This window comes from Nelumbo lutea, chromosome 2 (genome assembly GCF_056320005.1).
Source record: "Nelumbo lutea isolate HS-2025 chromosome 2, American lotus-T2T, whole genome shotgun sequence".
Taxonomy (NCBI): Eukaryota; Viridiplantae; Streptophyta; class Magnoliopsida; order Proteales; family Nelumbonaceae; genus Nelumbo; species Nelumbo lutea.
In genome coordinates this window covers 49,168,320-49,240,408 of record NC_142685.1, presented here as the reverse complement: position 1 = coordinate 49,240,408, position 72,089 = coordinate 49,168,320, and the positions used below count along the sequence as shown (strand labels likewise).

The 72,089-nt window shown below is 39.5% G+C and overlaps 2 protein-coding genes, 1 long non-coding RNA gene and 1 pseudogene across 4 annotated transcripts; all 4 read right to left on the bottom strand.

The window, feature by feature from the left end:
- Positions 1-13,658: 13,658 nt before the first annotated feature.
- Positions 13,659-20,309, bottom strand: LOC148870525 (aspartate aminotransferase, mitochondrial-like; annotated as a pseudogene). The gene is made up of 10 exons (XR_016106757.1): positions 19,870-20,309; positions 19,616-19,701; positions 18,517-18,723; positions 18,275-18,380; positions 17,612-17,716; positions 17,307-17,479; positions 16,542-16,701; positions 15,993-16,087; positions 15,719-15,813; positions 13,659-14,374 (listed from the first exon to the last, which is right to left on the bottom strand). The product of XR_016106757.1 is annotated as an aspartate aminotransferase, mitochondrial-like (transcript).
- A 1,629-nt stretch (positions 20,310-21,938) lies between these two features.
- On the bottom strand, positions 21,939-23,456 carry LOC148870524 (peroxidase 4-like). Its single transcript, XM_088972162.1, has 4 exons — positions 23,247-23,456; positions 22,950-23,141; positions 22,665-22,830; positions 21,939-22,572 (listed from the first exon to the last, which is right to left on the bottom strand). Exons 1-4 carry the CDS (start codon positions 23,454-23,456, stop codon positions 22,181-22,183), a joined length of 960 nt encoding a protein of 319 aa, XP_088828288.1. The 3' UTR covers positions 21,939-22,180.
- Positions 23,457-30,969: 7,513 nt separating this feature from the next.
- On the bottom strand, positions 30,970-36,251 carry LOC148870523 (protein NRT1/ PTR FAMILY 5.1-like). The gene is made up of 4 exons (XM_088967416.1): positions 35,859-36,251; positions 35,195-35,412; positions 34,017-34,573; positions 30,970-32,142 (listed from the first exon to the last, which is right to left on the bottom strand). The coding sequence occupies exons 1-4, from the start codon at positions 35,974-35,976 to the stop codon at positions 31,236-31,238; spliced, it is 1,800 nt and encodes a 599-aa protein (XP_088823542.1). The 5' UTR covers positions 35,977-36,251; the 3' UTR covers positions 30,970-31,235.
- A 25,181-nt stretch (positions 36,252-61,432) lies between these two features.
- Positions 61,433-63,578, bottom strand: LOC148870522 (uncharacterized). The gene is made up of 2 exons (XR_016107913.1): positions 63,259-63,578; positions 61,433-61,819 (listed from the first exon to the last, which is right to left on the bottom strand). It is a non-coding gene; the product is annotated as an uncharacterized LOC148870522 (long non-coding RNA).
- Positions 63,579-72,089: the final 8,511 nt, after the last annotated feature.

Below are 72,089 nucleotides of genomic sequence, written 5' to 3'. Positions count from 1 at the left end.
TAGTAAAAATTAACAAGAAAAAAAAGAGAAAATATAGATAATTTGATACAAAACATCTAGTTGTTGAAAGAATCGGTAAACCCAAAAAGTTATCTTCATGAAGAATTCTTGAAAGCTCGTGGGGGGAGAATATTATTACCCTCGTAGGCCAAGAAAGTGACTTGATTATTAGTACCATAGTTGGCTAAGATAGCAAGTCCGAACAACGGTTTCCTTTCACGGAAAATATGATTAAACCTCTAAGCAGGGCAGAATAATTTGCCCATGGTCATGTTGTCACTTTCGATTTCTATCTCTCTTAATATGTAGACATGCATGATCCTCACTCTGAGAATAAGATCATCATATAAAGCAAGAAGCTCCGCCTGAAAGAGATGTGCAATTGCCCTAGTAACACTGCAAATTAAGCAATGAGAAGAGTACCAAAAGTATTTCTAAGAAGATCTCCACCACCTCCTCCACCCAGATTTTATCCCTACAATTACCATCAACATGGAGGATAGTTCCATTTAATTAACTTCCTTGATCTCAACGTTGTTGCATTCTTATCACTGACGGAAGGATCACTAGATATATTATTAATGTCCCAAAGCCACTTTTTGATATTTTCTAATTTCAACAAGCACGAACGAAGTAGAGACCTTCATTCCACCGTAAACAGTACACTTATATTTCAAATTTAAAACAGAAGGTGAAGTTTTCTGGTTATCGACAAACTTAATAACGTAATAGTTTTCTATAACTAGAGAAAAGAAGATAATTGCCATCGAAAAACCTTATCACTTCTTTTGTGGAAGAAGTCAAGTTATCCGTATGAGAGAGATAAGAGGACGATCAAGTTCAAAGAAGGGTTGGAATGGAGTGAGGAAGAAAGAGGGGGAATACATAATAAAAATGTATAGAATTAATGGGAGTTTGGAAGATTGTATTCCGCCCATACCATCCTGAGATTCTGTTCCGCTTAGTGGGTTTGGTCAAGTGACGATTAGAGCATGAATGACAATGACCATGTGCACTCGTTTTGTCAACAGAGATGGTCGGAAATTAAAGCAATAGCCAGACGAGGTGGGTATTATCTGATTCTCTACTTCATAATCAGGTTCTTATCAATTAACTGGTAATAATGGCTTTCATCAACCGACCCCCCTCACGGAGAACACTATCTTGGGACGTTTGTGCCATCGATCTTCTACTGTGCAATCCTTCACCTCACTTCATTGTGCAGGGAGTTGCTGAGACGATGGGCTTTGCATGCAGAGGCGAATTAAGCAAAAGATATATGTTAAAGCCCTCTGCATCAAATCGGATTTCCTGCCCACTGCACTCTACCCTCTGCGTATTGCAATCTTGTAACAGCTGGCCCAGTTTTATTGGGAACAAGACAAATGACATGACGCAAATTACGGGACACAACAGATCAGGAAACTCTTAGAAGTTAGAATTCCCTAAGAATGAGGTAACGTGTCAAACGGAACAATCTCCCGAACAGCCAAAGTTTCCTCAAAAATCATGAAATGGGCTTAGGATATTTCTTTGGGAAGTCATCACTTCACTGTTAGCCCAGAAAGCTTTAAAAGATTGTCAGGTATCGTTAACTCTAACCAAACACATCTTATAACCCAAACCGAAACACCTAATGTGCTATTCGTATTACCAATTTCTGGCCATGAAAGTCAGTAAGTCACGTATTAATTCTTCACTTTTTATGGAAAATAGAAACTAAATACTATAAATTGGAATAAATTTATATATCTTGGCGAATGGGAACCAAAATCTCATTGACCAACTTTCTCTCAAACGAGAATGGGACTATAGTTATAAAACTTTGATGTAAACTTATGTCCTCTCCTTCACTATTGTCTAATCTCAATGTTTTTTTAATCTATGTCTTTACATATCTTGGATCTCCATCCTTGCCAAAATATATTGGACTTCTTCATTTTGATGATTATTGGTGGTAAGTTGTTTAATATCTAGGCACCTTTGAATAATGTGACTCCGGATCACCTGCCAATAAAATACGTTCCAACCCTCTACCAACAAGATCTCACATTGCACATCTCATATATGATGGGTCCCACTTTGTGGTTTGATACTGAGATGTACGGTGTTAGATCAAGTTTGAAGAGGGTTGGAATGTGTTTTGTTGGCAGACGATCTTGACTCGAATCATGTTACTAAGGTGTCATTTGATAAATCTGAACATTCATATCTGAAAAGTTAAAAAGATATTAAATGTGTCTAAATTTTGAAAAGACGCATAGATGCTTTTCTACTTTTTAGAGGATCTGAAATTTACTGATTTTACTATTTTACCCCTAAAACATACTATTTGTAAATGTTGAATTCAATTTGCATTATCTCATAAAAAATAATTTTTAACATCAAAATAATATTGAAATGATACAAATAAAAATTATAAATTAATAATTGCTAATTAATAAATGAAATGATTAAAATTAAAAAAATAATTAATGACTATAAAAATATTAAAATAATTAATAATTTACACAAATAAATTCAAATCACTTTTAAAATTAATGAAATAGTTAAAAATTAATAGTAAATAAAAAATTAATAATTAATAAATAAAACAAGTAAATTTAATAAAAAATAATTAATGTTTAATAAAAATATTAAAATAATTAATAATTGATAAAAATATTATTATTATTATTCACCGAACCACTGCTGCTGCATGTTGTAGCAGTGGTAGCGATGGTGGGAAGACAGGGGAGGGAGGGCGAGAGAGAGAAGACAGGGGAGGGAGGGCGAGAGAGAGAAGATAGGGGAGAGAGAGAGTCGTCGTTGCAAGTTGTAGCCATGGCGAGAAGACAAGGCAAAGCGAGAGAGAGGGAGAGAGAGAGAGAGAGTGAGGGAGAAAGAGAGAAAGAGAGAGAGAAGACAAGGGGAGAGAGAGAGCCGCCGCTACAAGTTGCAGTGGCGGTGGCAGGAAGATAGTACGGAGAGAGAGAGAGAGTGAGAGAGAGAGAGAGAGAGAGAGAGAGAGGTTGAATGTTTAGGTTTTCTAGGTTTGGGGTTATCAGGGGTAACTCACGTCATTTCCAAAATATTGTAAGGATATTTTGAACTATGCATTGGCTCTGAAACGTGTCTGAGCACGTTAAGAACCGGTCCAAGGTTTATTATTTTTAGATTTGAAAATAAGATTCAAACCAGTTTTAAGAGGTAAAACTAAACAATGGGTGAGGTCTGAAAAGTAGTATTTTCAGACTCATACATCTGAAAAGTGCAATCAAACGCAACCTAAATCTTTTCAACTCATTAATATCTAACCTTATTCCTCTCAGTGAAGATTTTGTCATCCATTTCAATATTTAAATCAACTAGAGTTGTCTTCTCCCTGCCAACCTGATTGGATCTTCCAATACTGATATCAATTACTTTGAGTCGATCCTCCTCTCTATTCTCTAATTTTATAGTCATTTTCATTAACACTTGATATGCCCCCCAAGTACAACATCCCCTTTTGAGGGCTTTTATTCCCAAAACTCGTTAGGGCAAGGCTCAAAACCACGCTCCTTAAATTTTTCCTTTGAGTTGATAGTCCATTCTGCAATTGTTGTGATAGGGTTGTCACCGACCTATTGTCCTTCACTTATGGGCCGGATCAAGATGAGTTAATTCAACTGGTAGAACTTTCAAATTGTTCAGAATCTATTGGACGAAGATAAGAAGACTCGCGAGAGTCCTGGTTTGAAAGTCATCTGTACCTGTGCCAATCTGTATAGGAAGTCTCTGATCTATATAGAAAGTTTCTTTCCTTTCTGTATTAGGAAACTTTGTTTTAGAAAGTCTTGGGGAGCAAGGAACCCCTCCACCATATGTATATAAATACCATAAGGTTCAATGGAAAGGGGGTGGGGGTTTTGGAGCTTCCTTCGTTTTTCACTTGGTATCAGAGCCATAACAAATGAGAGCAAGAGATCTGTGTTCTATGATCTAGAGATCAGTAGCAGTAATGAAGTTACTGAGAACAACACCGCATACGCTTGGCGCTAACAGAGTCCAGACTTTGCACTCCAGTTTCCATATCGACATCGTCTTCTCTCCCCAACTCTTTCAGCAGGCTCTGGCTGGTCAGGATCTTCACCAGGTACCCAAAATCGTACGCGCTGTGAAATGTCACCCAACTTATCAAATCATTGCAGACAAGTCCCGACAACATCATCAACTCGGTGAATCAGCTCGAATTGATTCCCTTCTCCTTCTTCTCAAAATCCATCCCCTGTTGCCTCAATAGTTTGATCGAATCTGGCGCGTCGTGTCACGGGAGACATCGAAGTCACGGAAGTTGAATTCACAAATGTACAAGTTACCGGTGCCCAGATCCAGAAGGCTACCATTGGCGTTGGAGAAGGTGAGGCCAACCTAGATAAGATTCAAGTAAGATTGCAACATGGACGAAGCCATGGCTGCGCAATTCTGTACAACTCTCCCTTGTGCTCGCTCTCTTTCTTGAATCCATCAAAGAATTGGTTCGCTGCTCAACACATGAAATCCCTCTCGAAACGGCTCAGAAAATACGAACTTCGATATGATGACCTCTATTACCCGATCTACGATCTGGACATCAAAGAAGCTTTGGCTTGCCTTCCTCGCGAGATTCAAGTATTCCACGTTGGATTCTGAGGGTTTGTTGACGATTCAGAGGATAATCCAAGACTATCGTGACTCTTACTATTTCTTCTCGATATTATTGCTGACAAGTCTTGCTGATCGGTTACCATGGCTGCCAACAACAAAAGGAACGGTGAGAGCTCAAGTAAGTCAGAATGGTGGGGAGACAGACCGTATGGTACATCGATCGGGCATAGAGCAGGTCGAGGAAAAGGGGGTGGACTCTCTGGCGGACGTGACCAAGATTTAGCAAAAACTCATGCTGCTCAGTCATCGGCAAGGGGTGAGGTGGCTGCTAATGCAGGCGTAACTGACGGAGATAGGACCGGACTAAACGGGCTTAATAACGAGCAATGGCAGACTCTTGTAAGCATGCTTGATGCTTACAAAACTAGGACTAATGAAAATTTCTCTGGTAAGACTTACTCCACTGAATGGATTGTTGACTCTGGGGCATCACATCACATGACAGGGAATTTAAATGTGCTCGTCAACACCTATGATTTTGCACCTTATCCTGTTAGGTTACCCAACGATGCACACACCGAGGCCATGAAAGAAGGCATCGTTGAACTTGGAAATAATTTTAAATTGTTGCACATATTATATGTCCCAAAACTCAATTGTAATTTGTTGTCAATAGGTTGGTTACTTCATAACACAGATTATATTGTGACGTTTACTAATAAGTTGTGTGTGATACATGACCGCATCTCGAGGACTCTGATTGGTGCGGGTGAACAGCTTGATGGGGTCTTTGTCTTCAAGGGTGTGGTGCCGGTTCGAGCTTACAAGACATATGGAATTGGGTCATGCGGTTTGTGGCATTGGAGATTAGGACACCCTTCTTATCAAATGGTTAGTTCACTTCTTAATCTCAACAACAATAAGAACAAGACCTATGATGTTTGTTTGAAGGCAAAACAAACTAGAGATGTTTTTATTCAAATTAACAATAAGGCGACTGATTGTTTTGCATTAATTCATTGTAACCTATGGGGTGCTTATAGAGTACTTGCATCTTATGGTGTGGTATATTTTCTGACAATTCTTGATAATTATTCTCGAGCGGTTTGGATTAATTTGCTGGCTGAAAAAAAAAATGAAGTTGGTAGAGCATTCAAAAATTTCTATGTCATAATTGAACGACAATTTAAAAAGAAGGTTAAAGTGATAAGAAGTGATAATGGAACAGAATTTAAATCCGTGAAGCCATATTTTGACGAGCAAGGAATTTTATTTCAAACTTCCTGCATTGGGACACCTCAACAAAATGGTCGTGTGGAGAGAAAGCATCACCATATTTTGAATGTAGCTAGAGCACTCAGGTTTCAAGCACATCTTCCGACCAATTTCTGGGGTGAGTGTGTTTTGACCGTAGGATACTTGATTAACCGGACACCTTCGACCCTTCTTGGTGTTAAAACACCTTACGAGATGCTATTTGGACAAAGTCCTTATAAACATCTATGTTTCTTGCATACTAGGGACCATGACAAGTTTGCCACTAGGAGTAGGAAATGTGTCTTTGTTGGATACCCTTTTGGGAAAAAGGGGTGGAAATTGTATGACCTTGAGTCTGGTGATTACTTTGTCTCACAAGACGTGGTGTTTAGTGAGGCCGAGTTTCCCTTTGCCACTCTAGAACATCAACCCTCTGTAACTAGTCCTCTTGTAACCAAAGAAAATATTAGGTTGCCTTGGGCCACTCTTCTTGACATGGTATCTGAGACACCTCATATAGAAGTCAGGGGGAGCGACACGATCGATGAAGGACATTCGAACACGGGTAATGATGAGGAGGCAGGTCCCCTTGATGAGACAAGGAGCCATACAAATTACAGAGATAATGAAACTTTAGCTGCTCCTTAGCCCACCATGTAGGCATTAGACCGCGGACATCGAGAAAAGTGGACCACCAGCTATTTACAGGACTTTGTAACACACTTAGCTTGTCACTTAGACCCCTCCGTTGTTTCTTCTGCATCATCTCAGTCCTCAGGTACTCCTATCCCATAACTCATTATATGACATATGATAAATTTTCTATGAAACACAGACATTTCTTGGCAGTTGTTACTACAGGCCGAGAACCTACTCGTTTCTCTGAGGCAATGACTGATGCTCGGTGGCGCGAGGCTATGCACCAAGAGATACAGGCTTTGGAAGACAATGGGACATGGACCTTGGAAGACCTCTTACTTGGAAAAAAGACAATCGGGTGTAAATGGGTCTACAAAATCAAGTACAACTCTAATGGATCCATTGAAAGATTTAAAGAACGACTGATAGTCCTGGGCAACACTCAAGTTGAAGGTCTTGATTACATTGAGACCTTTGCCCCTGTGGCTAAAATGGTCCCAGTTCAAACCTTCTTAGCAGTTGTTGTGGCCCAACATTGGGAATTGCATTAGATGGATGCCCACAATGCTTTTTTGCACGGTGATCTCCATGAGGAGGTTTATATGAAACTTCCTCCAGGTTTTTCGGCCTCCGAAACTGGAAAGGTATGCAAACTCCGGAAATCACTGTATGGTCTGCGATAAGCCCCCAGGAATTGGTTCTCTAAGTTAGGTGCTGCCTTGAAAACTTTTGGGTTTGAATAGTACTATTTCGATTATTCCTTATTTACATATCGCGAGGATGGGGTTGTCTTGCACGTCCTGGTTTATGTTGATGACTTAATCGTTGGTGGGATTAATCTGGAGTTCATACACAAATTTAAACAGTATATGAACCGGTGTTTTCGTATGAAGGACTTGGGTGTTCTTAAATATTTTTTTGGCATCGAAATAACTCGCGAATCATTGGGGATATTTCTTTGTCAAAGAAAATATGCACTTGATATTATTACAGAAGCTGACTTATTGGGATCCAAACCTGTTCACCTTCCTATTACTGAGAATCATAAACTTGTCAGATATATATACACGTTTGCTACAAGAATTCTGACATGTCATTCCAGAACCTTTATTAAATTTTAATAGAGTACAACTAACTTCATTCTAGAAACTTCTCTCTAACCAATTCAGGTATTCTCCTAACAATTTTGTTTCATTCCCGGCAAACAAAGCTATAGGAAGGTTTTACAGTGGACCTATTTAAAACTTATTGCAAAATCATGCATATGTAAAAGGGTTTTATCTGTAACTCCCTTCTCTCGGTTTTTTTGTTTTTTTTTTTTTTAATAAAAACTGAAAAGAGCCCGAGGGCCTATCATTAGAAATCTCAGCAGAATTGTGTTTTTACAATTTTCTTCAAGAATTCCAGGACAGATGACTAGGTAAAGCACAAGACAATCCAAACTTGGCTAAAGAATGAGCCGCCATATTAGCTGATCTGTTTGAAAACACTACTGAGAAATCAGAATGGTGATTGAGGATATTCTTGCAATTATGGATGAGTGTTAGAACACTCCACTAAGGATTACTAGAATCCTCCAACAAGAATTTAATGAGAACAACACAATCACCTTCAAAAATAGCCTTAGAAACTCCGATAGATAATGCAAATTGAAGACTCTCAAATAGAGCACGAGCCTGAGACTTCAAGGTAGAGCACACACTAAAGGACATAGCCCGAGCATAAATTGTGGGAACACTATGGTCTCTAATGATGCATCCGGTAGCAGACCGATTTGGAGACGTGGCCCTGTCAAAATTATTTTTTATTAAACCAATCGGCAACTTACACCATCTGCAGGGGGTGGCTTGGCGCCAATTCAACAGGAATCTCTTGATAATTGGGCATGACACCGTCCAAAGACTGAACAACAAAAGTCCGGGCCTTTGCAAGAACCAATTCAGAAGACCAAACTTCATTTCGGAAAGTAACAGTATTTCGAGCCAACCAAAGGTGCCAAAGGATGGAGAAGGCCAAAAGGTATGTATGGAGGGTATGAGGTAGTGGGGGAGTCCTCTAATGAAATCCATATTGAAATCAATTCTGATGATATTTCTTGATAAAGTTCGGATCGGAAGCCAAGTTCAAATTCAAACCAAACCATCTTCGCAATACGGCACTTAAAATCAATTCTGATATTTGGCTTTTGAATACCTCCAAAAACTCTCCTGCCTTTTGTGTTAAGTGACCATTGTTGGTAATCATAACAGAAGTGCTCTATTATTCTATTAACTAATTTTAATTTGGTGTAATAAAAATATCCCTAGACTCTAGCTCATTTCTTTCCCCTATCCCATATATATGTTATGGGCATTTAGGTTTAAAGGCCAAGTAGAGATGGTATTATGGTAATCTCGTAGAAGCTGTCTGTCTTTTAACAGAAAATGTTTGACAGGGGACTGACTGTCCAAGGAAAGAAGAAATTGAAAAGGATGCATGGATTAAATCTATATCTATATATATTTCTTTGTTTTATTTTTGAGAAATTAATTCAGATTGCTTGATTTAGATAGAAATAGATAATAAATTTGAGGAAAAACTTAAGCAAGATTAATCAGTTGGTTTTCCATGAGAGCATAAGAATTATGTGAAAATACTTTATTAATCATTAGAAAGGAACTTTGTGGCATCAGCAATTCAGCATATGTAACCAGGCGAAGTTGTTTGCAATAGCTGCTTTGTGGTTTTAGGGTTTTAGTTTATTTTCATGAGAAAACAGGTTCCTACAACAAACAACCAGTCTTTTAAGTTGAATCCCGATCGATCGACAAAACCTTGCTGTTAGTGGTGGTTTAAATGAAAGAATGCTGCTTTTTTACTTTTCAAATGCATTATTATATAACGAGGGAAGCAATATTCAACAGCTTAACTCATCCGAAAGCTCCATCACATGCATACTAAAAGCCAAGGTTTCATTTTGACAAACAGTGGGAAGTGAGAACAGAGGGAAGAAATTAGGTTTGCCAATTAAACCGAAAAGAAGTTCAGACAGTCAACTCCGAAAATATAAGTCATATCCCAATGTGAAACGACATTATTAAATATGTATAAATTGGGATTGAAAAACTTTTAACAAAAGACATGCTTAAACATACTATTGAAAAATCCTCTAAATGCAACTGCAAGCAACACCTCCTCGGCCACGCTTGCCATTGCTTTCTTTTCTCTTCCCTAGCTAATTAATACTCCATCTCAATTTCTCAAAGTCTCAATTTCAACATCTTGACCGTCACTCACATCGTCTCAATTTCAACATCTTCGAGTGTAACATCATTCTTATATAAGCATATATACGGTTTTATTATTATATACTTTTATTTTATATTAGAATTTATAAACATAATTAATTGACTTTTGTAATATTATATAAGGTAAATTTTTTAAACTATCCTTATGGTTTAGCTAATTGATTAAGTGTATCTTTATTATTCGAAAATTAACTAATGCTACCCCTATTGTTTCTAACAATTGACTACTCCTTCTTAGTCATTAACGTGCGTCAACAAAGATATGAAAAGGACTATTTGCCCCCCACTATAGATTACTCGGATCTCTCCCTCTCCCTTTCATTCTCTTCGTCGGAACTGCCAGAATGGCAGATGATGACTAGATTTGGGTTCCTTGCATATCTGAGAGATACTCAGATCTTAGATCTAGGCTCCTTACTCGGCTCTTTCTCTCTCTCCCTCTCATTCTCTTCGCCGAAACTATCGAAACGGCAGATGATGACTAGATCTAGGTTCCTTGCAGATCTGAGAGATACTCAGATCTCAGATCTGGGTTCCTTACTCGCATCTCTCCCTCTCCCTCTCATTTTCTTCGCCGAAACTACCGGAATGGTGGATGATGACCGGATCTCATATCTGAGTATCTCTCAGATCTCAGATCTAGGTTCCTTACTCAGATCTCTCCCTCTCATTTTCTTTGCCAAAACTGTCGAAATGACAGATGATGACCGGATCTCAAATCTCAGATCTAGGTCCCTTGCAGATCTAAGAATATGAGAGATACTTAGATCTAGGTTCCTTACTTGGATCTCTTCCTCCCTCTCATTCTCTTTGTTAGAACTGTCGGAACTGCAATAGTGGCTGCAGTGACAACCACTAGCGGAATGTAGTGATGGATCTCCCCTGTTCTCCTTTTTTTTCCAATGTGTTTTAGTCAGACCAAGCGGCAGAGAGAAGTGGTGAATCTCCCCTGTTCTCCTTTTTTTCCTATGTATTTTAGTTGGACAAATCTCCCTTATTCTCTTTTTTTCCCTGTGTGTTTTACCCAGACCAAGCGGTGGAGAGCAGCGACGGATTTCCCCTATTCTCCTTTTTCTTCCTGTGTTGATGTGCAAATGGAAGCTGCAATAGTGGCAACAATTGCAACCACCTGGGGAGAGCAATGACGGATATTCCCTATTTAGGGTAAAGGAGAGAAAGAGGGAAATAAAAGAGAGAGAAAAGAGAGAAGAGAAGAGAGGGGAGGTCGATGGGGAAAGGAGAGAGAAAGAGGGCAAGATCGGAAGTGGAGGGTAAAATTGGGTTTTTAAAAAAGTTATATGTCATGTGCCTATAGGTTTTGATGGAATGTTAACAAAACCTAACAGCAAGGATAAAATTAGTCAATTGTTAAAAATAGTGTTAATCAATTAGTTTAATCAATTAACTAAACTAATTAAATTCAATTTATATAACAGACGGATGACATTTTAGAGACTAAAAAATTTCAGGGAAATGGGTCCTACCAAATAGCTTTAGAACCAAATAAGTTGTTTTTCAGCTTTAGAGCTGAGCCAGTGCTTGATATAAATTAAGTTGGTTAAACCAGATAAAAGTAATGTGTCGCCACCTGAATTGGCCTAAATATATCAAAATGCCAGGTGCTCTCAACCTCCTAGGAGGACTTTCTAGGTAAAAGGAGTTGGTGTAATTGACTTGGTCAGTTACCCCTACCCCGGTCCCCGTCTCTCATGAAGATAGGGAATTCCTCTACTCATCCGCAGCCGCACATTGGGAATATCTCCCCATAATGTTAAATTCATGTGAAAATATTCCCTACGTACAGCTGGATGCGAATGCTATCAAGATGCATGCACAACCTTTGCATTCAGAAGATCCCTTCTCGTCTGACTCCTTGCTACTCCTGACCTAACACTGTTTCGAAGAGCCAGAATGAGGGGTTACATTACACTGTTGTCAAACAAACAAACGCATTCATGCTTTGCTCACTTTTATTCAGAGTTTCAAAGGTCGTCCCTTCGTTTTAAACGGCCAATAAAGGAGTTTTTCATCAATATATATATGATTTTAATTTTTAGGGAAATTATTAAAAATTCACCATGAATTTTCAACATTCCGCTTAAACTCACCACAACTTTTTAAAATGTTTAAAATTCACCATGTCACTAATTTGACATTAAACAAACCAACGGGTGTTTGTATATTACCATTTTAACTTTTATAGAAAAATATAAAATATATACAAAATAAATTAACGGGTGTTAATATATTACCATTTCAATATTTAGACATGAAAAAAAGGAAAAAAATCAAAAAATATTTTCAAATTAAAAATACATAACAATATAGAAATTATAAAAAAAAATATAAAAAAACATAAAAATTTCAAACAAAAAAAAATTATTTTCAAATTATAGAAACTATAGAAATTGAAAAACGAAATCAAAAAACAAAAATTATAGAAAAAACATTAAAAAGTATAGAAAAACACAGAAATTACAAATAAATAACAAAAAACACATGAAATTTTATAGATTGTAGAAAATAGAAAATGTAAAAAAAAATGGAAATTATAAAAAACATTAGAAATTATAACAAATACTAAAAATGCAAAAAAAAAAAAAAACAAGAAAATTGAAAACTGAAAAAGACCATTTTTCCTCTAACTCACCATTCAATGGTAATTTGGTCATAAAAATTGCTATTTATGCTGACATGGACACCTTTGTTAAAAAGCATTGCACTAATGGAAGATGAGTTTTGGAAAATAAAAACTTACTGACATGGTGAGTTTTAGACATTTCGAAAAAATTGTGATGAGTTAAAAGGAAATGTTAAAAACTCATGGTAAATTTTAGACAATTTCCCTAATTTTTAAAATGAAAACAACTACATCCCTAGCTACCAGTTATTTTTGTTTTATTGGCTGTTCAAATCAGGGCCTACATGTCATATATGTACTATGATGGATTTTTTTTTTTCTTTCATTTTCCTTTTCTATTAAAATACAAAAACTTCCCATGAATTTTCTGACAATCTTACCTGTGTTTTGGTGTGAACAGAATCCTCCATTATAATTTCATAGTTTTGTAAAATGGTACAAATATCTCCCTCTTATTAGTTTTTTCTGGCCGAAAACCCTAATGTAATACATTAATTTTCTTAAAATACCATATGTACCCTTGAAGTCGTAACCGAAGCAAACCACTCTCCCACCCCTGTTTTTTCCACTTGTCTCATTTGAACTAACCAATCATCACTCGTTTTTTTCTCCTTTTGCTCTATTTTATTTACTTCACATTTTCTTATTTTCCCGTCTCTTTTTTTCTTCTTCATTCTCTTTCTTTTTTCTTTTTTTTTTCTTTTCATTTTCTGTTTTTTTTTTCAGGTGATAGGCAAATAGGAACCGCATTGTCTTATTAAATTTAACATGAACAAAGTCAAAGACATTGCCTTCCACACGGATTGATCCCCAAGAGCAAAAACGGGAGCTATTACAATCTTGACAAATTAGAGAAACCAACTATGGCATCTAAATTAAGATTATCAACCATCTGTGAAAATCTTGCTGAAACCTATGGGAATGTTGCCAGTGAATTTGTGATGTTTTTGTTTCAAAGAGAAACTTGCTCTGTTCTTGTTGAACTTGATGTAGAAGGATACATCCCAGAAAGAGGAGTTTGATACTTGGTAGTATTTAAAGGTATTTTAGTAAATTCCTCTTCTAAGTTGACGGAACTTTAATGGAAGGGAGGTATTTATAGGTTTTTTCGAAACTATAGGGGAGGATTCTGTTAAAATCAAAACATACGGGAGGTTTATAAGATTGTCAGAAAACTGGAGAGGTTTTCACCGGATCTTCTGTACAACCAATTGAGAGACAAGACAGAACGCCATAAATACACTTCAACGAATATTCATAGTAGACGGTAAACCCTGAACCCCAACGCCCAACACCATAGACATAGTTCCTTGGCATCAGACAAATTTCTAGTCTTTAGGTATGTGAAATTACAAGTATTAGAACTGTCTTCTAGCACAAAAAAAAAAGAAAAAAGCCAACTGGAACAATTCTGGCTGATAGCAAGAAAAAAAAAAAGGAAAAAATAAACACAATCAGTTTTCCATTTATCTTTAGTAACTTGTACTTCAACTCCTTACAGTAACTATCATAGATCAATGTTAATTGAAATAATGTATTAAGGCTCAGTAGTTTGGGAAGAGTGTCTGTGTTTTCTTGCATGTAAAACGAAGAATAATATTGAAAACAAGTCATTTGCTTAATTTTCCTGATTTTCAGTTTACCTTGGAAAACAAACCTGATTGATTGAATAATACGTGTGTCATGAGATCAGAAACAAGAGAGCCAACACTGTTTGAGAAAATGATTAGTGAAAAAATTGGTAGGAATGCTATTTTCCAACAACTACTATTACCTTTTGGAAAATAGCATTTTCTGTGGTATTCATTTGTTTATCTTCATTTTACATGTAACCAAATCAAGCCAACATGATTGGGTACTTCAGGATTCTTTACCAGATTTGGTGACTTCGTGGATTGCATTTGCCAAGTAAGCAACATTTTCTGTAGTAACACCTGCCATGCTGCAACAAATCAGTGTAGAAAAAATAAGAACTCAACTTCTTGGCCCAAAATCTGGCTACATGATTCATTAGGATAAAGTAAAATGACACCCTAGCAATCTCATACTGAGCAAAAGGTATTAATATATTTCAAATGAAATTTGAACTTTTGAAGGCATTGGATGCTTGAATCTGTGTTGTCAAAGGACAGGATATAGAACCATTTCGGTGACTTGGCCACAGGTCAAATGGTTCAACCGTCTGATGTTTGTCATTTCTAAGAACTATACATGTCAAATGATTCAACCAAGAGACTGAAATTAACTTTGATGCATCAAAAAAACAAAATAAAATAAATAACAACTAGGGCAGGATCTGTTATGATGTGTTGGAGGAGACTACAAAGGAAGAATAAATTTTGTTAAAGCTGACAGTTGGAATTTCATCAATCAATTATGCTGAAGCATGGGCAGCCAGGAGTTTACAAATGCAGATGGTATAGAGATCACCTTTACTCATATTAACAAAGCAAATCAACTTACCGACTTCCTGGCCAATGTGGGCCAATCAAGTAGCATTTCTGACTTCTGAGATTGCATATATTTCAGATTTTTGTTTCCATGTAATTGCTTTAGCGACTCTTGGGGCAGATCTATCCCTAGGGCTGTGTAATTATATCTTCAGTCACCTAAAAAATTAACTTTGCAGCCATGCTGAACGCAGTGTAAAGGTCACAACTTGGGATCCGAGCAAAGGTCTATTGGAAAGCAATTGTCCATGTGGTCCTTTGGGCAGTTTAGGAAGAGAGTACGACAATTTTTGACAAAAAGAAGGATTCATTTAAGGCAATTCAAGAACAAATCCTCTCTCACCTTAAGATTTTGTGTGTCTGCATCTAAAGAGTTTGAGAGGGTCTCCTAGAATGACCTAAGGAGATGTCTGCCCAAGGGAAATGAATGATCACAAGAATGAAAGAATACTGCCTCAGAAAATTGATTATAAGACAAACAAAAGATTCATAGTTATCAAAATATTCCAATAGAGACATCTGCAACAAATCAAAAAACAAGGAATTGCATCCTTATACATTATACATTAGGCCTGATTTATAGTATCAAATGTATAAGATTATCCAATGATCATCTTAGATATGGATAATGCAGAAGATAACTCATTGATCTAATTGGTGCCTTACCCGGCAATATGATGTCATTTAGACCAGACAGAACACATAGTATTGTGCCATACGAATGCAAGTTCAATGTATATGATATCTACTTCAGACTTCAAAGTCTCAAAAAGAGAGCATGTTTCTGCAAAGATCAGTGAAAAATCCTTATGTTTTTAATTGGTTGAAAAGATTACCTGATACGGCCATCACGTGTCATGTAAATATGGAACTTGTTTGTAAGCTGATCGACCTGTTCGGGGGTTAGACCACTATAGCAGAACATCCCAACCTGCAGTATTGTAAAATTATAGGTTAAGGAAGGCTGAAACTTATTAAAAAAAAACTTGGCATCAATGAAAGGAACTGAATATTGTTCTTCTTCCACCTTTTTTTTTAATATTTCTAAACCATTAAGACTAGTAATTCTGAAGTTAATTTTGTCCAAAAGTCAAGAAGTGAGCCACTGACCTGGTTAGTTATGTGGTCCCAATTAAGAGGTGATCCCAATTCTAGGAGATTTTTACGTAAAACAGCTTGTATTTTATGATTCGATCTGCCATAACCTTGACAAAATAGAGTCATTTCAGAAACATGCCATATCCTTTAGTTACAAACAGGGACGAGTAGGAAGATATTGACAAACAGGAGGATAAGGAATAAAGCATAGACCTAATTAGATTTCTATCAAATTTATCAAAACAAAAATAGATTTCTATCAACTATGTTTAGTGCTTTTGCAGGTGTTGTTACTGACAAAGGGACAAAGGGTACATATAATTCCAAAATGAAGTTGCATATGTTTGAAGATATCAAAATTTAACCAAGGCTCAATACAAATATGTACAGTACAAATACATACAAAATAATACAAAATACATGGTTTTGCACTGTACACATTTGTATTTGTACTCTTTCCAAACTGAGCGTTTGTACTGTACATATTTGTATTTGTACTCTTTCCAAACTGAGCCTAAGGGTCAATTGAAGTTGCATTTAACAGTGAAAGCATAATTTTACCTTCAACTCTTTCACCCAAAGATTCCTCAAATCTGGATCATCCAAGATGGTGGATACCAGAAGTGCACCATAAACAGGTGGGTTGCTGTACATGGCCCTGGCAATCTGTTGCAGCTGGCTTTTGACTGATATGGCTTGTTTTGCATCCTTACAGAGGATGCTAATAGATTACAGAAACAGAAAAGAACCTTTAAATACTTGAACAAGATAATGTAATAAAGAAACAAAATAAATGCATGGTTCACCTCATGGGGTTCCTCTTCATTTCAAACATGTAATTCTGTTTTGGCATTTCAGTGGATTTATTTTCAGACCAACTATCAATACTTTCTATCATCCAAAAGAGCTAGATATAACATCGGATACTTGGAACTTTTACGCAAGATATTGATGCAATCCAAGAAAAGATACAGAATGATCAAACAAGATAGTACTGTAAATATGAGAAGGTTCTTCTCTGATATTTACACATATGCTGAAGGTTCCTCTCCAAAGTCTCCTTGGATAGGCATCTTTAAGCATCAAGATCGACCTGCTTACTTGGTTAAAGGGCGGTTTACATGCTTTTAGCTTCTACATATTATATTCTTCAGGATTGTTATTCAATTGGATTTGGAACATTATTCCTTTATCAACTGGATATCACCCCACGTGCTCCAGTTCTATCAAGTTAACCTATGATGGGTTCTCAATATGCAACCTGGGATCCTGAGGCAGAGAGCTGCTGCTCCAATATAATCAAAATCTCAAAGAAACAACACAAACCTTAGACATCCCACTCGTTGTCCATATAGACCCATGTTCTTAGCAAATGACTGAGCACAACCAATTAAATGTCCATCATTGAGAAAGATCCTGATTGCCTGAGCATCTCTATCAAGATCTCCACTGGCAAAACCTTGATAAGCCATGTCAAAGAAGGGGAAGTGATTCTTCACCTGAAAATAATCAATATACAAATTATCGTAAAAATAATCAATACACAAATTATCGTAAAAATAATCAATACACAAATTGTAAGAGTTGATGAAGATGCATTAAGAGGTGTTCGAATACTTATAACGGTTCACCTTGAACTGGTGAGAGATTTCTCTCCATTGCTCCTCGGTAGGGTCAACGCCAGTTGGGTTATGTGCACAAGGATGAAGTGAAAAAAATGAATAATTTGGGGCATTCTACAAAAGCAAGCAATGAGAAAGAAAGAAGAGTTAATGGACAAAAGGTGCTAACAGAAAATGGAAAAATCTGGTTATTATAACGAAAGGCATCCTTGTTTGCTTCAAATGAATAATTTGGGGCATTCTACAAAAGGTGCAGCATCTAGTCACATGATTTTTACGTGTAACTTCCATGCTTCTTCAACAATTTGCTTCGATTTGATTGTCTTCCTTTCTATCTGTGACAGTGCAGGGGTCAGGATCCTAATGATTCCAACATGAGCTTGATACATTTTGGCCATACCCAAAATAAAAATATAAATAAATAAACCTTAAATCTGAGTGGCAAGGGAAAAGAAATATTTTCTCCGTTCATAGGCTTGAGTAGTGATTGAGTGCCTGAAGATTCTACTTTCACATCTAACCCAGATAATTGATGTATTCATAAATAAATTAAACAATCTCTTGCAATGATACTTTTTATTATTAAAGTAATCTTTGCTACTTAGTAATACCAAAATGATACTTATTAAACTATGTAAGCTGTGAGAATTCAATCTAACCAGATAAATATACCTTCACATCATCCATGAGTGCTTCAAAGTGCAAAATCTTAGATTCAAGATTGTAATAGCGGAAGGTTCTCTGTGGAACTTAGGCATCTCTCCAAATGTTACGGTGGCTATGAAATGCATCCAATCGGATCTCAACAGCGAAAAGCAAATCCATAAATAAAGCTTCACATAGTTTAATTGAACTCATAAAAGCCTGACCCAAAAGCATGTAAAGGAATTGAAAGGGTGTTAAACAAGCTTTACTTGGACCAAGTTGGAGCAGGTAGATAAATCTGCGCTTCAGGCCTAAAACGCCTCTGGAACTCAGCAAACAGGCGGCAAGCACCAGTGCCAGATAGAGCTTGAACACCAGCAAACCTTCCTTCTTTTACTACATCTGAACTCTCTCCATATGCTAGTTTTACACTCCCGTCAACTAGTTTCATACTGCCTTGTCTAGAAAGGGATTCCCTGTACACATCTCTCAAAAATAAACTTCAATATAATGAGATTCTAAAGATCAAAAAGGAACTTGCGATAATGGCAAATAATATTGGTTAAATGTTAAGAAAAGTAACTGTACGGCGTTGAGAAACTAACATTGATCTAATAAAAATATCCAGGTGAAATTGATTGTCTTAGAGACAAAATCAATAGAGCGCAACATAATCACACATGCACAGGAACCATAAAACAGGCTTGTTCATACAATTGAAATCATAAAATGTAGAAGAGTATAGATCAGTTAAACAAATTTCCAATATTAAGTTTAGTAATTTAGATTTTAGGTATGAGCAAGAAACTCAACGTATACAAAATGCTCCCTCAAAAAATCAACTGATACAAGCTCCACCAAAGTTTAATCAGCAGAGTGATTTCGAAGCACAAGAAAACACCTCAGTATTATCCTAAAAAATACATTAACTATAGTTTCCAGAGTTTTCACAAAATAGTGGGCTAAATGTGAATTTTCTGATAAGAAATCTCTTAATCTCCGCTGTGTACTTCATGTTTAAGAGTTCCTGTTCTTTTATTTTCAATCTCTTATAACTTAGTTAAATTATTCAATGAAATTTGAAAGACATGATGTCCAAGGATTGAAATTCCAGCAAACTAACACAAGTTACACGGACATAAAAACGATAAAAACCGGTCCGATGAGGAGTGCTGCTTGTACGGAACCATATCGAGATAAACAGAAATCGATCAACCAATAAACTAAAACCTGTATCTTAAACTCCATGAAAGAAAGAAAAAACAGGGCATTCTCTAACTATATCAAAGAATAAACAAAGAAGGATGGATTTAGAAAAAGCTGCAAATTGCTTTAAGAAATAAATAAATGGGTAAAAAAAAGACTAACAAGAACTCGCAACCAGCGATCTTGGCCTGTGCATCTCGAACGCATTGAAGCACAACGGGCTTCCCTTCATCGTCACGGTAAGCTCCCTGGTTATAAATGTCTCATAAGCTAAAGTAAATAAATGATGAATAAATACAGAGGGAGTGGGGGATAATAAAGATGAACTACAACTTTCAACCAAAGAAAAGAAGCAAAGAAATCAGGTTTCTTCTATTAATGAAAACCTGCAAGCATTCAAACTAAACTGAACTCACCACTCCGAAATTGATCTTTCTAGGGCTAGAGTCGGCAAAGTAGGCCTCCGTAATACTCAAGATGGGATCTTTGGGAGCGATTCCCACGTTGCCCCACCAATCAATGACCGAAGTCGACATTGATCTTCTCCTCAAACATCTCCACACCACTCCGCTCTTCATTGTATAAGGCTATGTTGACAGCTTATGCTCCTAGTGCACAGTTGTGCTGCTGCTGCTCTCTGAGTCTGAGCTGATGTTAATGGAGTGTCTGGTACGAAATTGCCTATATTGGCTTCCAAAAACCGTAAGTCCAAACCAAGCGCGGCGGGAGAACAAAGGTTGCAACTTGCGATGGTTGGGCCAACGGCCGTGTCTGAGAACGACTGCCTGTGCCTGTGTGGACACCTTGTTGTTTGTGGGTGGCCGTGTCCGATTACATGCTTTTCGTTGTTTGTCTTGACTCTTGACACCGTTTTCTACTTTTTTTTTTATGTGTTCAGTGTATTATTCCTCCTATAGGGAGGGGTGTTCAATTGGACTGGATTTGGTCTAGTCTGATGTGAGTCTATTATAAATGGATTAGGTCCAATTCAATTGAATGAATATTTTGGATCAATTTGGATTGGTCTAATTCAATGTCTGAATTGTTTAATTTGTTCAAATTCATTTTGATTTAGATTGGTTTCAATCTAAATCTGATTCATTGGCACATATATTATTATCTTATATCAATGAATTAGATATTGATTTATTCTAACCCAATTTAATATAAATTTGTTATGGACAAACCAGGTTCAATCCAATCTAATAAATATTTTGGATTAAATTAATCCAATCCAATATATCTTATTAATCCATCTAATACATCCAAATTGATTTTGGACTGGACAGGGTCCAATCCAAAACCGATCCATTAACACCGTTAATACTGAGGCCCATTAAGCGGAGCTAATGGATTGGTCCAAGTTATCAACCGCCCATCAGGTAGTATAACCAAGCAGCCCGATATCAGTACTTTTGGGTGTTATTGCAAACTGGTATGAAACATAAGACAATGAAAAATTGTTTCTAATGCCTGTTTATTTTAAGGTTTTCGAAGCTGTTTTGAGTCTCAAGAGAAACTATTTTCCTGCAAAGCCATACAATTACTTCACTAATTACATAGCTGAGCTAATCCATGTAAATCGATATTGGGCCTAGTTATTTAATTTCAACCGGACCCATCCGATCATCAATATCCGCCCAAGCAGCAAGAGTGGGCTTGTAGTCCAAGTTCCTCAAATTGAGTTAAGTAGCCCATTATACGCCTGACTGACGTGTTTATTCTTGATTGGGTTATGCAGCCCATTGTACATGTTTCATTTGTAACTATTTTGGCCCATATGAATGGCCATCTCGTTAAAACACAAATTTAACACTACGTTTGGAATCGGTGTAAACCAAAAATGAAATAAGCATTTACAACGTTTCAATTTTGTCCGCATTTTAGAAAGAATGTATAATAATGATTGATGTAAAACTTGTTTAGTTCGGTTAAATTTTAAACGCGTTTAGATGAAGTAATGTTTTATATCATGAATCAGTTTAAACCTCATATATATATATAAAATTTTACATTAATGTAAATAATATATTATTAAAATGGATATAAAACTTTATAGTAATTACGTCACGTTTTGCAAAAATACAACGGATCCTTAAATAACAGCTCAGTGTAAAACATCACCCGTGTCTGATTCGAAAGCGACGAAAGAAAACTAGGGCCATTTCATGAGAAATAGCAGTTTGGAATAAAACTATCTACGTTTGAGGAATTGGCGTAAGCTGTTACTTATACGGTGTTGGCATGGAAAAAACATCATTAGGTTTAGATTTGACAGTTAAACGTCATCGGTGTCTGATTCCAAAGCGACGAAAGAAAGCTTGGGCGATTTCATGAGAAATAGCGATTTTGAATAATAAAAATAACAACTACTCACTAATCAGTAATCACTATCTACGTTGGAGGAGTTGGCGTAAGCTGTTACTTATACGATGTTGACATGGAAAAGTCGTCATTAGGTTTAGATTTGACAGTTAACAACTTAACATTGGTGATATAATTATTAAAATTAAATATCAAACATGCCAATAATATTCAGAAGCAGAAGTACAACAAGTAGTTGGTGAAGTAGTTCAGAAGAAGTACTCTGACTCTCACCAGGCACAGGCAGCAAAAGAAACTAGTTTCTGGCAACCTCTCGTAGACAAACAGAACGCAAGACCATCGTGCACCCATAAAAACAAAATCCAGAGAAAACTTTAACGCAATCTGTTTCCCATCGTATCCTTAATTCACCCTCCTACAGTTGTTCCGGATCTCTCCATTGGAGCCAGTAAGAGGAGTGATGTCTCCCATCTTGATCATGGCTGCAGAGAAGTCGGAGTTAAAGGTGCTAGGCTTGCTGCTGTATGATCTGACCAAGGAATCTGTGGAGCCACCATTGAACAGCTGTTGATCGGAATGCAGAAGCCCCTTGTTGTTGATGAGATTCTTGAAATAGCTGTTGTCGAAAGCTGTAGGAGTTTGAAGGTCAAGGGGTGCCAAATTGTTATCTCCTGAGCCTGAAGTTCTTGGGCATTTCCTTTGCCTTGCCTTGGCAAAGGTACTGTCAATGTTGCTCTCGTTGTATATGCGAGTTCTGAAACTAGTGCACCTTGCTTGTCCAATTGTATGCGAACCTGTATATATGTTTTGTTTTCTAATTTTTATGAATTCACATACATATAAATAATAGACAGAGAGAGATGTAGAAAAAGTTGTACATATATACCAGATAATGCAACCATGTCCTTGGTGGATAGACCTTTAGACTGGAAGCTAGAGATGAGATTGCTAAGGCTAGAAGTTGGAGGGGGTATGCTGGTATTTGCAGCAGCCTGGCTGGCTGTCCTTGCATCTCTTCGTCCAAGTTTTACTTTCCAGCTAGGCCCTCCAAGCTGCAGCAATTAATTAATACATGAACAAGATTATTTTTTATCCAACCACAACCACCATGTATGAAGCACCCAATAGACATACATGAACAATTAATATTAATTAGTATACAATTACATACAATAACGACAGAGTCTCTAGCAGCAATTGCCAAGATATCGGCACATGACACTACGCCAGGGCACACATTCTCCACCTTGGATTTAATATCATCAACCACATTGAATCCCCTCACTGAATTCCGATTGGGAGCTGCATTCTTCTCTCCTGTGAAATTGGATATGTCGTCAAGAAGTATGGAGCCATCACATCCCTGCAGGAATATACAATAATTAATGTTAAAACAAGATTAACACCCATTAAAAATAGGGCTGCTAGCTACTTAGCTAGTGCTAGATGGTTGGTTAAGAGAACTTACGTTAACAAAACAGTCATGGAAGAAGAGACGAAGGAGCGAGGCACCCATTCGGCGTTCCTTTGATATCGCAGATCCTACTGCGGATTTCACTGTGGTAAAGACATTGGGGCACGATTTTGAGTAGAAGTTTGTGGAAAGCTGAGCAGAGGAGCTCCCCACAAACAAGAGTAGGAGAAGGGAAAAAGAGTTGAAGGAAGAAGCTGCAGCCATAGCCTTAATTTGATGAGTACTGGGTCTGGAACAATGTTCAAGTATATATAGAAAGCTTAATTAAAATAGGGGCTGGTGGACATGAAGATGAAGATTAATTGGCATCGGCAGGTGACCTACTCCCCAAGAGTCCAAGACCATATATTGCATGACATGCATGGAGGTTGACTTTCACGTTCATTTTGTTAAAATAAATCGAATAAAGAAACAAAAAATTAAAGATTCTGAAATGGTCCGCTAGCTGCAGATTGGTGAAGTGATTGAGTAGTAGTACTCTTTCTGTGTTGAAAATTTGAAAATGTCCCCATATGATATCAACGTGGGGCCCTGATCCTTAATTAGCTAGCTAGAAGCATATATAGAACAAACATCTCTTCAAATAATTTATAATTTGTGATCGAGATGAGATAGATTGAAAAGATAAAAATAGGGTAGTATTTGAAGAGTAATCGAAAAAGCCAACACAACTACATTTTTCATAAGCATAATTATCTTTATTAGTGTCACGGCAGTAATTATTTAGGGTGTGGTGTTAAAATGTTAATTAATAAATAAATAAATAAATAAATAATACCATGTTTACTTTTTTCTATTAATTTATAATAAATTATTTGAAGAATGAAAGAGATGATTGAGGCAAGGGCGCATGGCATTGGCTATCAAAATTACAGACCACCCCAGTAGATAGCAACGACCATAAATAAATTAAATTTTTCATTTTTGAATCCATGCAGCAGTAGTATATTTATATTATTTTTTTACCTAGCTTTATGATGGGACTACACAAACATAAGCTGGGAGGAGGGGGTGGGGATTGGGGAGCCAATGCTGCACAGAATGTAGTAATTAATTAAGGCTCAGTTTGGAAGGAGTACAAATATAAATATGTAGAGTGCAAAACCTTGTATTCTATAGTATTTTGTAGAGTGCAAAACCTTGTATTCCTACTCCTTCCAAACTGATCCTGAGCTTTTGAATATATAACAAGAAAGTTGATTAGGGCAGATACCAATTTTGATAAAGTTCAGATTGAGAACAGTGCCTGTAAATTATAACCTTATATTTGTATTGTATCTATATATTTGGTAAGAATATATTTGTGTGCTGCTAAAATTGACATCTATTAATTTGACCAAAGAAGATGAGCCAACGTGATTAATGGTAGTCAATGCAAGTAAGCGTCTGTGACTGCTGCAAAGTAGGAAGGGACGATCTACTTAATTAGTGCATCATGTGTAGCAGGCCAGAGCCAGACTGTGCCTTTCAACTTTCAAGTGACGTCCACATACAATATTCACATTCACATTCATCAACCAATTAACCAAGGAGGCAAGGAGAGCGGAGAGCCGGACCACATGCAATTCCAAAAGTCAGAATTAAAAATACCACATAAATGAGTTGAAATGAGGCATCGAACTCCAACCATTCGAATAATGTGAAGAATGTCTGCACATAAACTTCAAACAACTCAAAAAGTGAAAAGATAGTGATAGATGATGATGAGTGAATTACCTTGTATTTTTCTTTTTGTCTAACTACCTCTTTGTTTTTTATTTCTTTTCAATTACTATTTCTTTTGATCTCCTTTATAACTAGTCATAGCTAAATCAAGGTAATGCTTAGAAGCCTCCACATGATGGTTTATACTTATGGAGATGCCATCTCCTACGGATCCATTCAGTACTCTTGGGTACCTGTCTTATTTAATTAATATGTATAGCTTTACTGTACATGTCATATACTATTGCTGGCTTCACGTCCAAACTATATACCATGCTAACATCTAATCAATTCACTCTTCTTACATTCTCTCTCTTCATTAATCTTTTTGCTTTCCCTTAGACTGTGTGTGTTCGATCGGTCTGCATACCCTTACCTAGTACTACAATAAGACAACTTAAAAGTTAAAACCCCCTGCACCAACATATTTAATTTGCTTGTGATAAATGGATTGGAAAACATAATTTGTTAAATCACATGGAAAATTTTATCCTGATTTAATCAAATAAGCCCTTTTTTTCTTTACGCAAATGGACCAAAAGTCCATTCCATATTAACCGATAACCGTCCATTGAACAGGGAAACCCTTAGATTGGACTTTGTCATTACTTTCCAAACCGTCCAATCAAAAGCCAGCTAAATAGATAGCTCGTTGCATAGCAACACCTCATCATTATTAGCTTAGATCGAGGATCATTAGGAGAATTAAGCACCTAATTCGTCATTATTTTGGGTCTAATTAGTTTGTTTAAGTTTTTAAAAGACCTAGATTCTTTCTTTGGAATTTATAGTATTTATGAAGTTATGGGATACAGACAGGACATGGAGATCGCTTAGTCAAAGTCGTATTTTTCAAAACCATAGTGTGCACCAGAGCTTTTTTCTACTATATATATGAACATAGAAGACGAAATTAAAAGAAGAATAGTTTCTGGGTGCATTAATTCACCCTCACAAGGTAAATTGAAGGTCACTGATGAGAAAACTTTGATCCTATTTTAAAGAACCAGAAAAGAGAAGACAGTGCCTGGGAACTCCGGTCGTTGAAGAGTTTGAGTAGACATTAATAAACTGACCTCCTCCTTTTTAATTCCCTCTTTCGGGAGCCATAGAACACATTGACCTTGTAAAATCTCTCTCTAGATCTAGCTCTCTCTCTCTCTCTTAACCGAGATTATCAACAACCACCTTGTGTAATCTTCGTACCCAACAACAATTTAAAAGGGAGAGAAAAAATAATAAGCATACACGATGATATAAGAGAATTGGTTTGATATATGGATTACCAAATCTTCATTAACTTATGACTTTCATTTTCTAATATGCATGAGAGTGTAAGTCAAGACCTACTACTCGATATGTGTGTGCTTCAAATATAAAATATTTGCGTAATTGAAGGCTTAACTTCAATGGAAGCTCCCCAACCATTACTTGTCATGTTTGATTATTTAATTTGAATACACGCCACTTCTGGGTTCCACAAGTCTTTGGTTTTAGTTGTCTTCAACATTTTAATTTGAATTAATACACACACTTTGAATAAGCTCTCTTCAACATCAAACATGTAAACTAATTAAACTCCATCATAATGAATTTTTCTTCACAGGATCCTTCATGAACATCATTGACCTATTTTTTAATATATATTAAAAGATGATTTCATAAACTTCTATATCTTTCTGACTTCCCAACGTCATGGATCTGTTTTTTTATTTGGCCTTTGTAACTGATGGAGAAATAGCCATTCGTTCATTGGACCCACCAGGGTACTGGGAGCGTGCTTAATTAACACTTGGGTGATCTTCAAGAATAAAGAATTAAGCCTGTCGATTAATTTGGTTAATGAGAATTCCACAAACTCACTCTATACATTTTTAATTGAGGTTTCTAGTCAATTAAGGGGTGTTTTGTAGTGTGGATGAGAAATTGGTGGGTATAGACTGTTCCACACCATATCCTGTGGCAAGGACCAATCCACAACACACTACAGTCCATAGCTGTTCTGTGGCAAATTGTGTCCACAGTGGCGTTGTATAGTCCACACCACGCTTTTTGATTCCATGAATTTCATATACATTTACAAATCATCTATACCCAACATTTTAAAAAACAACCTAGAAATGAAACCGTTCTGGCCACTAGTCCAATTCGAATGGACAGCCTGTTTTGACAAACAAATTAAAAATTTAAAAAAATAATTAAAAATAAAACCGATAAAAAACCGTTGAACAGGTCGACTATTCGACCACTCGGGTCAACAAGTTGTTGACTTTTTCAATAGTTTTTGGCCAAAAACCAGGTTTAGGGTAAAACAGAACCACTTGCCTGGACGATTCCCGGGCCGAACGGTCTGACCATCTGGGTCAATGGCAATTTAAAAACCTTGACCTACACAGTTAATCATAATTATCTAATTTTTGCATTTTATATTATAAATATATTGAAAAATGCATCAATGAATTAATATTAACCAATAAATATTAAATTTTTTACTAAACAATAGTAAAATAATTAAAATTTTAAAAAATAAATTTTTAATATTTAAATATTATTTTATTGATAAAACATTAAAATATTAAAAAATTATAAAATTAAGTAAAATAATTAATATTTTATTGACAAAAATATTAAAATGTAAAACATACGATAGGATTTCGGCCTTTTAGGGAAAGTGTGATGTAGGGAATCAAAAATCAAGCACGGATGGTCCCTAACCAGGAAATTTTGCTGTGGATGAGAAATTGGGGTGTGGACGGGACCGATCCACGATAGAGTGTGGGCCAGTCCCATCCACAGCCTACAGAATGGGTGTTCATCCCGTCCACGAGCTGAACACAATGCCGAACACCGCCTAAAAGTATTGCTTCTTTCAGAGAAAGAGCCGATACTTTCCAAAAGAATTTCTGATTAGTACCCTATAATTTTGGGGTTGTGTCATGTTAACCCCTGAACTTCAAAACGTGTCTCTATCATACCCTAAGGCTAAGTTTGGAAAGAGTACAAATGCAAATATATAGAGTGCAAAACCTCATATTTTGTATTGTTTTATATGTATTTGCATTTGTACTCTTTCTAAATTGAGCATAAATATTTAAATTGTGTCTAATAGATCCCTATCTGTTAAAAGGTGTTAATGGATAAGTGAAATGATAGAAATACCTATCAGGTGTCATATGATTTTCTTTATTTGCCACTTTCACATAAACCAATGCAAGAGTTGAGTAGCTTGAAATGGAAGCACTTCAGATGTGGCGACTGTGGTGAAGAATTTAAACGAGTTGTTCTATGGATGACGAAAATACATGAACCTTCACTCCCAATTTCTCAATTGAGTTTATCAAGTTGTCATAGTTTTTCCTCGTCTCCACGTTACGACTTTTGAAAAGCTTGTCAATGATTAGTAAGGTCTAGATAGCCATCAGCTCTTGTGCAATCCCAACGTGTTTGGTTCCCATAATTAACCTTAGCACTCAGGCGAAAATGGGTAAAATGATTACAAAAATATCATAGAGGGTAATTTTGTCCATTTTGAAATGATTTAATGTGCATCTGATGAAGGTTCAAAATTCATCACGTAGCCCAATTTTATTTTTTAGAGTTAGGGGGTCTTGCTCCGCTTTGCTCGCTCGCCTTCACTTCGACAAGACCCCCCTTTTAACAAATTTTATGCATTTTTAATTTTTTAATATAAAAGATTTTTATTAAAGATAAAGAAAAAAATGAAATCCCCCCTTCCTCCTCTTAAGGAAGCTTATGCCTCTTGCATTCTGAACTATGCTTCACGCCTCTAGGTAGTGGAACACCACTGTATTTTAAAACATTGGATCATTGATATTTATTTATTTTTTTAATTTTAGTTTACTTTTAGAATAAAATATGTAAAATAATTATTTCATCTATTATGTCCATAAATCCATTCAATTTTTTGCTACATATTTACTTTTCTTAATTTTAATTTAATTTTTAGAATAAAACATGCAAAATAATTACTTGATCTGTTATGTCCATAATTAGATAGTATGTTTTGGTTTCTGACTTCCCGTTTATTGATTATAATATGTTTTTTTCATAAACCCACTAAAACGTGCTATTTTTATGCATAAATAGCTCATTTATGTCTTATATTTAGTGATATTGATGTTTATTTATAGCATTTTCATATGTTTTCATGCGTATCTTAATTTTTCGTCCGTATCCATGCATATCCAAGGTGTATCCCGATACGTCTCTTAAATTTACCTTTTTGATACGGATAGCATTTCCAATACTTTGAACCTTGCATCTGATGTCACGTGACGGTGTTGACTGATAGTCAACTAATGATAGGGACCTATTAGACACAATTTGAAAGTTCAGGGTACTATAGAGACATGTTTTGAAGTTTGGGGACTGACTTGACACAACCCCCAAAATACAAGGTACTAATCAGGATTTTTTCCTAAAAAAAAAAAAAAAATCTCTGAAATGACATGAATGAAGAAAAGAAAGGATATATAATAAATAGAAGAGGTGTTCTTAGCACCTTGGTGAAACCACACGTTTGGTGTAACAGGCTCCCATTTTATCAAAAGAAAAAAACAGACGTATATAGATTTCTATAGAGATAGGGCTAAGCTTTATATAGAGTATTGTACATATTTGTATTATAAGATTTTGCACTGTACATATTTGTATATGCACTCGAAGAATGCAACTTTTTATAGGTATTTCTAAACCTTGTATTCATAGTGTACATATTTGTATTTGGACTCTTTCCAAACTGAACCTATTAAGGATGTAGCTAATTCCAAATTTCCAAGTACTGATGTTTGCTAATTGCTATACATGTCTAAGCCTCTAAGGTTTCATTAATTCTTTCATTCTAACAGCGAAAAATAAAGAACCCGGAATCCACCCATAAGATAGGAAAAGGCTTTAAAGGCCCTTGAACAGTACGTAAGGAAGTAAATGGAATGTTTGGGCAGTTTTTGGTCCATAAACATGCTGCCCCTGATGAGGAACCTGACCGCATTGATGATATGTTTTGGGCCCAATGGCCAATCTTCCTGCCTTTGAAAGGCAGTGGGCAACTGAAAACCACTTCGTTCATTTTTCGTTTCTTAAAATACATGGTACAAGGATTTCCTGTTGGAAGCTAATGGGCTTGAATTTTACATCTTGGCCCATGATATGTAGACAGGATCACCGTTTCTAGGCTTGGGACATGACCATTTTGCATCCATAGAACAGACGACAATAAAGAGAAATGCTTGTGTTACGAACGAACGAACGAAATCATGACTTTGTGGAATCACAAAAGATCAGTTTTCTTTTTGGGTGGGGGGGCAAAAGCTCAGAAAGTGATGCAGACCACTCGACTTGCTTAATAATGAGATATCCTATACATGCCAATGTGCCATGCCCACTTATAAACTTATTAATATAAAGCCTATAAAAATATAGAGAATCGAAGGTAAAGATTTGAACTCAAATCGTGTTTATAGCCCTACTCAACTTTACGTTATTCTATACTACACATGTTCAATTACTCTATCCTCCAAACATCTTCTCAGAGCACAAGGGAACCACTCCCATGGCCAAGCTGAGACACACGGTCCAAAAGATACTTGGGCTAAAAGTAGACCCAAGATAAGAAAATGTAGGGACTAAGCTTGTCTACATGTATGTCCTGGACAATCTATCTTTTCTTCCTATATACAGATAAGTAGGTCCAAGCTTATCATTTTCATGCCCAGCCCTAAATCCTTGCCTAGGTTTGTACATGAAGTACAAGCCCAGGATAAAAGGTGGGCCAAATAGGAGAACTGCTTATCCGGCCCATATGTAATATCAGCTCATTGATTAAACTGGAAAATCCAAAGAGTTACCTTCATTTGATTATTAGAACATTTGTCATCCACACAATGTCGTGCCATGGGTCCATCTTTGATTCAACATTGACTCCACTGAAATTACAATGAATATTCGTCCAACTTATTACTAGCTAGAGACTAGAGTTGGTTGTTAATATGCATTTCAAGAACTCATTGGGAGATTATTTATTTATTTCATCTATAGATCAATTACAAATGGAATATATAATACTTAATTATCATTCTAATGTTTATTTGGAGCCTTCATCATTGAGTAGCCCATAAACTGATCAAGTCAGTAAGCTTTTAAATTGAGTCTCAGACTCTGAGTTTTCGAATTTAGAACATGTAATATATATCTTACATATATTACAAAGCTAGCTAGATTAATTGTCTTGCACAGAAGATTTTTTTCTTCAATCCCTTGTCAGGCTGGTAACCCAAGAGAATTGTCTAAAGACCTAGTTTCCATTTGAACACATGTAACCTTGCTCTGAGTCGCTTCAATGGTCTCCATTTTGTACTCGTACCTGCTGGAAATCCACACAAAGAGCCCTAAGTTAATGGTGGTAATCACCAAAAGGAATCCATAGTAGTAATCCAAGTGAGAATCATTCAAGTTGTTCCCTATCCAGCTCCTACTTCCATCCTTCCCGGTTATGTTATCCACAACCGTGACTAGAAAGCTATTCAAGAAGTTGCCGACGCCGATTCCACTAGTGAAGAAGGTGGTTCCAAGGCTCTGCATGTCTTCCGGTGACTGGTCGTAGAAGAATTCCAGCAAACCGATGGCATGGAATACATCTGCTATACCCAGAAGAACATATTGAGGTAGGAGCCATAAGATGGTCATGGGGACAACCTCTTTGGCGCTGGAGATTCCATATTTCTTTATAACATGCATCCTCCTCAGTTCTACAACATATGCAATTACAGTGACCGCAGATTGGATGGCAAAACCGATCCCAAGCCTTTGAAGAAGTGTGATTCCCCGAGGGTTGCCAGTCCTCCGTCGCATGAATGGCACAAAGTAGCGGTCATACATTGGGACAGAGATGAGCATTGAGACTGTAACAAAACTCCCCAGTGATGCAGCTGGGATTTGGAAGCCATGGCCAATGCTCCGATCCAGTGTGGTACCCTGTTTCACAAATAAGGTGTTTACCTGTGCCCCTATGGTGCTTGGGATCAGGGTAACTAGCCATATTAGCACCATCCCCAATACAAGCTTTGTCTCTTCTACTTGTGTCACGGTGCATGGTGGTCGCCGTGATGACGGCCCCCCTCCCCCTGCGTTGGCGTCCGCGTCTTTGACCGCTGCCTTGTCAAGGAACCTATATATATATATATACCAAAAACAACAAATTACCAACAGGAGAATTTTTGAATAAGCTAGCGAGCTCCTTTTGTGTTGGGTTCGTTGAATTAATTAAGGGATTCCGGGTGAGTTGGTTTTTGATGATCGATGCCTTTACAATAGAAGTTTTTGTTTTTGCCTGAGCAATTGCTGCAAGTGCTTTCTAAGTTGGTTTTTGATGATGGTTTCTGCATCTGGGTCTTGAGGTTGTGAATGATTTCTTTCCATTTACAAAATCTTGCTTGCCATTCTACAAAAAAGAAAGAGAAAGAAAGAAATTATTTTATCCCCTATCATCAAAGATGCCTTGCATTAACATTAATGGAGGAATTTCTTTCTTGCTTTGATGTTGATGTGGGATCATCTCATTGGTGGGTATGAAGAAACATTAGAGATCAAATCAACCCCCCACAATGTCTCACAGCACGTCCCTACCGTGATATAGCAGAAATGATGATGTCATCATTGGAAGATGTTCCCAATACATGGCGGGGATGTGCTGTAAGGGGGCTGATTTAAACTCGAAACGTTAAAGGCTATGCACCGAAGTAGACCCTTTTTGGCCATGTTGGACCATGGGTGACTCGGCGCTTCCCATTTGCCTTACCCACAACGAAGTTGACAATAAGGAGTGCGTTAATTATATATACTTGGGCTCAGGCTGCCTTTGGAACACACTGTAGAAAATTTTTTTACACCTGTTCCTTAAAATACCCAAGAAATGGCATTCGATGGAAAAAGCCAAAAAGCCAAAAAAAAAAAAAAGTTAGGATATCTGGCTTTTTACATTTTGGATGGATAAAGCATATATTTATAAAATTGCGTTTAGGGCGTCACACCTCACCGAACGCTCAAAATGTATTTATCTAATACGAACTTATTCAAAACCCATTTAAAAAGGAACTCTTCCCCCTCCCCCACCAAAGGCACAGTTGATCTTGTAGAAGATTCATTCCAGTGGTTTTGTTCTCACACTCAAAAATCCATTGCAATCAAATCAATTCCTGACATCAAAGATTCCTGAACTAGTGGATATATATATATATATATATATATATATATATATACTGCGGGGCATCTTTCGTTTATTCTTGAGAACCCACCACGGGCTACATTGAGGTTCCCTGATCACAATTACATTTCTCTTTGTCTTTATGAGACACATGTTTTTAGGTGAGATCTACAATGAATATGGTGCTGAGCATAGCCAAATGGCGGAACTGGATTCACAATTTCACATACTCGAGTTGAGTTTATCTTTTAGGCGATATTTATTTAATGGTGGGTCCAAATCCTCTTCTCTTCTCTGTATTGTCTTCATTCCTATCTATCTATGGAAATTCTATTCCTCGATCAGTCCACTTCATCCGTCAGCCTGTTCTAAGAGAGTGGAGTCTTACCATTTCAAGGTTCCAGCATGCATCAACTCGGTTTTATCCAGTTTCTGATCCTAAAAGTACCTTTTGCCAATAAGAAATCTCCTAAAAATCACCACATCGAGTGGTCGGCCCCAAGGCATATCTACTGATCTACTCACCCACCCACATCCACATCACGATTCACGACAAAACCTTCCAAGTCCAACGCACCAGATCTCCAAGCACACAGATGACAGAACCATATATGCTTCACTACTACTAGTCTACTACCAACTAAACAGTAAATACGGACTAGTATAGTTACAGAAGCTCGGAAAGGTCCAGCTATCTAAAGCTCACCTGTTTCATTGTTTTGACGTACGTTTTGAACTCCAACCAGTGGATGGGTCAATAAATAAAACATAGACAGACACATGCAATTCCCTTTGTTCAATTTCAAAGCACCAGTAATGTAAGTGGATGGGAAACGTACCTAAAAGCCGGAGTATGATGAACTCGTCGTTTTCCAGTGATCACATAATGGTGTGGGTCAAGCTCATAAAGTTGTAATGGATCGCTAGGAAGCTTGGACTTGCGGTTCGCAAAGGCCGTAGTAAGAATTTGAACCAGGCCCCTCGCAGGGCTTTTGGTCCTTCTACACTTGTGCCTATAATTTGGGGTGCCTAAGTAGAAAATAAACAGAGAGAGTAGAAGACCAACTGTAGGGATGCCATAGCCTAATCCCCAACCCACATTCTCTTGGATGTAGACAAGCCCCAAAGTAGCAAACAAAGCACCCAAGAAAGAGCTGAACATCCACCAGTTGAAGAATGAGTCCTTGAGCTCTTTCTCATGGGGATTGAAATCATCAAATTGGTCTGCACCAAAGGTGGATATGTTGGGTTTTGTTCCACCAGCTCCAACTGCAATGATGTAGAGAGATGAGTAGAAAAATGCGATCTGTGATGTAGAGGCTTTACTACAGATGCCTTTAGCACATGTTGGCTTCAAGGATCTAATAGAGACCGCCATTGTCAGAAGCACCATACCCTGTTAGAAGTGTTTTTAGATATACATATGTTATTACAGTAGCAAAAATGGGTCAAAAACAAAGAAACAAAACAAAACCCCCAGAGTCTGTTCTGACAAGGACAGTCCTTGCTAAATAACTTAGCAGTCTAAACTATATTCACTTAAATTTAGAATTAAGAGCTATAAAATTCTTGTCATTTTCCAACAGTTGAGATTCATTTTCATGAACTTGTGCATTAACTGAGAACGAAGATTCTTCACAAAGTAACCAGATGAGATATATCTTCTGCTCTGTATAAAGGCTTTTAGAGATGAAGAGATGGCATTAAACAAAGTGCAACCTGAAGGATATATATGAGTTGTTGGTAAGTTCAGAGCGAATGGATGAATAACACCGCAACGATTATACTGATGAAATAGGGACTATTGTGGGGTGTGGACCATTGCTCATGATTTAAGTGGCCACACTCCATTTCCCAAATTGGGTGGACCAGATTCCAAACCCCAGACACCAAACATGTGGACAAGTCTAAGCTTCAAATTTATACTTCAACAGCTAAAGCAATCATCAATGCTCAAGACATTATAAACGAGTGGGCATAAAGAGAATATCAGTGTAGCTTAAACTATATACTTTACCAGGACGTAGATGAGAGATGACACGGTGAATGTCCAAAATCGACCCACATAAGAGTCCGCAATGTAAGCGCCGAGTATCGGTGTCATCCAGACAGATCCTGCCCAGTTGTTCACATTCCTCACTGATGTTACTGTGTTTTCGTGAAGTTGGGTCGTCAAATAATTCACTAAATTTGAAGCTATTCCGTAGAAAGCCATCCTCTCAAATGCTTCATAACCTGCAATTTTTTTTATCAAAAGAATAGTAATTCATTTCAAATTAGCGATTTGATTGGGTAAACCGTGGGAGTTGAAGAGATTTTAAAAATCCTTTTTCCTCTTCTGATGATTAAAAATAAAATAAAAAATAAAAACAGAAGGTATATGACTTTGGAGCAGATCATTACAGTATTTTATTGTTCTGCAATATAATATTTATTTCCTTTAATCGACCCCACAAAAGAAAACTAAAAAGAAAAAAGGAAAAGGAAACGCATGTCTGATAATTCGGGGAAATCCATCGTAGAATTTTGAATTATAAAATTAGAAGAAGTAAATGATTATTCATTACATGAAACTTGTATTAAGAAATGAACTTGAGAACAGTTGTGTAATAAGCTTGTTCACAAATTCCTCTGTTAGAAAAAACCATGGACCTGAATTTGATAAGCTTAATGAAACTTACCCACTAGAAACGCACAGGCCTTCCACTTCCCTGTTCGAGAAGCAAGTACTGGACGTCCGCGAAGATCGCCGGAGCCATCTTGTGTGTAACCTTCTTGTGTAAAACCTTTGATTTCCATTACAGAGCAACTCTCTTTTCACACAAACGCAGAGAGAGATGACAGAGTAGAGAGAGAGAGAGAGAGAATGTTTAGAAGAAAGTTGGGAAGAGGAGAGCATTAAACGTGTCCTGCGGGGAATAGAGGCGAACAGTAGGAAATAAGTAGGCAACGCGAAACAAGTGTACCCCACCATGCCAATTTCGTTTATCCACGGAGTAGTGACCAGTAAGATTCCAATCCAATCTCCAACAGAGAGTAGAAGGGAGGGGAGCGGTATGACAACCAACAGGAACAGGGGCTCATTCGCTGCCACAAGGATATATAGCTAAGACAAAAGCAACACAGGAATTGAGAAAAGTTCTTTTTCGTTTTTGAGCGTCGGGGGTAAGAAAGAATCAATCCATTCAATGAAAGTCGATCTGTCGATGGTGATTTTTTATGAAAATTGGAGCCTAAATAACAACCACATTTTTTACTAAAAGAAAGAAAGAAGTTAATTTCTGAGTTCTCACCAAAAATAAAATAAAAATACAAGTTATTTCGGTAAATTAAGCATACAAAACTTAAACTTTGGTAGAAAATAGCCGGAACTACGGCTTCACTGAACTCAGATTGTGGTTGTTCTTACTTCTTACGAGTTTACCAAGGGAGAGCAGCAATTACAGCAAATCCAAATCCGTGACCGTGAGGGGCAAGGACGGGAGGATTTGGATGGAATGTCTTAGCGTTTCGGACAGAACATTCCATATCTTGCTATTGGATCGGCCCACCTAAAGATAGGTTAGCCCAGTCCTAGTGAACTCATCACCCATCACCCTAAGAGAGTAACAAAAGAGAAGGTTAAAAAAAAAGAAAGTATTTCATTTTAGCAGGTGGTGGGGTGGGGTGACCATTTGCACATTGGCCATGTCCTTACAATTATAGCACTACTTCATGGATTTAATTTGTAAATTGCTGTGAGACGTTATCAACAGTTGAACGATATCATCCCACGGCACTAGTGAAAGAATGTGAAGTGGTGGATTTGCAATTGATGTAGGCGGTCGTAGTGCACCGCGTGGCTCTGGCAAAACATCTCGCCAGGCCCTGGTATGGCTCGCATCCAGATCATCTGAGCCTAACTACTCCTTAGCAGTTCTGGCTATAAATGCAAGGCACCCCCCACAAGGTAAAGGATTCGACTCTAGCGCTCTCTCCTCCAAGGACTTGGCGCTACCCGAGACCTTGTCTAGACCTATCGGTTCCAGACTCATTGCTTACCTTGTGCTCATACTAATTTGATCGTCGGAGTCCTCGCCTCGGGTTATCACCCAAGGTCTCTGACACCTTCTCCCTTGCAGATTCACTACTGTGGGAACAACATCCCATCTTCAGCAACTATCCTTGGACCACGCCGGCTCTTCCTCCCTTCGGCTGGGAGGTCTCTCGTTCCTACATGGCGGGCTGGTGGGTCGGATGCTGCCAAACTCGGTGGGATCAACCAGGCCGAGTGTTGGGGGCTCGGTGTGCTCACGTTGCCCCTAGTGATCTGACACCCCCGCAGAGCGGTTGCCTCGGGAGGGACCTCCTGCCTGGGGGTAGGCTTGTTCCACACGTTGGGTGAGGTATTCCAAACGGTCGATGACAACTTGGAATTGTTCACTAGTGACCAGGTTTTGGGGGTTCCTAGCTCTTCGTACCATGGTGTTTGAAGCTTTAAGAGATCTTGAGTTTGTAGTGTTTTGGGGGATCATCTTAGCAACGTTTCCCATTGACGGCGCCAATTGTTGACGCTCAGTTTGGTCGAGGGCAACAAAGTAAATTCACTCCCAAGCTTCGAAGGAAGGCTGAAGGCTTTGAGGATCCAAAAGAGATGAGCTGAGGCCGAGGCGAATCGCTCCTTTGGATGCTATAGAAGCCGAGGGCTGGTACTGGGAAGGGTGTTTGAGGGAAGACAAGATGTTCCCATAGTAGTGAATTTGCAAGGGAGAAGGTGTCAAAAGCCTCGGGTGATAACCCGAGGCGAGGACTCCAACGATCAAGTTAGTATGAGCACAAGGTAAGCAATGAGTCTGAAACCAAGAAATCTAGATGAGGTCTCTAGTAGCGCTAAGTCCTTGGATGAGAGAGCACTAGATATCACAAAGGTTTCAAATCCTTTACCTTGTGGGGGGGTGCCTTGCATTTATAGTCAGAGCTGCCAGGGGGTAGTTAGGCTCGAATGGTCCAAATGCAAGCCGTACGAGAGCGTAGCAAGATGTTCTGCCAGAGCCACGCGGCGCCCTATGACTGGGTCCGCTTGGTCCGCATTAGGTAACCCTGAGCGTCCTCATGGTAAGCCTATGCGGGCGTCCTCCGTTTGACACACGTCAGCCTTGTACAAGCCAGCTGAATGTGCCTACATCACTTGCCCCCACTCCCGAGGCTGAGGTGGGGGTTCGGTAGGGGCCTCGACTTCGGCCGAAGGAAGTGTCGATATTGGTAAGTGCCAACGGGCTTGTTCAGCGGACTGTACCCTGCAATGGCGTTGCCTTCATCTTACTTCTTTTTCGGCCTAATTTCAGTTCGTGAAAGAGAGGTGAAGCTATGGATGCCTCGGCTTCGGTAGGAAGCCCAAGGTGGAGGGGGCCCGGCTAAGCTAATCCTGTGCCTTGTACTCACATGGTGACAGTTTGGGGATCGTGCACAGTACGGGATTCATTGGCTGGTGCACCAAGGTCGTGCCTGATACAAGTCCGTTGCGAGGAGAGCCTTACGTAGGGGGGATGGGTGCTCTAGGCGAACCGGTCTACACATCCATCAGATTTGTGCAACCAAACCGATGGGTTAAGGTTAATGGGCCCATCGGTTCGCTCAACTTCATCTCGTCTTCCCTTGAACACCCTTCCCAGTACCAGCCCTCGGCTTCCCAACACCCTAGCTACCAATATGATCTAACATTGCATATCTCATACTTGGAAGTCCTACTTTTATGGTGGGTCTCAGATGTACAATGTTAGATCATATTAATAGGGTGTTGAGGAAAAACTTTAGTTGTTGGGGACCAACAGCCTATATTGTTGAGAGAATTTCTGGAAATGACACGTTATCATGAGAATGGGTAAATTAGTAATTACATCTTAATTTATTTTGACTAAAAACCAAAGCATGGGCGTGAATAGGTGAACTGCCTAGAATGAGTCCAGCCCAGAAGTTGTCTCAACAGCCTATGCTCCAAAGTTAACCCGGGTGTTAGATGTGCTGTATTCATAGTATATCCACACGTTGTTTCAAGTTGGTTATTGCCAAAATTAGGTGTTATTTACTCGAGGGGGCTACACAATGGAGATAGCCCATCCCCTAAATAGGAATGGCAGGGGGGTCATCCATGCCCCGAAACCAAGATACTCTACCCCATTCCTGCCCCGTCCCCGATGGTGGGGAGTGTTTGGGGTGGGGCACCCATCTCCCCATAGGAAATCCCCAAATTTTTTCACCCCGAAGCAGCCACCTAAAATACATTTAATTTTAAGATATTTTAAAAATAAAACTATAGGAATTTGGGAGTATTTTAGAAACTAGATTATAACAATTTGAAAGTATTTTAAAATAGAATCATGGGATTCTAAGATTTTAGGAATTTGGAGAAAACTTAAAAATGTTTTAAATTTTAATATTAAACCTAAGAACATTTCACTACCATCAAATTTAAGACGAATTGAAAAAATTATATACAAACCCCATCTCCGCCCCATCCCTAGACAAAAACATTTTCCTCCTCCACACCCCATCTCCTCTTAAGATTAGAAAAAACCAGCCACATTCGATTTATGGAAAAAATACCCTTATTACCCCTAAACACATAACACCCCAATCCTGATGCAGTTAGAATTCTATTCCAATTCCTCACCACAACCAGGACGAGACCTTACCAACCGACCAGGTGGTATTATTTGAAAACATCAAATAAAAGCGTTTTAATACCACCTTAATCTCCATGACATAACCCTCCAATGATGAGTTCCAATCTCCTAACAATAGGCCTTATGCATTTTTACCTCTAATGTAGCTTAAGATCCAATTATTCACTAAATTCATTCTACAATTGCACATTTGCACCTGGTAGGGCCCTATCGGATTTTGTTAATGAGTACGAAGATTTATAATTTGTAAAATGGTGAATATGCAAAGAATATAATATCCAGCACCTATTAAGATGATGTTTGGTAAATTTAAAAGCTGGCCAAAGAAGTTTTAAAAACAGCTCTGAAGTATAAATTATATCAGAAATAATTTTGACTTCCGATCACCCTTTAACAGGGTTGTATTGGCTCGGGTTTATCAGGTTGACCCTGAGAATTGACAGGCTCAATCTTTCGCCTTGGGCCAAGAATTGAAAGCACTGAACATGAAGGCGAGTCATTGTGTTTGTGTGGTCGGGCCCATGCTTTCGCCTTCGTTACTTTTGTCCCGTCAAGATGTAATGGAACCACGCCACCGCCCAACCGCCCGCCCATGAGGACTCCGGATTAATCACAAATTGCTGGATAGTTGTGTTGTGTAAGAGGCTGTTTGGTTTTGTTTTTGAAAATAAAAGCAATTGCTACATCAATAAAATTATATTGGAAATAATAAATATTTTTATTTTTAAAAACAAAACCAGCACTATTGTCAAAGAATTAGGATTTTATCTCCACAAAATATCTAGAATTGAAAATATCTCTATGAATAAAATCACACAAGTACGAAGATGCCTTCAATGCACGATCCTACAATTATTCTCATCCTCTATTAACCTGTAGGAATGTCAATGGACCGATTTTAGATTGAATTCCATCCAAATCAAAATCAATTTAAATGAATTATACGGACCTAGACATATTGAATTGGATCAGTTCAAACTTAATGGTCTAAAGTATTTTATTGAATTGGATTGGATATAGTCCATCAATAATAAATTTTATTGAATTGGGTTTGATTAAAGCAATATCTGATTCATTAATAAAAGATAAGAACATAGGTATTAATAGATCAAATTTAAATAAGAAGTAATCTAAATTAAAACAAATTCAAATAAATTGGTCCATCCAAAATAATTCAAAATATTAATTTTATTGAATTGGACTTGGTCACATTGGACTGGATAGGATTGGACCAAATCCAGTCCAATTGACACTCCTACTAGCATGTGAGAAGAGAATCCTCTATTGATTAATCAAAAGTCAAAACCATCATAAATTTTGATGAATACCACTAATGAGCTTGCATGATATAATTGATAAATACCACCATAAATGTTAATTTGTTTGTATACCAAACTACTAACAAAAAAGAACCCACATATGATAGATGCAATTCACAAAATCCGAAGCTCTTGGTTAGAGTAGAACTCTCTCAATGTTATCCAAGGGATGGACCAATTGGTCACTTCAACTCGGTTTTCACGTGGCAAAAGACCCATTTAATTGTATCTTGAAATACTGGAGCAGCAGCACCAACCCACTAATGCTGCATTTGTATGCGGTGTAAATCAAGAACTGTCGGTTTGAAAAGAGGGTGTAATTATTATTAACGTAAAATTTTATTCCGATTCAATTTTGTGTGTATTTAGATAGATTGGAGTTTTACGTCAATAATTGATGCAAAACTTCATCAGTTCTAAAATTTTACATTGATAATCAATGTAAAAATTATATCGATTTTATCGATATAAAATTCTACACTCTTCCACCCATCGCTATTTGCAAAAAATAACGGTAACTTTGATGATCGAGTGGAAAATGTCATCAACATATTTTACACCGATATAACATTTTAAATTGACTTCAAACGCAACGTAAGGAAAAAATTGTGGCTCAAGGCTTATCGAGGTAGGGGTATCAATGGACCGGTTTTGGAATGGACTCCGTCCAAATCAAAATCCATTTTGATGGATTGGACTGGCCAATGAGACATTGAATTTGGATGGGCTGGACAGACCAATATGAGATATTGGACTGGACCTGGTCTATCCATAATGAATTTATATTGGATTGAATCAATATCTGGTCCATTGATAGAAAATAAGAATATAGGTGTCAATGGACCAAATTTGAATTGAAACCAATCTAAATTAACAGAAATTTGAACAAATTGAACAGTGAACCAATTCAAAATGGTCTAAAATATTCATCAGATTGGATTGGACCAGGTCCATTTGTATTAAACTCACATCGGACTGGACCGGATTGGACCAAGTCTTGTCCAATTGACCCACTATACCGAGGAAAGTTGAACACGTAGCACGAAATTTAGGTTTTGACACAATTTTCCAACATTTACAAAATCCAAGTTCGGCTTCAGTCAGAGCACGCTCTATACGCGCAATGCTCGCGCAAAAGGAGGACGTGCCACACGTCCTCAACTTCGAGTGACCGCTATATATGTGTGGACTATAGGAAACCACATCTCCTGTCAACCCTATTACATTATTTCGAAAACGAGTAATAATTTTACACTTCCCGCTCCTCTGTCTCTCTCACCCCCCTTCCAACCGGCTACGATTAACAGCCATCACCGGCAACACTTCAGGCCCTCGAGCAAGATAGGGCAGAAAGAAGGAGAGCAGTACCAAGATGAGGACGATGACGATGGAGAAGGTAGGGGAGGTGGGTGTGGTGGTGATGGAGGTGGAAATGATACTGGTCGCCTTCGCCAGTGGCCTGTGTCGAGGATTGTCAGGGTTTCTTGAGCATCTGGTTTGAAGGATCATCATAGCAAGGTCTTAACAGCGAAAGGGCTCAAAGACCGTAGGGTTCGTCTTTCAGTTTCCACTGCTATCCAATTCTACGACCTTCAGGACTGCCTGGGTTATGATCAGCCAAGTAAAGTTGTAGAGTGGTTAAGTAAAGCTGCCTCAGACGCCATTTCCGGGCTTCCTTCTCTTAACAGTACCTTTCCTGAACATTAAGAGAACCAACTTGTTTTAAAGGGGAGAGAGAGAGATCCAACTTGTCGAACAATAAGAGAAAAAGACAATCTTAATTGCTACCTGATAGCCAGTCTAATGCAAAGAGAAGAAGACACCCAGATGAAATTTAGTAAAAAAAAAGTTGACACAAAGCTGGATCAGAGGACAAGAAAAATGAAACCAAAGCAATAACTAATCAGGATAAACAAAAAATAACAAGACAGAGAGAGAAGGATAAGCCAACCAAGATGGTAAGTAAAACCCAACGAAACTTCTCCACCTTCCAACTGTACCGAACTCTGGCAAGATCTTCTTTAGAGTTCATATCAGTGGCCTCAAATCAATAATCATGTACTCCCCATATTGGCATTACACCTGGTAGAGCAAAACCACCACTGCACTCACCAATCAACACAGTGAATGAGTGAAAGAAACCAACCCTTCCGAGTTCCTATCCAACACTGAAAACCACCCATTAGCAGTTGTTCTTCTCATTTTGCCTTCCAACCCAGTAGCAACACAAACTATACACAAAAAGCCAAGCTGAGAATGTTCTCACAGTTTCATTAGAATCAGCACCACCGAGGCCCCTCTCTTAAACACATTTTACTTTTTAATTTAAAAAGAGAAAAGACATTGATATTTGTTTTAAATTTTTTGTAAAGAAATAAAAATCAAATTTACTATTTTTCCTTTCAGTTCTCAAAACAGAGTAGAATGTCTTCTTTTCAGTTGAGAGTCGAGACTTTGAGACTTCTCAATCCGGCCTTGCTGGTTTGAATAGGGGGACCCTTCAGTCCAATTCACCATCTCCATTGCCTTACCTTCAGAGGTTTTCTTCTCCTGTTTTCGGATCAAATGTACCATTCTTCATTGGAACTTCAACTCCAGGGGCTGCGTCTGTGGAGAATCATCAATTCCCAACTGGGTTTGATGCTCGCCTGCAACTCTACTATGGTGACTGGTGCAGGAATTTAGACCTGAAGGGTAAAGGGAAGAACTAACATTCTAGAAGAGCAGATCACACTTGACCCCCGGTCGCTAGTGATGGTTATTGATCACCGCTAGTTGGAAGGGGAAAGAAAGAGAAGTGGGAAGTGCCGAAAAATATTACCCGTTTTTGAAATAATGTAACAGGGTTGATGGGAGACGTTGTTTCTTATAGCAAACACGTATAGAGCCGTCACACGAAGTTGAGGACGCATGGCGTGTCCTCCTTTTGCGCGAACGGTGCGCATATAGAGTGTCCTGACTGAAGCCGAACTCCACTTCAAAGTGCAAGGGAGTGTTGAAGCAATGTCCATTGTTATAAAGAAAATAAAGAAAATGGAAGACAATGTTCTCCAATATATGCATAATTAATCAACTCCCTCTTAGTGAAAGAGAGGCCAAGTTTCAAAATGTGTTTGGTAGCCTTTTAATATCTCGAGTTCAATTTAAATGTTAATCTTCCAACACTAATCCATTGGTTATTACACGTTCTCTTCAAATCCGTTTGATGGTATCATGCCTTTTCTTGGCATACTCTCAATTGTATACAGCTAAAAATGAAGCTTTTTTAAGACTCCAATTCTCTACGATTCTAAAGTGACACCGTTAATTTTGTTTAACTAACAGTAGTTTTTTTAGAAGAAGAAGAATTTATTAATAATTGAAGAAGGGGGGCATGAGATCTTCCCTCAAAATAAAACCTAGGAACCAAAGCTCGATACAAAGAAAAAGCTAAAAACAAAAGAATAAGAGTAACTTAAGAATAACGGGGATGGTAGCTTTTATTTATTCTAGATGATCTACGAGCATTTCCTGAGTGAGATGTCTCCTGAGTCTTCTTGGATTTACTTTTTTTTTCTTCTTCTTGCTTTCCACTCTCACCCAATCTTGATTTGAGCCATTTATCTCTATGGGTATAGTAGTATTAAACGTTCCTCACCTAAAGGATCACTTTTCTTTACAGGTGCGGCTATGGGAACATTAGTCATTACACGTATAATATTAGGAGCACCCTCAACTCTATAGGGATGAGCTCTACTGAAAAGGAAGTGCACATTGTCATGAATTCCAATCTCTTGATCGTCACCACTCCATTGATTTACCTTTGGCCAAGGAAAATACCACTTTCTATCATTGCATTCTTCTTTATTTGTTTGTTCTATTTTTCATCATCTTTTGCTGTTTTATGTCAGAAAGCTTCTGATTACCTTCTTCTACTTGATCTTTTTGTTCTTTCTCTACGTCTTTAATGACGTTTTGTCGAATACCTGTTGTGGATTCCACCTTACATTATTCCAAGACTTGTGTCATTAATGACATTAAAAAACTTTGGCCGCTCCATAGGTTGTTCATCACTCACCACAACCGTAGGATTCCCTGACAACACTTAGGGTTAGTGTCAACACTTTTTTGTTGAAGAATTGTAGCAGTGACCACCCTCCCTATTGGCCTGAAAATCATTTTAAGCTTGTTGGGTAAGTTGAGTTTCACTTTCTGGAGAGCTGGATTAGGAGTACCATTATCAGTGGTTAAATTGATTTATTATAAAGTAGCTTTTTGCTTTCTTTTTTCTTCTTCTTCTTCCTCCCCTGTCCATCCTTCCCTGCATTTCCATCATTGTGAACAACCATTGCTCTCTCTACCCTTCTTGCTCTCCTCTCTACTAACCCTGCATTTCCATCATTGTGAAAAGCCCTCGACATTCGGTCGCCGTCCCACCACCGCCTGGTCCATTCCTTGTATCACCACCATAGTTTGGGCAGCGGCCCATGGTTCCACCACCGTAGATGATGAGGGGATCGCCACCTCCACCTAGACTAGGTGTGCCAATTCCTCCGCTGCCCTAGGATGCCTCCTCCACCAGGTGGTGTTCCCGTTTCCGGCCCAACAACAGTAGGTTCCACCGAGTTTCGATACCTCTCACCGATCCAAAACAGAGAGTAAATGATCAACGTTTTTTGGGGAGAAAACGTTTGTGTTGATCGAAGATAATGCTCTGTTGTTGCTATAATAGTGGAGCATTAACCGTCCACCATTAATCACATTGACAATAGAGTGGAATCGTGATGAGGAAGTCACTTGTCTCCCAACCCCAAACCCCAACAATGGAGCAGTAAGCGTCGCGGGTATCAATCTCTCTAGTTTTGTTGTCTACAATGTTGTGAAATTGTGAAACCTTCCTTCACACCCTATCTCCCAACCCCGAAGAACCCCGTCGTCGTGTTGAGGCCTCCCTTGCTGAAGCCTCTGTCCGCCCTAATTACAGCCTGCATCCGTCGCCTCGTTGCTGAACCCTCAGTTGTTGACCAGATCTGTCAGTCGGCTTCTGACGGATATGTAAATAGTTAACCAAATCCGAGCTTCAATGTAGTGCAGCTTGGGAGAAATCGTTAATAGTGGAGTAGACCACTAACGCTGCCTTATTTGAATATCGGGGCGACGAGGAGATTTCAGCAGTAAAGAAATCTTTAGGGTTTGAAGGGGTCAGGGTCTTCGAACGAAAGATCTATTAACAATCGAGAAGCAGGACATATCATCGAGGACCGGAGCTCCTTCAGACATCGGCAATTCTCTCTTTCCCGCTATCTCTCTCTCCCCTCCTCTTTCACTTCCCCTGTTCCGCCACCACGGATTTGGGCGATAATGTTTCTCTGCTAAGAAATACAGGGATCAAAGTACATGACTCTTCCCATGTTCATCTGCAGCAACGAGGAGACCAAGCCTAAGATTGGACTCTTCTTGAACTCTATCTTTCCCTTAGTTTTTTTCTTAACTTTAAGGGTAAAAGGGATATTTCATCCTTTCTGTTTTATCAATAATAACAATTATTAAAAGCAATAGAAATAATTTAAGATAATAGTTAAATAATAAGAATATAGTTAATCATATGTTTAAAAAATTTGCCCTTAATAATATGTTTTACATGCATTCTTTGGCGCATCTTCCGCAACTCTCTAACAAGTACTCGGTGGAAATAGAGGTGTAAATTGGGTCGTGCCGCCTGTGGCCCGGCACGGCCCAGTACGATGGTCTATGAGCCATGTTAGGCCCGAGATGATCATGCGGGCTGTATTAAGCTTGGGATTTTAGGTCCACGGAACGGCATGGCACAGCACGACTAAGCGAGCTGTGCCAGTTAGGTCCACAGGTTGGCATGGCATAGCACGATCGAGCGGGTCGTGCTGCACCGAGTAGTTTAAAAAAATTGTCCTTAATAATATGTTTTACATGCATCCTTTGGTGCATCTGTTGCAACTCTCTAACAAGTCCTTGGTGGAAGTAGAGGTGTAAATTGGGTCGTGCCGCCTATGGCTCGATACGAACTTGGACTAGCTGACACGATGATCTATGAGCCGTGCCAGGCCCCGCATGACCATGCGGGCTGTGCTAGGCTTGGGATTTTAGGTCCATGGGCTGGCATGGCACAGCACGACCGAGTGAGCCATGTGCCCGCAGCACGACCCGTGGCATGACCATATATATATATATTTATTTATTTATATATGTTTTATATATATTATAATTATATAATAATATATAGTATATAATATATTAATAAAATAAATATTTTTTAATTTTATTATACTAATTTATTTAATTATTGCCAATATAAGCAACTTTATACACAAAATTCATATAGAATTAAAATTTTAAGTTTTTTTGCCCATTTTATAAATAAATAGCTTTGACTCGATACATGGTCCAACTTGGCCCAAGACTCAACGCACGGGCCAACCCAAATTATGGCACAGCACGGCATAACCCAGACCCACATGGGCCGGGGCCGTGGGCCATGCTAGGCCGACCCCCAAATTTTTCACCGGGGAGGGCAATACGGCCCGTAGTGGCCCATGGGCCTGGCACGGCCCGCATAAAGTGCGAACCACCGACGGGCCGTGCGGCACGGCGTACTTTACACCTCTAAGTGGAAGTAGATACGTCAGGGATAGAAATAAATTGGTAAAATCATCTAAACTGCACACTAGCGTGCTTATGTTTCATTGGGGATTGCAAGGGGGAGGTGTGACTGTTGTCACAACATATGTGAACTCCAGACTTTCTAATATTTTAATAGTCGTTTTCAATAAAGAAGAGGACCAGTACCCTTGAATCAAAATGATGTCCGCTAGTATGGAGGTTTTATTATTTTGTAAATCGGCGTTTTTTTTTTTGGAAAATATTCGATAAGTACCCTGTAATTTAGGCTGAGTGTTAATTTATTACCCAAATTTTAAAATGTGATCATCTAGTATTTGAATTTTCGAAATATGATAATCTAATACTTGTTAATCAAGTGTTATGAAAAAAATACACAAATATCCTTCAATTGTTATCTAATTTTTTTTATCAATCATCTGTTAATAGGTGATCCCAGGTGTTACATTATCGATTGATAAAGCAAAACTGTGTCACAAATACCTTTTAAATTAAACATATCTCAACACTCATCAGTCTTCAAGGAAAAACTGGGAATCCTCCTTTAATAGATTAAATGGTGTGGGTTATTGGCTCGGTGGCCAGAGACCGTCGAAGCTGGTTCAACTGAATGTGTATTTTTTGTTTCCATCCGTAGCATCAATGCTGATATTTGATGTTATTTTCTATATTCGATTGAGTGCGGCACAACAGAAGGATGTGCCAACACAGTCATCTGACTCAAAGTTCATTAAGTATAAACCATCATAACAGTCAGCAGTGTTCAATTCAGGTGCAGAAGAAAGAATAATTAGAATGGTTTTCGGTTGTGCCAACACAGTCATCTGACTCAAAGTTCATTAAGTATAAACCATCACAACAGTCAGCAGTGTTCAATTCAGGTGCAAAAGAAAGAATAATTAGAATGGTAGAGATGCCAGTTGATCCACTTGAGCCACCAAAGTTCAAGCACAAGAGTGTCCCAAAAGATTATACAATCCCACTTGATAAACCCCAAACACTGAAACATTCTATAAGAAGGGGGTAGAGAGATAAAGCAGAGCATAAATACCAGAACATCTCTTCTATGTAATGAGCTTGTATATTAAGGCCATGATCCCCGCCCAATGAATCTCTTCAGAAACGAGGAAGAAGTGGTCAGCTCCTCCTCCTCCCCATACCTTCTTGACTCTTCTTTTCCTCTCCCCAACAGAATATAGAGCTTCAGAGAGAGAGAGAGAGAGAGAGTGATTGAGCAGAAAAATAATACAATCCCACTTGATAAGCGTCTTGTAGCAAATGGACAAGGCCTTCAAGAAGTCCAGATTAATGACAATTTTGCCAAACTTTCTGAGGCATTATATGTAGAGGAACAGAAAGCTAGAGAAGCTGTTGCAATGAGATCAAAGGTCCAGAATGAGATGTTATTGAAGGAGAAGGAAAGAAAGGAGTAGAGGCTGCGAGAATTGGCTCAGAAAGCCCGATCTGAGAGGACTGGGGGTGCACCACCCCTGGCAGCTGTTCCCATCCCTACTGATAGGACAATGATGGATAGTGTGATGTGAGAGGGGATCATGAAAGAGTGAGGGAAAAAGATGAGCCTATGAGGGAAAAAGAGGAGACTGTTGAGAGCTTGGGTTCTGTTTCATATTCTTGAGAAAGAAGATGATGAACAGTGTATTTTATTTTTAAGGGTAATTTTGATATTTTTAAAAGTCATAAATCACACATGGGGTCACGTGGTATACATAACTGATGGTCCATTAACCGTAGGTATTAAATTGTTACATATCAAAAATTTGGGTATTAGATTGTCACATTTTAAAATTCAGATATTAAATTGACACTTGGCCGCCTAAAATACAGGATACCTATCAGAAATTTTCCCTTTTTTTTTTTCATTTGGTTGTTGGAGGTTCCTTTTTTTGACTAAACAAAACAATAAAAAAAAGGCTGTTTTTAATAGATTAATTTGATGGGAGAATAAAATTGGCTACAATCTTTCTCTCAACCTTTTTTTGCATGGATTCTTTGATAACAGTTGAATTTACAGAATTGCTGTTTTTGAATAAAATATAGTTAAATAATAAAATTTGCCCCCATAACCCGCTAAACAGCCATGCATCCTGTTCAGCTAATCCGAATTTATAACAGATAAAGCAATAACATTTAACCTTTTCAGTACAGACACTTCAACTGTTAAACAGCAAAGATGCCCTTAAAGTGAAGTGTTAAGGTCGTCCATGTCTAATTACTTCCTCCCAGCTGATAAAGCCCGAGTCTTATCCTTATGAAACAGTGGCTTTATTAAGAATTCATCGATGAAACAAGCACGCACCCCCGGCTCTTGCAGCTCTCTTGGTAAGGAGAATAGATTAGCTGAACACTATAATTGTTCAGCCAGCTGTGAAGCTAATGATAACAATCCACCTCAATAATAAACATTAGACCACAACCATTTAATTTCTCAATGTGGGTCCTATGTATTTTTTCCTGGGAGTGGGATGTTATCGTTGGTTCCACAGCCTGGTAAGCAGCCACCACGTTCAGCTAATATGACTAAGGTTGCTCAATTTTCGAAAAAGCCATTAACTCCTCTTCAATTTTGATAGTTCAATTCATGGGGGAGGGGAAAGGGGGGCAGAATTGCAACTAAGAAAATTTCAATTGATTTTTTTCCATCACTTTACAAAATTAAGATGACAATATCCTTGTGTTAAACTCATTGGATTGGGACCTCTAAGCTCGAATTCTCGAATGTTAAACAAGTTTTGATCTAGGATTCATTTGGTTCACAGTTGAAATAATCAGAATCAAAGTCAAAATCTTTTAGAATTAGAATTAGAGTTGTTCATTTCCATCTATTTGATCCAAACAGGAATGGGAATAGAAATGGGAGTCAACATGAATGAGATTTTATTCTCAAGGGAGGGGCAAGAAAAGGCCATTCCCTCAAATGAGAGAATGTCATTCCAGCAAGAACGAGAATGAGATTCTAATTCCACGCAACCAAACAGTTCGAATTGAAATATCCAATTCCAGACCTCTATTCCCACAAACAAAATGGAGCCTAATACAATCCTCTTCATCTAGAACTATAGCTTTGGTGAACCAAGACAGATTACATAAATGGTCCAGCTCACATCTCGAACACCACAAGAGCATTTCTAGGGCCTAGGTCTACTGTGAAAGTCCCATAGCGGCTAGCGGATTCATTACTCTTTAGCTTCTCTTTCTCTATATCTATATCTTTATCTATTTATTGTATGTTAAATGAGGGCAAAAATTATTTCAAAATACATTTATTACAGCCTATTAAAGAAAACAAAATTTTATCAGAATTTATCGTTAATTGTAACAAATTATGATAAATTACAATCTATTTTCTTCCTTTAAGATTTCATTTTCTTGTCAAAACAAAATTAAATGAACAGAAAAGCAAAGCTTTTGCCACAAAATTGAAGGCATTAATATATAGCTGGACTATTTCTTTCTGAAAACCTGTATGCCCATTTTTCAAAACAAAAATAGCCTTATCTTTATGTATACTATTGGGTCAATTTATGTTAAAGTCTTTGGATTTGCCCAAATTTAGTTAAAGCCAATGTAGGGCCCATTTGGGAGTACCAAGATTTTGGTTGAGTTGCTTTAATTGAACCTTTTTTTTTTTTTGCAAGGAATAAAAACGATACCATTACTAGCACAAGATTACATAGAGTTTTCAGATCTACCCATCTTTGAAACTATTAACATTATATTTACAAGCTTGACAGGCTAGAGTATGGGCAACAGCGTTTGCATTTCTACTAATATGGGTTACATATATACTATAAAAAAAAGGTTAATTTTGATCGGACTTCCTCTTGGATATGCAGCACATTCCAGTCAACCGTACCATCTTCCTTCAAACTATTTACTACAGTAGCTGCAGCACAAAAGGTTAAGAGGCTCTTAATTCCCAGGTTAATAGCCTTCTTCAGGCCCATGAGGAGGGCCCACCATTCTGCTTGGGTTGCGGAAAAGCCCTTAACTCTCCTTCCTTCAACATATATGGCATTCAGATCTTTAGATAACACTATAAAATCGATACCTGTATGACCAGAAGTTGGAATGTAAGATCCATCAACAAACATGATATGAGTTATTTGCTGATGATGATGACAAGATGGGATCTGTGCATTCGTAGCATTATTAAGACTTGGAATGCAATAAGAGTCAGTCAAATCCACTAATTGAATTGGATCCAATGTTTGTTTATTATGAGCTTTTTGATTCCTCATATCCCATATAAGGCGAAAGATTATAAAGAACTTTGCAACATAGTCCATTTGAACTTTCTTAGTCAGAGAGAAGTGTGGTGCCAATCCATCTATAAACAAAAGAAGACAATTGAACACTACGAACTTCTGCTGGGTTGACACCGATTTGTTCTGCGAACTAAACTGCTCTGGCATATTGGCATTAAAAGAATAAGTGTTACCAAGTTTCCTCTTTAGAAATATAGGTTGTGCAATATCTGTCTTGGATTTAAAGAAACCTCAGTTTATCTTTTGTGCTCACACTGTGCCACCAAGCCTTCCACATGAAGACTTGGAATCTGTGAAGCACTTTGGCCTTCCAAATGATTCTCCATGGAGACAAAGTGAAGAAGAGGGGAGATGGCCTGTGAAAAATTTATAACCATAACTCATAGTGTAATTGCAATTATTAGAGCTCTTCCACTTCAATAGATCAGGTAAGTCTTCTTGTGGTCTTTGTAATTGTAGAATATGATTAACTGTGTTTTCTGAGAATAAAGAAGATAGTAACTGGATATCTCAGCTTCCATCAGGATTCAATAGCTCCTTGACAGGACCATTTCCTTGAATTTGTTGATATCCGTTCCTTAACTCAGGAACCCCCTCTCTTAGGGTTGGGATACAAGGGTCCATGATGTGACAGGAATTGCCATTTTGAAATTTCCAAAAGAAATTTATTTTCATCCTGTCCAATGTGAAAACCACCTTCTTCCACCAACTTGAATCATTTGGTGAAGATTTCAGATTGGAAATTGAATTCTTTTTGACATATTTTTCTTTTAGTAACTTTATCCATAAGCCCTCCTCTAAGGAGAATAATCTCCAAACTTGATTTGCAAATAGAGCTTCATTAAACTCCCACATTCTTCTAAAGCTCAAGCCACCCTAATGTTTAGGTCTGCATATTTTCTCCCAGGAGATTGAATGGATTACTACTTTGTTAGAGGATCCCTCCCACCAAAAATTTCTTTGGAATTTCTCAATTTTTTTATAGTATGTTTTCCAAGGATTGTTGTGCCCATTACATGGTTAGGGATGGCCTGTAGGACATATTTGACTAAAGTAGTGTGCCTCTCCTTTGATAATAGTTTGGCTTTCCACTGAGCTAATCTAGATGATATTTTTTCCATGATTTCATGATGCGCTTCAGTAGACCTACCTTGAAAACTCACCCTTGCTCCCAGATATTTTTCCTGTGCTTTCATGTGTTTCATATGTAGGATTTGGAGCAGAAATGTCTTTTTTTCTCCTATGAACACAACTGCTGAATTGGGCTCCAGATTTTGACAGGTTCATTTTCTTCCCCAGATAACTCTTCAAATTTTGCTAATATTTTCTTAACTTTTCTAGCTTGACTTGTTTCTGCTTTGCACATGATTAGATAGTTTTCTGCAAATAGGAGGTGAGATATAGGGGTTCCCTTCTACACAGCTTGAAAGCCTTCAACTCCTTATTTCCCTCATCTTGATCAAAAAGACCAGACAAAGCTTGCATCCCTATAATGAACAAATATGGGGATAGAGGGTCCCCCCGTTTCAGTCCATTTGGCAGCTCAAAAAATTCTTTTTGGGTTCTATTGATTTTTATTGAGAATTTTGGGGAAGAAATGCAAAACTCCACTAGCTTACACCATTGTTTTGAGAAGCCCAGCCTTCTAACATTTTCAAGACAAAATCTCTACTTATGCGGTCATAATCACTTGACATATCAATTTTAAGGATCATCTATCCTACCCCCTTCCTCTGCTTCCTTAATAATATTGTCAATTCCTTGCCTCCTTTTCACAAAAGGAGCTTGGTTAGGGGCAATTAATTTGTCCAACACCGGTTGCATTCTTGCCACTAAACACTTCGATATTATTTTGTAGAGGACATTACAAACACTAATTGGCCTAAATTGTTGAACATTTTCAGGATTTTTTATTTTTGGGATGCACACTGTGAACATCGGAAAAATCGGTTCACTTTGCCACATGGGCTGGAAGGAGTCGCCACCCATCAGATTAAGAAATGGGACCTCCGGGATCAACACCGGAAAGCATGCTTGGTTTAGTAGTGACTCCAAATAACCCAATGCATCAGTCCGGCCAGTCCAGATAAGACTTGGATGGGAGAGGGAAGGGGTTAGGCACCCCTCTCCCGGCTCCGAATGTGGGGCCCACATGGGAAACTGAGGACAAGTATATATAAACCAAAGGAATTAAAGAAACTAATAGTTTTGAATTAATTAAAGGCCTAAATCATATTATTAAACGAAAATAATCCGAACAAAGAAATAACAGTCTACCATTATTATAGAGAGCCTACAATTTCCAATACTCCGTGATGAAGGAAGATTTGGCCCGACCTCACAGTTATGCGACACGTGGCAGAAACAACAGTTCGGCAAAAGGGCCAAGCCTAAGGCGTGAACAAGGGGACACCAGCGGACTGAACTCCCTACGGGGGGCCCGAACTCACCCTTGGCCCAAAACCAGAGTAATCCGAACTGGCCAACCTTGTAACAGCTCGGGATATACCTCGCCGAACTGGCCAACCTTGTAACAGCTCGGGATATACCTCACCGAACTGGCCAACCTTGTAACAGCTCGGGATATACCTCGCCGAACTGGCCGACCCTGTAACAGCTCGGGATATACCTCGCCGAACTGGCCAACCTTGTAACAGTTCGGGATACACCTCGCCGAACTGACCTGCCCTATAGATAACTCTGAACTCAAGACTTCGCCTCGCTCACCACTCTTCATCACCTTCTGGGCACCAAACACCAAACAAGTCGTACCATGCCTGACACTGAGGAAGTCCATGCCCGAGGGCACCGCACCTGACTGACCTGGGATCTGACGCTTGGCGGCCGCACTCTAAACGGCCACCTGCCACCGCCATTGACACCGCCATCTCCAGTTAGAGAGACGGTTAGGCAGTGACGGTTCTGTCCCAGCAGAAAGGACGACGGCCGAATTGACAAGCGCAAGGGTAATCATACCCAACCTGACAAGGGCCTCAGAGTGAGTGCGCGAAGTGATTATAAGAGCCCCCTGCCCTCAACAAACAAGGTATGAAAACTTTGCGCTATCTGGTGTTATCTTGCTTTTGAAGGATTCTAACTTGAGCTTCGGAGCCGCTACACCGGTTTCCCCCCCCCAGAGCTTCCTCATCTCTTCCGTTTCAGGTTCCCTGTTACCCAGTTCAGAAGCAAGGTCGTTGACAGCTAAGACCGGTCGGATCGCGCTTCATCAATTGGCGCCGTCTGTGGGAATACGCTTCAAAAAGCCTCCCTCCAAACTTCCATAACCCCTTTTCTTCAAAAAACCCAACACTCATGGCTTCCTCCAGCAACGCCGGATGTGGCACGGAGACAAACACCACCGGGGAACAACTTCAAGTCCCCGTGGTGTGCGTTGGACAGTTCACCATCCCCCTTTCGGTGGATGGGATCCCCAGCTTGAACGCGCCACAAGCAGTGGCGCCCGTAAACCTTCCTACCACAAGCATCCCCTTTCCTCCCCCTATTGAGACAACCTTTACTGAACCAACTGCCGTCCCCCTGGCAGCCAGCCAAAACCGGTTGGACGACCTGATGCAGTGCATGCGGGCAATGGAAGCCCAAATGCAACAGTTCCAGCAACACCAGCTTTACCAGCACCAAGTACTGCACAACATCTCCCAGTATCACTATCAACAGCAGTTCCCCCAACTGCCACTGAACCAACCGCTACTTCCACCTCGCCACCCCGCTCCGAGGCCGGTCAAGGCCTCCCTACAGGATGGACGCCCCCACCAGGGAAAGGCCTCCCGGCCCCAGAACCCCCCTAACAGCCAGGCCTCGTCCCCAGGCCGAAGAGAGAAAAATATCATCGCCGCCTCGCAACTCGCAGGCGGGTCGAGAACCTCGCCCGCGAGGTAGGCACCCCGGCGCTCCAAGCCTGAGTTCCCGCTCACGGAAAACCAATTCGGCGCCCTGGCGGCAGACTACCAGCATTCCGGGCCCATCGAGCTCGGTAACACGGAGGCCAGCAGCGCCAGTACAAGGCCCACTCAACAACGAAGGCGCCGGCGAAGTCGCCGAACCGCCACCCGTGTCTTGTCAGAGCTCAGAGGCAAAGAGACGAGCTCGGACGAGGTAGGAGCTGCCCCAATTCTCTCGGTTCCTTCCCCCCTCGCATCAGAACTCCTGGCGGTCCCCTTACCCAGAAATTTCAAGCTCCCACCTCTGGACAAGTATGACGGGTCCTTCGACCCCAACAACCACGTTGACGCCTTTCAGTCCCAAATGCACATCGCCAGCGCCAGCGAATCGTGCATGTGCGTGGCCTTTACCACCACCCTCAGGGGGGTAGCCCGCACTTGGTACAGGAACCTGGCCCCCGGGTCAATAAAGTGTTGGGCCCAGTTCGTGCAGGCCTTCACCGCACACTTTGTCACCAGCCAACGGTGCCCCAGAACAGAGGAAAGCATCTTCGGAGTAGTCCAAAGGGAAGGAGAATCCATCCGGGGCTACATCAAGCGATTCAACGAAACATGCTTGCAGATACCGCGGTTGGACCCCGCAGTGCAGCTCACAGCGGCCAAAAATGGGTAACGCACAAAGAATTCAAATGGCACATGGTGGCTAACTAGCCCGCAACCATGGCCGAAATCTTCAAGCTTGCAGACAAGTTCATGAGGACAGAGGAAGAAATCAACCAACGAACCGAAGGCAGGAACGAGAAAAGAACGAGGGAAGGCGAGCTCTCCAACCCGGTTGATAGAAAAAACCCGACCCGGGAGCCGAAGCCAAACCAGTCGTTCCGAGCTCCCCTAGCAGTTCAGACGGATTACACGCCGTTAAACACAAGGCGGACCGAGATCTTAATGACGATCAAGGACGCCCCGTACGTGAAGTGGCCACCTCGCCTAAAGGGAAATCCAAACGAGAGAAATAAGAATTTGTATTGTAGTTTCCATAGAGACCATGGTCATAGTACCGAGTAGTGTAATAACCTCCTGGACGAGATAGAGGGACTCATCCGTCGCAGATACTTGAGAAACTTTGTACAGCACAACAATAATAACAATAAGGCAGGTCGGCAAGGGGAGCACGAAAAGGATGCCCCCGAGTCTAGCAGCAGACTTGCCGAACCGTTGCAGCGACAGCCTCTGGAAGAGAGGCCAGTTCGGGGAACCATCCATGTAATTGTGGGAGGTTCGGTGGTAGCAGGGTGTACCTCGGCAGTGGCCCGGACTTCAGTTCGCAAAGCGGCCCTCGAGGAACGGAACCCCCCAAAGAGACCAAAGATCGAAGAACCAATCTTCTTCACGGAGGACGACGCGTGAGGGGTCCACTACCCCCATGATGACGCGCTTGTCATTAAGCTAAGGATCAACGACTTCGAGGTCAGACGCGTACTCGTAGATTCGAGCAGCTCAGCGGACATCCTCTTTAAATCAGCATTTGACCAGCTACAGCTACAGAGGAGCGAGCTGAAGCCCGTGAACACTCCCCTGGTGGGTTTCAGCGGAGAGTAAGTCAGGCCCCTCGGAAAAATAACAGTACCTATGGAAGTCGGCACATGGCTTTGTGCGGTCAGACTCAACCATGATTTCCTGGTGGTCGCGACCCCCTCCCCATACAATGCCATAATAGGGCGGCCGATCACGCATATCCTACGGGCGGTGGTCTCCACCTACTATTTGGCCATGAAGTTCCCTACAGACTTCGGTGTGGGGGTAGTGCGGGGCGACCAGCTCGAGTCCCGCAAGTGTTATGTTGCCGCCCTGAAGGGTAAAACCAAGGCGGCCGACGACCTCGAACTGGAGCGGCCTGCAGAGCAAGGTGAGGAATGAGCTTCGCCCATGGAGGAAACGGTCGCAATCCCAACTTTGGCTACGGACCCAGCTCGCACACTTCAGATTGGAGCTTCCGTCGAGGAACCCCTACGGACCGAAATGGTGAGTTTTTTACTTCAAAATTTAGATATTTTCACCTGGTCCGCGGCCGACATGCCCGGCATTAGCCCCGGCCTGATAACTCACAAACTTAATACTGACCCTGTAGCCAAACCCGTTAGACAGAAGAAATGCAACTTAGCCCCAGAACGCTGGAGGGCGGTCGACGAGGAGGTCGAGAAGCTCCTCGCAGCAAACTTCATAAGGGAAGTCCATTACCCGAGCTGGGTGGCCAACCCGGTGTTGGTAAAAAAGGCAAACGGCAAGTGGCGCATGTGCGTCGACTACACCGAGCTTGTCCGAAAGATTGCTTCCCCCTCCCTAGAATTGACCGCCTAGTGGACGCGACCTCGGGAAATGAGTTGCTAAGCTTCCTGGACGCCTACTCGGGCTACAACCAAATCCGGATGGACCCATCCGATGAGGAAAAAACCAGCTTCATAACCGAGTTCGGCCTATATTGCTACAAGGTCATGCCCTTCGGACTAAAAAATGCCGGGGCGACTTTCCAAAGACTTGTAAATAGGCTGTTTCGGCCCCTGATTGGCACGAAGATAAAGTGCTATGTAGACGACATGGTCGTCAAGACTCAGTTTTCACAAGAATTAATACAAGACTTAGATTCTGTCTTGCAAATCCTGCGACAGTTTAGCATGAAATTGAACCCCAACAAATGTGTCTTCGGCGTCACCTAGGGCAAATTCCTAGGGTACATTGTCAATCGGCGTGGTATTGAGGCCAACCCGGACAAGATAAAAGCCATTCTAGATATGAGACCACATCGGAAAGTAAAAGAAGTTCAGAGGCTAAACGGCCGCATAGCCGCTCTAAGCCGCTTCATGTCCAAATCAGCAGACCGCTGCCTACCTTTCTTCAAAGCAATCAAAGGCAAAGGGTTCGAGTGGACCCAGGACTGCCAGCTCGCATTTGACGAGCTAAAAGGTTATCTCGCTAGTGTGCCAACCTTAGCCCGGCCCGAGGAGGGTGAGGTCTTAGAACTGTACCTCTCGGCAAGCGACGAGGTGGTCAGTTCGATACTAATAAAAGAAACAGACCGGGTCCAACGACCCATCTATTATGTTAGTCAAATTTTGTAGGGAGTAGAGACAAGGTACCCGCAGATAGAAAAGCTAGCATACGCACTGGTGACAGCAGCTCGGAAACTCCGCCCATACTTCCAGGCTCACACCGTCATCGTCCTGACTGACAAACCTCCGAGACAAGTTTTACTCAAACCCGAGGTTTCCGGTCGACTGACGAAATGGGCCATCGAACTCAGCGAGTATGACCTCCAGTACAAACCAAGAACTGCTATTAAGGCCCAAGCTTTGGCTGATTTTATCGCTGAGTGCACTTTCAGCCACGAAGCACCACAGGTCGAGCCCGAGGTCCCCAGTTCGGGCGAACCCGGAGCTCCCGAGCCAATAGAGTCTGAACCCCGTGAAGTAGCAGCTAGTGTGGCATCTCTCCTGGTCAGGCGAAACGCGAACTGGGATGAGGAGCCCTTGATCCTTCACGTGGATGGTTACTCGAACTGGCAAGGCAGCGGAGATGGAATAGTCTTATGCGGCCCGGGCGGCACAAAATTAGAGTACGCACTACGCTTTGAGTTCGCGGCATCCAACAACGAGGTAGAGTACGAAGCACTGATAGCTGGGCTGGACCTAGCGCAAAAGGTAAAGGCAAAACACTTGGTCATCTGCAGCGATTCCCAGCTCGTGGTCAACCAAGTTACGGGCGAGTATGAAGCACGCGAGCTCTCCATGATCGCATATTTGGCGAAAGTAAAATAAGCCCTGATCAACTTCCAATCACACTTCATCAGGCAAATCCCAAGGTCAGAGAACACTGAGGCCGACGCTCTGTCCCGGTTAGCCAGCACAAGTCACAACAACATGAGAACTGTTTACATAGAGGACTTACCTTGGCCTAGTATTCTCGGGGGGACAGAGGAGGTTGCTCCCATCTTGGAAGCAGAGTCGAGCTGGATCGACCCACTCGCGAGCTTCTTGATAGACGGAACCCTCCCTACAGAACGCAGTGCGGTCAAGAGGGTGCAGCGCCAGGCAGCCAAATACGTCATAATAGACGAACAGTTATACCGACGGTCGTACACGCTCCCCTACTTGCGTTGCCTGCGACCTGCCAAAGCCGATTTCGTACTCTGCGACACTCATGAAGGCCTGTGCGGCGGACATTTGGGGGGCAGAGTACTTGCCCAAAAAGCACTTCGACAAGGATACTACTGGCCAACGATGAAGGCAGAAGCTGTTGAGCTCGTTAGAAAATGCGACAAGTGTCAGAAGCACGCCAATATCCACCATCAACCTGCCTTCGACCTCAAATACCTCGCCAGCCCGTGGCCCTTTGCACAATGGGGCATCGACCTCCTGGGGCCATTCCCACCAGCAACAGGTGGAAGAAAATTCCTAGTTGTTGTAGTAGATTACTTTACGAAGTGGATAGAAGTCGAACCTCTAGCAATTGTTACGGCCCGAAACATACAGAACTTCTTTTGGAAGAACATAGTATGTCGCTTCGGGTTACCTCGGATACTAATTTCCAACAACGGCAAGTAGTTCAAGGATATCAAGTTCCAAGAGTGGTGCCAGAACATGGGGATTCGGCAAAACTTCACATCAGTCGCACACCCGCAGGCAAACGGTCAAATGGAAGTAATGAACAAAGCCATCCTGCGTGGACTGAAAGCACGTCTGGATCGAGCTAAGGGATTGTGGGCCGAAGAGCTACCAAGTGTCTTATGGGCTCACCGAACTACGGAAAAAGCCGCCACGGGAGAAACCCCCTTCAACCTCACCTACGGCACTGAAGCAGTGATCCCGGCGGAAATCGAAGTACCAACATTGCGACTAGAAACATACGATGATCGGACGAACGGAGACGAGTTACGTACCAACCTTGACCTATTGGACGAGGTAAGGGACCTCACGCACATCCGGACAGCGGCATACCAGCAGCAGGTAGCTCGCTACTACAATACCAGAGTAAAGCAACGAAGCTTTCGACTCGGCGACCTGGTCCTTCGTAAGATCATGGTGCCCGAACCCGGCGTGGGCAAACTTGGACCAAACTGGGAAGGGCCCTGTAAAGTAAAAAGAGCGCTCGGGGGGGCATACGAACTCGAAACCTTGGAAGGCAAACAAGTACTTCGAGCGTGGAACATCGTGAACTTAAGGCGATACTACCTATAAACCGCCAAGCGAAGTGGACGAAATCAGGTCCTATGTGCCACGATGCAGAGCCAAGAGGAACCTCGGCGTAAACAAGCAAAGAAGTCGAGCATATTATCAGCTCGACAAAAAATCAGTTCACTGCAAAAAGCCTTCGTGGCAAAACAGGTCGTGGAAGTATAATAACCCGGACAAGAAAGTGGCATATTCAGTTCGACAAAGAATCAGTTCGGGGAAAAGGAACACTTGGGCAAAAAGATTATCTATTCTGTTGCAAGAAATAGGAGTACATTGGCCATCAGAAGGGACTTACAAAAAAAAAAAAAAAACAGGAGTACATTGGCCGAATTGACAAGCGCAAGGGTAATCATACCCGACCTGACAAGGGCCTCGGAGCGAGTGCGCGAAGTGATTATAAGAGCCCCCTGCCCCCAACAAACAAGGTATGCAAACTTTGCGCTATCTGGTGTTATCTTGCTTTTGAAGGATTCTAACTTGAGCTTCGGAGCCGCTACACCGAGTTCCCCCCCGGAGCTTCCTCATCTCCTCCGTTTCAGGTTCCCTGCTACCCAGTTCAGAAGCAAGGTCGTTGACAGCTAAGACCGGCCGGATCACGCTTCATCACTCCATATGCTGAATAGAAAACTCAGAGAACATAAAATGTCATACTAATAATGGTTCGGCAAAGCAGTATAACCGGAAGATGACTCAGAGAAGATAAAATGAAGATAACTCAGAGAACATAAAATGTCATACTAACGGTTCAGCAAAGCAGTTTGATGAAACGCATCAAAGAAAAAGCGGTAGAACTATTCGGCAAAACAGTGAGCTACATACACTGATGATTCGGCAAGATACATCAGATAAAATTTAAATAAAATGAGATTTAAAAGCACCAGCCTCTTCCTCTAATTCCATGATTACTCCCTTATCATTTTTAATGGAATCCAAGGAGTTTTTTGTTATTTTAAAATTTGTCAACTGATGAAAATATTTTGTATTTTTGTCTCCCTCACTGAGCCACAGTTCCCTACATTTTAATCTCCACATTTGCTCCTCTCGATGAAGCCATTTATCATATTCCCTTTGAAGTCTCATTCTTTCAAAGATGGAACTAGTGGTTTCCTCTTCCTCAAAATCTAAAATTTTCTCCTCCAGCGGCTTCAATCTATCTTCAATTTTGCCGAATCTTCCCTTATTCCATTATCTTAACTTTATTTTACATTTCCTTAACTTAGAAACAATGCCAAGTGGGGGATTCCCATGCCAATTTGTTTTGATAGGGGGGTTTGTTTCTAATAAGACCAAGTAGCCATGATCCAAAAAAATATTTCTTACGATTCTAATTCGAGCACCTGGGAATTGAGAGTGCCACGAAGGGGTAGCCAAACCTCTATCTAGTTTTTCTAATACTTTGCGAAAACCTTTATTTGCCATTTGTCTAGGTGAAAGTAGAGCCCCCCGCTTCTATCTCCATTAAACCATGTTTTTGTATAAGTTGGTTTAAAGGTGTAGAAGTTCTCATCCTTATGTTTTTCCTTCCTTTATAATCTGAACTCTCAACAAGGTCAGTTAGATCACCTAACAAAACCCAATTTTGTTGGTTCCCCAACAGATGTTTTAACTCGCTCCAGAATTGCTCTCTTTTACTCTTCATTGGATGGCCATATACAAGACATAACCAGCAATTCATAATAGCTGGTCCATGTTTGATGTTAAGAATGACAAATCTGTCTGATTTATCAATTAATTGGACTGACAGATCACATTTCCAACCACAGTAGAAACCTCCAAATAAACCTTTTGCTGGCACCCCACACCAGAAATCATATCCCATCCTTTTACTCAGTTTTCCTAATTTCTCTATACCAGTCTTTGTTTCAGAAAGGAATACAATATCTGGGTTATGATTTTTTATTTGTTTGTGTAAAAACCGGGTTGTATTGGGATCGCAACAACCCCTTATGTTCCAAGAAAAGACTTTCATTTCTGAACTCAGGGATTTACTTTGCTAAATGGTGAATGATAAGGAAAACATAATGTAGATAATAATAAACAGGAGTAGAAATTACTTGCATTGGTTCAAGGTAGTTGAGTATAAAGGAGTGGTTGTTAGGAAAGGATGGGATTAAATCTCCAAGACCTTTGTTGTAGATACCTTCTCCTAGCTTTTCGATGTCTCTCAAGACGCTGCCCTGATCATTAAGAAGATTCTCCACAAACAGAAAGCCACTCCTCCCAAGTCCCACCATGAAGTTTCCATTTACTGCATTTTATCTTGCACTAAGGCTTAGGGAGCCCCAACCTTCATCAGGCTCCAGAACGAAATATTTTCCTTGTGGGACGGAACCTTATTCTCCATAGTCCATACCATCAGGTGCTAGGATGACCATATCAAAGTTTGCTATGCAAACAATGGATTTATATTTCAGGTCAAAAATGTATTTCTTGGGTCGGCCCAACTTCGTGAGTGCCAAATCCAGATCCAAACACCCAAATCCTCTTGTTTCAACGATATAAACTACCCATTCCCTCTTATTCTAGTTGTTCATATACGGGCATTTCGATTTGACCCACCCTCCACTTTTACACTAACCTCTACATTGAAAACTACGTTTCCAAAAAGTTCTGATCCAAAAACGCCACGCGCTTGAGCTTAAGGACACATGCCCAATAGTTGTCATCAACTAAGTGCACTCTTCTGAAACCTTCCACTTTCGAGTTGAGCGAGTTGACTCGCTTGAGTTAGGTGTCGGAATTAGTTGAAGAGACCGAGATGTACCTTTTCTTTGCTTCTGGTTGGTCGCCGATCTGTTATCCAAGCAACGCCATTTTTTGGCCTCCTTGCCTCGGCCTTTCACCATCTTTCTTTAACTGAAGACTCTTCTACTAAGGCCAGAGTTAATCTCCTGTAAAAAGAAACAAAACACCAAAGCTAGTTGATGAGCAAACTACAACAGGATAGACTCTAGAGATGATAACCCCCGGCAAAAATAGTTAATATTGCATGATGATGCTCGAGGACAAATAGAAAAAGCTAGACCTAGGAAAAACTATAAGAACTAAATAGGGACTAACAAATTAATATGAGGAATTCAAAGGAAAACAGAAAGCTGAGAGGTGACACTAAATGATTCCTTGAAAAAAGGGGATATACACGTGAGAAAAACCTAACACATACTCAGAATAGCTAGGCCACACTCATGTTTACAGACGAAACGGGGAAACGAGGAGTGGATAAAACAAACTATTGATCAGATTGAGTCAGTCAAGCAAACACAATTGAGAAATCAAGCAAAACCAGAGAAGAAAAACTTTTTTGAATAAAAATAATTAGAAACAAGCAAGTTCAAATGCTGAGTTCAAAAAAGCAAGCTCAAATGCTAAGTTCTGAAAAGCAAGCTAAACGTTGGAACATCCTCAACGGAGCATGAAAAGCCAAGCTGAACGCTGCAACCCCATGGCTCATTAGTTCCTGGGGACTCAAAGCATCCAATTCTGTAATTTAACATTATTCTAAAGTATATAATTCCATTTTTACAAAAGAAATGAGAACATGAGAACATTAAAAGAATCTTTTATGAAGAGATACGTAGATAGGGGCGATCATGGGACATGCCAAACCAGTTTTAGGCTGCATTTGGCATTCCTTATTTTAAGGATTTATCTATTTTTTTTTATTAAAAATTCAATGTTGATAAGTGCATTTTAACTATGAAGCACATATGTAATTTATATATGCCATATAATATGAAATACATGTAAATAATATTTATAAGTATATATATAAAACATAAACGTAATATATAAATATGTTGCAAATCGGGCCAAGGTGAAAGCTTTGGGCCTAGCCCCTGTCCAGGCATGAACACAAAACCTAGGCTCAAATTCGAAACTATGCAGGCTTGGTCGGGCCAGGCTGAAAATGATCAACCCTATACAAGGTTCTAAATATCGATATGGGCCGATATGTCGGTAGGGTGTAACAGCCTGTATCGATGCTTTTTCTATGTTTTATTTAATTTTTTCAAAACTGGTTTAGAGGAGTCAGTTTAAGTACCGGCTACCCTCTGAACCATGGTTTGACCCGATACAACCCCTGTAGGGGTATATCGGGAAGCCATCGACACGATACATATCGATCGATACTGGCCAATACGTATCGATACTTTGAACCTTGCCCCTATATTGAATTGAATTTTTTTATTTGACTTGAAAATTAAAATAGGGGACCTATTTGTTATCCATATGTTAAGCCTTAAAAATCTTTTGACCTGCATTTTTCCCCCTTTTTCTTATAACTTGGGAAACTAATCAAATTTGACTTGTAATAGAAGGTTCCAAGCTTCCTTTCCAAATTTGAATTAAAAAATTAGATCTATATACAAGGGATGCTAGCATTATATGGGGGTCATATTATTATATAATCCTTTTTATTTTCATGTGTAAGGTTAAGTGCCTAATCATGTACACGTCTAGCCCTCGTCAACAAGCCAGGCTATCGAACTTGAACAACCAAAGTTTTCCTTTTTTCCTGAGGATTTTTTTGTTAGTTAGGTAAATTGCTAAAACCTTAAAGTTTTTGATTACTGCTGAAACCTCCCCTAAAGTTTGATAATGGCAATTACCTACCTTGAACTTTCAGACATAGTTGCAAGTAGACCCCCTTTGTTAGAATCATCTTAAAAAGAGACATGAGAATGTCCCAAATACCTATACAATTGCTTTGACCTAAATGTTTATTTTCCAAGGTTTTTCTACATATACCTGGAATCCTTCCAATCTCTTTTCTGAAATTGATTTATTTTTCAAATATGCCTTTCATACCAATTGTTGATCAAAGATAAATCTGCAACTTTTAAATTCTCTTCTTTTTGGTTTTTGTAAAGTTTATATTGTTTTTTCTGTAGGAACCAACTTAGATAGTAATTGCATGCCTATTTTGGACATTTTTCTGTAAGAACCAACTTCAATAGGGTGTCTACTTGCAACTATGTCATAAAGTTAAAGAGTGGTTTCATCAATTTACCCTTGTTAGTTTGTTAGGTAGGAGAAGATTTTTTTTTTTTTCCTTTGTGAGTCCCACTATCATACCTTAAAAACCGATAAGGCAATATGTTGGAAGTCTTTAGATATTTTGCTACTTATTTGTCCTAGTCTAAGGGGTTGTTAGCTAGCTGGTCCTTTTTTTTTTCTTTTTTTGGTAACAGTTGGTAGTGGAGTGCATAAGACCAAATCTTTAGCTGATTGTTTTCTGTTAGTGGGTCCTAGCTTTAAGTATAAGTTTGTTAAGAATTGCACTATATATAGAGCATTAGATTGATAGTGTTACATGGTAGTGAGTGAATAAACAAAGTGTGGTATAGCAGTAGCTATTTTGTTTAGTGTCATATAGTAGTAGCTACTTTGTTTCATTTTGGTTTGTCTTTGCAGCAACAGAGAATGATGGCCACCGACAACTTTGTTCAACTAGCTATTCCCCGCTTCGATGGTCACTATGATCATTGGAGCATGTTAATGGAGAACTTTCTCAGATCCAAGGAGTATTGGCAAGTTGTCTTCGAAGGAATTACAGAACCAACAACTAACACAACAATGACAGATGCAAAAAGAAGGGAGTTAGAAGAATTACGGCTGAAAGATCTCAAGGTACAGAATTATCTTTTCCAAGCCATTGACCGCTCAATCTTGGAAACCATCCTTCATAAGGACACCTCCAAGCATATTTGGGATTCTATGATGTGGGTCTGAAGCTCATCAAAGATCCTGAAGGAAAAAAGGTTGACAACACCCTTTTTAAGCAAATTGTGGGAAGTTTGATGTACTTGATAGCAACAAGGCCAGATATCATGCATGCTGTGAGTCTCATTAGTAGGTACATGGAGCGTCCAAAAGAAATACATCTTCTACCAGCCAAGAGGATCTTTCGATACTTGCAAGGAACCGCTGAGTATGGGTTGTTCTACAAGAAGGGTGAAAAGCCAGATTTGTTTGGTTTTACAAACAATGACTATGAAGGTGATCTTGATGATGGAAAGAGTACATCTGGTTATGTATTCATGATGGGTTCAACAATTGTTTCCTAGTGTTCAAAGAAGCAACCTGTTAGACAGTTTTTGTATGCCCTTAGCTTCAATCAGAATGATGTACATTTTGAGTTTATTGTAAATGAATAAAGTACATATTTGATTCATGTTCCTTTGGTATGTTTCTGTGTGCTATCCTTAAACTGGACATTTAATGAGGCTCGTGTTAGTTTAGAATGTTCACAGTTGGTGGGTCGGTCTGAGGAGACCTATCCTGATAAGGCTGACACTGATGTGCCACCAAGTCGGTTGGGGTGGTTTGTCTCAGCCGCCAGGGTGATACCCAAGGCACATGCAGTGTAGAATCAATTGAATCTTTGAACCTGACCAGATTTTCAGTACCACTAGACCTTGGAGATTAATGGGCAAAACTGAAAAGTTACACCCGACCCCTAGACTTGATTATGATACTGCACTATGTGTCAGATTGGGCTGTCTTTGATGTACCAATCAATGAGATCCTTAGCGGGGGTCAAAACCTGGGTATGTTGGGACAGTCTAAGAATTCATCTGAGTGGATGATCATAGTGACAGGATCAGCCCCTTTGTCGGACAAAGGTAATGATCAGGGATGCACTCTCATGATGGAAACCAAGACTGTCGGCAATCGATTTCAATCGTTGAGATTTATTTTTGTAAAATATATTTTATATGAGATATAAAAGTACATATATTACGGTTTCCAAAATGTTTGCAAAAGGTTTTAATTCCCGGGATCCATATAAGCAGAGAGTGAAACACTGTTCCTTGTAGCCGAGGGAGAGGTCATCTCTTGTCGGGCAATGTTTGATCATTATGGGCTAAGAGGTTAAGTGTAAGACCATTGAGAGTAATACTTGATAGGCTAATTTTGCATCTGCCCACAGTCCCTGGGTGTTACAAGGTGGCTTGGCCCAGGGACCAGTTAGGGTAAGTATTGGGCCCATAGAACCCATATGATGGATTTTAGGGGGTGCATTGTCCATAACAGTGTATTCGGCCAAGCCTTGTAACAAATGTTGGGTTGAACCCATGTGGCTGATGTGTAGATTAATGTTTGGGTCCCACGCCATACAAAGAAGCCCAACTGGGCAGCAGTTAGGAAGGCTAAGTGAGCACATAACCTTAATGGGCCTAAAGCCCATTTCGAACTAGGCTAATTTAAGCAGTTAAATAAGGGGTGAATTCTGGGATTGGATTAGCAGATAGGATAAGGTCTTAACCCTATCCACTCAGAGAGTCCAAATCTGAATGATCTGGAAACCTCCTAATGAGATTAGGAGAAGACTGATCTAATCTGCAGATAAGATAAGGGTCTACCCTTATCACCTAAAGGGATGTTTGGTCCAAATATGATTTGGATCAACAACTCTTAATGGGATTAGGAGCTGATCCATTCACGATTACAAAAGAAGGAGGGGGCGGAAGCCTTTAGAAGACACATATTCACATTCTCTTTAGAGCTGAAATCATAGAAGGAAGAATTAAGCAACCCTACAAAATTCTTTCTTGCCGCCCCCTTCCTGTTGCCACCTCACCTGCCAGTTCGATCTCCAGATCAGTGGGAGAAATCAAGATTCGATCTTGACATCAGTTCCTTGTGAAGGGACTGATAGGAAGCTATGCTTACGTGCCATCCTACTATTTCTTGTGAAGGATTAGGTTCTTGGAGAGAACACTGCTGATTCTGCTCCATCCTACACTGCACCATCTTTAGTGGGAGTAGTCTTTGGATCCTTCCTTGGGTGTGAACACCTTTGTTGGGAGATATTATTTCTCCGTATCAGGTATAATCTTCTCCTATTGCTTTTGTTCAGATCTGGTTCAGTTTATGATTCAAGATTGATCCTTGAAAATATGATTTTCTAAAATAGGGAATGCGATTCCCAGTTGAAGGGAGAGAAATTTTTCTAAATTCGCTCACCTTATTCTGCAAGATTTGGGCATCCATACGATGGATCTCTCATCCCTTCACAACCAATTGTTACTTTATCAACAACAAGCTTGACAAGTGTGCTTGTCAAGCTATTTGGTTGAGAAAAATTCTTGAGGAATTGCACTTCAAGCAACGAGAACCTACTCTAATTTTTTGTGACAATACCTCAGTAATCAAACTCTCTAAAAATCCTGTTCTTCATAGGCAGAGCAAACATATAGACGTGAAGTATCATTTTTTACAGAATGTCACCAGATACAGAAAGATTGATCTCATCTACTGTAGAAATGAAGATCAAGTTGCTGACATATTCACTAAACCCCTCAAATTACCTTTGTTTCAGAAGCTAAGGAAGTTGCTCGGTGTCTCTCATTTGGAAGGTCCAAATCTGAGGAAGAGTGCCTCACAACTAGTATATTAAACTGAGTATTTGAAAACACATCAGTTTAAGAGAGGAATGTTGGAAGTCTTTAGATATTTTACTACTTATTTGTCCTAATCTAAGGGGTTATTTGCTAAGTGGTCCTATTTTTTTGGTATCAATTTGTAGTTGGAGTGAATAAGTCCAAATCTTTAGCTTATTGTTTTCTGTTAGTGGGTCCTAGCTTTAAGTATAAGTTTGTTAAGAATTGCACTTTATATAGAGCATCAGATTGTAAGTGTTACATGGTGAGTGAATAAACAAAGTCTCTTGTTTCTACTCTTCATTTATCATTGGTGAATAAACAAATGAAAACAAAAACATTCATATTGTAGAATGCCCCTTAATTTATAATAGGAATATATAAAGTTTACCAGGGGGTTTTTTGTCTTTTTGAAAAACAAGTTGTTGACGACGAATAATTTGAAGTGTGCCGACTGCCACTTCTAATATGAACCCATTTTTGAGAAAATAGTGATGCATTCCTTTTGCCTTATTTTAGAAAACAGCTAATCAAACAGCATACATCGATGCATTTTTGCCATTTTTTTTCTAAAATCCCTGATGTGGGTCTTCAAATAACAACAATAGAATAAAAGGGAGTCAAATCATCATCATCATCATCATCATCATCATCATATCATCATCATGAGAAACAAATAATCTTGACCCCTACCTACTCTAACTTCCTTATCATGAGAAACAAAGAACAAAACAGTAAAACACCGGACCTGAGATTCACCCGAGAGCAACACATAATAATCAACCATTGGCGATTAAACCAGAAAACGAATTGCAACTCGTTAGATAAAAACACTTAAAAAGAGAAAGAAGAAAGGAAAACAGAGAGAGTTGATTAAGCATATACCTAAGGGAAGCCTTTGTCATCATCTTAAATTCAATCTTGAAGGATTGACATTATCAGTTGAACAATTCTTGCTTCTTCTATGTATTTTGTTTCTTCCGATCCCCAACCTTTGACGGGGGGAATCATACTTTAGACTTACGGACAATTCGATTACATAGCGATGTGTCTGGGAGTGGGAGGAATAATCCATTTTCCAGTGTACGTAGCCAAAGCCAAACTAAAGGAGACGGTGAAAGCGCTTACCTGCTACTTGCTAGTTGAGAATGAGATGGCCCAGAACATCTCTACGTCCTCAAATTTTCTTTCAGAGCTTGGGGCAGCTCCCGTTCCCCATATTCAAAGATGCCCAATAAGAGTATAGGGTATATGATGCTTTTTTAATGGGTAATATTGCCCAATAAGAAAAGATTGAAGTGCATCTGTGGCCCAACACTTCATTTTACAATTAATTAATGTCTTCTTCAAGCATCAATTCCATCTCCAAACTGGGAATCCATTGGAGACAATTAACAATCTAGAGAGATTCTCTGTCCTGGATTATATTAATGGAATTGGGTCTGCCAATATTCTACCCTTTACTGACTTTTATTTAATTCCAATACTAGCCTTTCGCCATTTAGCCACTTTTTCATATTTGTGTTGTAGACAATTAATCTAACCATGGACCGTGCATGGTAACGAGGACGAGCAAGAATTTGCACTCTGCTTCTAATTCTAACTCGTATATTATGCATTTATATTAGTGCGAATTAATGAAATTGCAGTCTAACTAAACAATTAAGCAGACCTCTTAAGTTATAAGAATGGTTAAGTGATCTAAATTTCTATCCATGAAAAGAAAAATAGTGATCTACTTGTTCTAAAGAGGTTTTTAAGATATGTCTAATTCACAAACTAGCTAACCCGCCCAGGTATTAACGCTACCTCAACCATTCAAGCTATTTGGTCCCGTTGAGATCAAAGAACTGTATTTGGATAAAAAGGGGGCGTACTCAGCTACGTGGTGTAGTAGTGTTCCTACTCATCTTACAGTGTTATTCAACTTTAATTTGCACATTGTCTCATAGTTCTCAATCAGTAGTATCCTTTACTTTGGCTTAAGTGATAATCTGTTCCTCCAACTTTAAAATATGATAATCCAGTATTTAAACTTTCAAAATGTGACAATCCAGTACCTACTGTTACCCGGTTTGTTAATCAGTTATTAAGTGATATTTGAAAAGTCAAAAATGCCCTTCAAATGCTATTTAATTCTCTTTATCAATCATCCAAATGTTGACAAAAAACTGAATAGCCCTAAATCCTAGTCTCTTTTATTAAAAAGAGTTGGTGACTGTTTAGAAGAATTTAGAATTTGGGACTGTTCATTTTATTGTCAATGTTTAGATGATTGATAAAGAGAATTAGATGACATTCTTAGGATATTTTTTACTTTTCAAATATCATTTAATGGCAAGTACTGAATTATCACATTTTAAAATTTTGAATATTAAATTGTCATATTTTAAAAATTTGAATACTAAATTATCACATTTTACAATTCGAAGACCAAATTATCACATTTTAAAATTCGAAATCCAAATTATCACTCAAACCAAAATAAGAGTTCTGAT

Bases quoted from the DNA above. Each gene is read 5' to 3' on its own strand.
- LOC148870524 (XM_088972162.1), bottom strand. From the start codon at position 23,456: ATGGCTGCAGCTTCTTCCTTCAACTCTTTTTCCCTTCTCCTACTCTTG. The intron at 22,831-22,949 runs GTATGTAATTGT...TAATTGCTGCAG, and splicing joins CTAGAGACTCTGTCGTTATT to CTTGGAGGGCCTAGCTGGAA. The intron at 22,573-22,664 runs GTATATATGTAC...ACATATATACAG, and splicing joins GGACATGGTTGCATTATCTG to GTTCGCATACAATTGGACAA.
- LOC148870523 (XM_088967416.1), bottom strand. From the start codon at position 35,976: ATGGAAATCAAAGGTTTTACACAAGAAGGTTACACACAAGATGGCTCC. The intron at 35,413-35,858 runs GTAAGTTTCATT...AAAAAATTGCAG, and splicing joins GGCCTGTGCGTTTCTAGTGG to GTTATGAAGCATTTGAGAGG. The intron at 34,574-35,194 runs GTAAAGTATATA...CACTTCTAACAG, and splicing joins CATCTCTCATCTACGTCCTG to GGTATGGTGCTTCTGACAAT.